Source organism: Coccinella septempunctata, chromosome 9 (genome assembly GCF_907165205.1).
Source record: "Coccinella septempunctata chromosome 9, icCocSept1.1, whole genome shotgun sequence".
Classification (NCBI taxonomy): Eukaryota; Metazoa; Arthropoda; class Insecta; order Coleoptera; family Coccinellidae; genus Coccinella; species Coccinella septempunctata.
Window position 1 is genome coordinate 4,688,988 of NC_058197.1, and position 72,089 is coordinate 4,761,076.

At 35.7% G+C, this 72,089-nt stretch overlaps 3 protein-coding genes and 2 long non-coding RNA genes across 5 annotated transcripts; 4 read left to right on the forward strand and 1 right to left on the reverse strand.

Moving 5' to 3' along the window:
• The first annotated feature begins 29,098 nt into the window (after positions 1 to 29,098).
• Positions 29,099 to 30,904, forward strand: LOC123320999. Its single transcript, XM_044908500.1, has one exon. The coding sequence runs from the start codon at positions 29,099 to 29,101 to the stop codon at positions 30,902 to 30,904; it is 1,806 nt and encodes a 601-aa protein (XP_044764435.1).
• A 1,619-nt stretch (positions 30,905 to 32,523) lies between these two features.
• LOC123321000 lies at positions 32,524 to 33,172 on the forward strand. The gene has a single exon (XM_044908501.1). It carries the CDS (start codon positions 32,524 to 32,526, stop codon positions 33,028 to 33,030), a length of 507 nt encoding a protein of 168 aa, XP_044764436.1. The 3' UTR covers positions 33,031 to 33,172.
• A 1,229-nt stretch (positions 33,173 to 34,401) lies between these two features.
• On the forward strand, positions 34,402 to 36,628 carry LOC123320463. Its single transcript, XM_044907797.1, has 2 exons — positions 34,402 to 35,888; positions 36,422 to 36,628. Exon 1 carries the CDS (start codon positions 34,439 to 34,441, stop codon positions 35,849 to 35,851), a length of 1,413 nt encoding a protein of 470 aa, XP_044763732.1. The 5' UTR covers positions 34,402 to 34,438; the 3' UTR covers positions 35,852 to 35,888; positions 36,422 to 36,628.
• An 8,087-nt stretch (positions 36,629 to 44,715) lies between these two features.
• On the forward strand, positions 44,716 to 45,131 carry LOC123320464. The gene is made up of 2 exons (XR_006538763.1): positions 44,716 to 45,016; positions 45,082 to 45,131. It is a non-coding gene; the product is annotated as an uncharacterized LOC123320464 (long non-coding RNA).
• Positions 45,132 to 53,148: 8,017 nt separating this feature from the next.
• LOC123320465 lies at positions 53,149 to 54,263 on the reverse strand. The gene is made up of 2 exons (XR_006538764.1): positions 53,814 to 54,263; positions 53,149 to 53,749 (listed from the first exon to the last, which is right to left on the reverse strand). It is a non-coding gene; the product is annotated as an uncharacterized LOC123320465 (long non-coding RNA).
• Between the last annotated feature and the right edge of the window lie 17,826 nt (positions 54,264 to 72,089).

Below are 72,089 nucleotides of genomic sequence, written 5' to 3' on the forward strand. Positions count from 1 at the left end.
GAAGCGTTGTGGTCGCCCTTCAATGTGAGCACAACGTTCTGCATGCCATTTAAAATAAGATTTGAATTTTGTAAATATCTATGATAAGTCTTTTATGATGATTGTTTTTACCATGATTGTATTGCATGCTCATGGGAGATTGTTGTTGAGAGTCGTTGTTGTATGATTTTTGCATGTGTTTTTTTTGTAATTGTTATTTCTTGTAATTAGTCGAAAGGTTGGTTTGGTTTTTTTTTATCTAAAACAAAGAATCTTTGAAGGCATCCCAGGGCAGGTTTTAAACTAGAAGGGCGATAATCATCAGGTCATCATCAGTGGATTAACCTCTGAATGGTGGTTGACCTTAGTTACCAGGTGGCGACGACGATAGTGAAGCAAAGTGCGGCTAATAGACCGGAAATTACGGCAATTTCGTTCGCAATATTGAGAAACTTCAAGAACTCGAAAAGGTTTGCGCCAATCAACTAGAAAGTTCGAAAATTTTGCGTAAAAATGAGACTGACGTTCAACTTAATATAATGGACTTGTGCCTACAAGGGTACTCTGAACAGATCTAGTGCGGAAAATGGGACGATGTCGGTCCGTATATAAGCCTCGAAACTCATGACCCTGAGATGGTAATTGTGATTATCAGGACGACGATGGTTCAGCCCAGAAGGAAGAATCTTCGAGAGATAGAATAGAAGGTATCCAGAAGAGAATTCGATAAGGGACGCCGGGCATTAAATGTCCACTATATACCTTGGAGATCAAGAAGGAAGCTTAGTGTACTGCGAGTAATCCCATACATCACTCAGTTGAGAGTTTTACCAAGGGGAGTAAGTGCGAGCAAATCCAACTTCGAAAGTACAATGCCAAAAACGTTGAAGAAAAACCATCTCCAGGGTTACGTCCATTTTACCCATAGTGATACCACACTGGATTGAAACACATAGCCGGTAAAAGATGTGCCGAGTAATATGAAGAAATTAAGAAAATGATAAACAAATTGAAATCGAAGAAATCGCCTGGTATTGACAATTTAAGGGCGGAAACGCTAAAGAAAATCCAAAATGAAATAGCAGAACCTCTGTCAGATATCTTCAATAGCTGTTTTACACATGGATCATTCCCAGATGAACTAAAAACTGGTTTGATAATACCCATCTATAAAAATGGAGAGAGAGTTGAACCGTCGAACTATCGACCTATTTCATTGCTGTCAAATTTGGCCAAAATATTAGAAGGACTGATAAAGAGTAGAATGGTGAAATTTCTCAAGAAGCATAACATTTCATCAGAAAACCAATATGGATTTCGGGAGAGAATGAGCACTGAAGATGCTATAAAAGAGCTCACAAATCATATCTATGATAGGATGGATAAAAATATTCCTGTTTTGTGCATATGTATTGATTTGTCAAAAGCATTTGATACTGTCAGCCACGAAAAGCTACTAAATAAGCTGGAGAAATATGGATTTCGTGGTAAGATGCTTGAATTCCTAAGGAGTTATTTGACAGATCGTAAACAGGCCGTGAAAATCAATAAAGTGGTTAGTAATATGAAGAAAGTCACATACGGAGTGCCCCAAGGTACGGTTCTGGGCCCTCTTCTCTTCATATTGTATGTAAATGGTCTCCTGAAATTGAAGCTGAAGGGCAAAATTCTGTCATTTGCCGATGATACCGCTATACTGTATGAGGACAACTCGTGGAGTGACCTAAAAAAGAAAGCTGAAGATGATTTTGTTGTTGTGAAAAATTGGATGGCTTCAAATACGTTGACTCTAAATATTAAGAAAACTTCATACTTACCTTTTACTTCGTATCAATCCGAACTCCCAAATCTTGGAACTCTGAATGTAGACCCTGAAACACAAATAAAGGAAGCAGAGGACGGAGTTGTAAATTATCTGGGGGTTAAAGTAGACTGCCACCTTAGATGGAACCTGCAAATAGACAACATAGCCAAGAAGATCAGAGGACTATTCTATAAGTTTAAATACTATAGAAATTACGTAGAAAATAAGCACTTGAAGATTATCTACTTTGCATTGGTACAGTCCATCTTAACATATGGCATCATAGAATGGGGAGCGGCATGTTCATCCCACTTGAACAAAATCAACATAATACAGAAGCTGATACTGAAAATCATGAATTTTAAAAAAATTACATTCCCCAGCGATCTGCTCTACGAGTCATCCCAAGTCTTGGACGTTAGACAACTGTTTCATCTCAGAGTTATACATCAAGTTTACAATGGGAAAATCAAATTGGAACACCTTGATCATGCATATCCAACCAGAACAAAAAATACCTATTTCAAGACATCCAGAGCTAAAAAAACAATTGGGCAAAGGTCAAGTTGTTACCTTGCTCCAAGAATATATTCCTGCGTTCCAACAAACATCCAGGGAACTACAAACCAACAGAAATTCAAGAGGCTTGGTACTCAATGGATTTTCTCAAAAGGAAGGGGATTTATTGATAAGGCCATAAATATGTAATCAACTCGTTGAACTCCGGTGCAGTCCCAGATTTTATTGTCATATAGTTATAATCTATCATCCTGTTAGTACATGCTTCGGCTCATCACCCGATTTTTATTTTTTTTCAATTATTTCAGGGAAAAAGAATTCTTGTTTATTTGTTTGTATGGTAGAGACACTAGATAAAGCTCAGGTTAAACTTTCATCTGAAGTAGCGTACAGGCAAGACGGACCTTCAAGGACCGTTCGAGCCTCTGCTACTAAATGTTTATTTGTATGTAAATGATGAAGTGAATTATCCATATATGCAGATATTTAATGTCAAACAAATTGTATAGTATGCAAATAAACTATTACAATATGCCGCGTCAAGAATTTTGAACTGAGCAGAAAAGTGTATGCCCAAATGATTATACGAAATGGACACTAGCACGGGTTGAACAGTGGCGTTTTGTGTAAACAAACTTTTTCCACCTGAGGTAACTTTTGGTTTTTCCACCTGAAGAGTTATTCCATATGATTTCAAGGATATCTGTGGTTGAATGAAAATGTTCGCGATAGTGAATTTGAAATCCGAAGTTGACAAAAAAGACTTCATGCTGGAGAAGTGAAGTAGCAGACGAATAATGCATTTTCCAAGACCTTTTTTTTTGCTGTTTTGAATTTTCATGTTTTCAAATTTCAATGATACTGATGTTTGATTTCTGATTGATTTTGTTTAAGTTAAGTAGATAAGGTATTTCCATAGTTGTGAAGAAAATTTCATTACTATTATTTTATTATGCTGTTTCAGATTTTTTTTTGCTTGTGAATTATGCTTGAACGCTTGGCACATTTAGTATGGTGTGTTTGAGCTTTTTGGTTGGGAGACGATGGACTAGTGGACCAGTGAAAGTCATGATAGGAATAGGGAAAAGTTATGGCATCCAATGCCAAAACTTTTTTTAAGGGGGGAGTATTGTAATAAATAGGAATATTGACGAGATATATATGCTTATAGAATATTGGGCTAGGAAATTCTTTCTCGGGCTCTCAACGTCCAAGATAATTGAAAATAAAGGTTTTGATGACAAGCGTATGAATGATAATTTTCCACTCGGAAGATAAGTGTCGAAGAAGTAGAGCTTCATGTCGGACATGAGGCCAATTTTAAGTTAAAAGGAAAACGGTTTAGTTTAGATAATAACTCGCCCATAAGAGCTTATATATCGATTCAATATTGGAAGATAATTGATTCGGCGTTGTAAGAATTAGCAGGCTCTTGAGTTTTAACTGGCTAATTCAATTAGTTCAGAAAAATGCAAGGTTAGCGCGTCGAGGAATAATCGGGGAAACACCAACGAGAGGTGGAGAGGAAATTTGGGTTTTTGGTCTAAGGAAGGGAATGATAGAAATGAACCAAAAAAAGGAAGGGAGTTAGTGGGAAGTTAGTTGAAGAAAATAGACGTCGGGAAGACGGGAAGTAGAATCCGGGATTCTAATAGAGTAGATTTGGAAGTCCGAAAGTAGGTTCGGCAGCCCGAGAAATTTAGAAGTATTTTTCGGAGTTAGGTCTCAAAAAGGGAGACGGGTACAAGCTATTCGGGGAATAGTGTAAGAGATTTAGTACCGTGGTTAAAGTCAGTCGGGGCGTAATAATTGTTTTTATTTGTGGTGTAGATCGGATATAGGATTTTAGGGATTTTGGATAGAGTCGAAACGCAGAGCGTTAATCGTTGACGACGGTAAAGTGCGGGAAGTGCGGTAGAGTGTAAAGAATTCGCCGTTCTGTGCGAGGAAAGTCCGGTTATCGAAAAAGTTCACCAGCAGCTCCATCAGGCGAACGAAGGTCGCTGGTCGCAGAAAAAGGTAGAAAGTTCCAATTTTTGTTTGTCCAGAGTCCTGAAAGCTCCTCTAGAATTGATCTGATTTTTGATCACATTTTTATTGTTGTTGTGCAATTGAAAAAAGAGAATTTTAATCCAAGATTTTATTGACGGAATTTTAATGTTTATTGCTTTGCGTACTTTGCATGTGTGAAAGTAGTTGAGTGTTTATTTTGGTCGTTTGACCAAATACATGCTTGTAAAGAAGTATTCAAATATCTGGAATAGATTTATTCGTTAAATTTCAACAGAGTTTCATTTTAATTGTCTCCCCAGAAAATATAGAAAAACATCAAAGTCCTGTCCTTCGCGCGACGGGCCGAATCCACCATTTTTGCCTTTAAAAGGGCCTTCAATTTTGTGTGTTAACATCTTAAAAATAATCACCCCTTGTTCAGTGGAAAGCCGCTCTTCCATTGATTCCAGGTAAGGGGTGTTTTATTTCATTATCACTTTAAGTATATTCTCACTGGGGCTTTCAATCAAGATTGTTTAGTAAACTTTTTTGGGTACATTAGAGCACATGGAGTAAGGAATACTAAATCAAATGTTGAACACTTTATTTCATCATTCAAAACTTTAGTTATTAATAATTTCATGTCAGTGCATTCCTGGGGATCTGACTGTGAGGAAGATAAAACAGGGAGTCGTTGTTTAGACACTTTGAAATCTTTCCTGCAGGAAAATATAAAATCCACATAGGTCTTTGGGCATAGGTCCTTATTTTTTCTTTTCCAAATTATTCATGCATTCTAAGCTTTGGCATGCTGTTTTTGATTTCTATGGCCGACTCCCAACAAACATTGTGTCCTGTTTGGATAATGTTGAAGATTTCTGAACATATAATAATTTCAACTGCATTTTTTTTATGTTAATGTATTTAATATTTTCAATTATAATTTTATGCGTTATAAGAAGGCATTAGTTGTGTTGTTCTGATGAGGTCATATGAGACCGAAAGCATGGACAGCATCTACTTTTTCACAACAAAATTGTAGTATTTATTATAATTATTGTCAATTTCATGCTTTATAAGCAGGCATTAGTTGTGTTGTTCTGATTAGGTCAAATGAGACCGAAATCATGGACGGCATCTACTTTTTCACAACAAGCCTCTTATTTAATGTTTTTTTCCGCCAATATCCGATAGTATCAGTTTCACATAACAAATTACAAAAGATCGCTGTTATTTAAAACGAATTTTTATCGTATTTGTTAATTTTTATAAACGTGAGTGCTGGATATATATAACTAATGAAATTCCGACAATTTTTCAAGAACTTTTCAAAGAATAAAGACCAAAACTATGATGAAAGTTGATATTGTTGGCTCAATACTTCGCACGGTGTAGGACATATACACTTCTCACAAAAATTAAAAGAACAAAAAAATTTTCGGAATTTTTTGGTGATTTTCAACAGGCTGTATTTCAGTGAAAAATGGTCGTACAGGAAATAAAAAAAAACGCTTTTGAAGCTTGAAGACTCTAGTTTTTGAATTCATTGGTCAAAAATTTTTCGGAGCAGCGGTAGCCATGCAATCCTTAGATTAAGTACGAAGAAATAATTTTCAAAATTTTTTACATTTTTTTTTTGCTCTATGGGCATGGAAAAATTTTTTCGAGCTAGACCAATGCATAGGTCGCATAGCCTCTTTATTCAGCTTCAATTTGCTTTTTACGGGCTTCAGATACGACCATTTGTCTCCGAGATATCAAATTTTGAATGCAAAAGGATCCTTTTTCACTCAACTGCCAATATCTCTGGAACTACTGGTCGCCCAGCGAGCTGCCAGGCGGCGTCTTTTTCTGCAGAAAATTTCCCACAAAAATCTGCTATGGTTAATTAAAAAAAAATTTTTTTTTCACCTGTTACGTTAACGTGAGAAAAGAGCAAAAAAATGCCATTTTTCCTTGTTTTCGTTAATCGCCTATATCTTCGTCAATATTGGGTGAAAAGCTTAGGTAAGAAGACAATTTTACAGTCTAATGTATCCCAAAGGTCCCCCTAAATCAGTATATTGATCGGTTCAGCGGTTTTCCTGGACCGATTGATTGAAATTTTGAAAAAATTAAGGGAACCAGGTTTTTGTACTTTAAACTTGACCTAATCTTTTGAAAAATCAATAATTTCATTTTTTTTTTCACTTTTTACTCAATTTTGTGTTTTTTAAAGATTAATTATCAAAAAAAAAATTTTTCGATAATTGAATGTGTCCATAGCTTCAGTGGAGTTGAGTCAGAAATGGCTTCTTGATTTTTTTCGATTTTTTCAGATTTAAAAAAAATTTTTTTTTGGTAATTTTCGAAATTTTTGAAAATTTTTTTTTCGATAATTAATCTTTAAAAAACACAAAATTGAGTAAAAAGTGAAAAAAAAAATGAAATTATTGATTTTTAAAAAGATTAGGTCAAGTTTAAGGTACAAAAACCTTGTTCCCTTAATTTTAATTGATTCCAATCAATCGGTCCAGGAAAACCGCTGAACCGATCAATCTACTGATTAAAGGGGGCCTTTGGGATACATTAGACTGTAAAATTCTCTTCTAACCTAAGCTTTCCACCCAATATTGACGAAGATATAGGCGATTAAAAAGGAAAAATGGCATTTTTTTGCTCTTTTTTCACGTTAACGTAACAGGTGAAAAAATTTTTTTTTTTTAAATTAACCATAGCAGATTTTTGTGGGAAATTTTCTGCAGAAAAAGACGCCGCCTGGCAGCTCGCTGGGCGACCAGTAGTTCCAGAGATATTGGCAGTTGAGTGAAAAAGGATCCTTTTGCATTCAAAATTTGATATCTCAGAGACAAATGGTCGTATCTGAAGCCCGTAAAAAGCAAATTGAAGCTGAATAAAGAGGCTATGCGACCTATGCATTGGTCTAGCTCGAAAAAATTTTTCCATGCCCATAGAGCAAAAAAAAATGTGAAAAATTTTGAAAATTTTTTCTTCGTACTTAATCTAAGGATTGCATTGCTACCGGTGCTCCGAAAAATTTTTCACCAATGAATTCAAAAACTAGAGTCTTCAAGATTCAAAAGCTTTTTTTTTTATTCCCTGCACGACCTTTTTTCACTGAAATACAGCTTGTTGAAAATCACCAAAAAATTCCGAAAATGTTTTTGTTCCTTTAATTTTTGTGAGAAGTGTAGGTCCGGCAGGCAGCGACCCTGCCGACCCTAGAATGCCTCTCTTCGGTAACTCGAAGAATGATCGTTCGGTTCGGGATATCTCGATTCTATCGTTTGCGCTCGAGGTAATATTAATTTCTCGCAATTCTCAATTTCGTTAGAATGCACTTTTGTTTGTTTTTCCAATCTCCGACCCTAGAATGTCCCTCCTCGGTAACTGGAAGAATGATCGTTCGGGATATCTCGATTCTTCGATTCGTTTGCGCTCGATTTGATGTTAATTTCTCGCAATTCTCAATTTCGTTAGAATGCACTTTTGTTTGTTTTTCCAATTTTATTTTATGAATAAGCATTTTTAGAGTATTTTTATTTGTTATAGATATTTTCGGTTCTTATTTTCATATTTGTTCCGAAATTATGTTTACTTTTCAAGTGGTATGCGGGGCTAAAATAGTTATTTCTCAATCATTTTTATTTTCCGGATAATCTTCAGAGATTATTGAAACAGAAACAAAAAATTTTGGCGAAACTCCACTATGAAAAACTAACGCACCACGCACCAAGTGCAGTACCCCATGGTGATGTGGAAATCTGCATAATGCATAGGTATAGAAAATATTAAAAAAAAATAAAAAAAATATATATATATATATATATATATATATATATATATATATATATATATATATATATATATATATATATATATATATATATATATATATATATATATATATATATATGAACCCGTAGTTCGTTGTAACCTCCGTTAAGTTCATTGGGCGACCTGACCTCCGGGTGAAGGAGTTTTTTAATTGTAATAATTTTTGCTTATATATGTAGAGGGGAAGGTAAATAACAGGGGTACCTAAAGAGGGGAAAAGATTTTCATTGAAAAATTTTTCTTTAAACGAATCAGACCTTACTACCTCCGCATATATTTCTTATTAGTAGTGCGCTCTCACCTCCCGCAACGTCGTCAGATTTCAGGAGGACAGAAAGTAGGGCAGCTTCAATTCTACTCATATACAGCTGCTCTACCGATTCATTCACACATACTGAAACCTGTAAATAGTTCGAGAACGATACTGATATTAATAAACTTCATACGCTAATAGTTGATTGATAAGGATTCGGAGTAAATGAATTTGGACAGAAATTATTATCTTTTCTTCATGAATATCAACAGTTTTGAATAAGTATGCTATGTCTACGATACTTCGTCCGATAGGGGAGTTTAATACCGTATAGGTCCTAAAATGAATGATACATGACAATGAAATTTTTCGTTACATATGAGATTAATTCCAAAGACAATTTTAACGAATTTGTTCTGGTATGAAATAGTTATCTAAATTTTGGGCATTATATTCACGACATGAGGAACTCCATTGAAATGTTTTTCCCGAATGAATCAACAAAGATATACGTTTTACTTTCAGCTTCTATACTTCATTCACTTTCATTTTAGCACAGGATTGGCCATGGAAATTGAATACCTTTCACTCTGTATGGTACGAAAATGTTGGGTTAAGACGCTTGTCAAAACATTTTTGAGTTTTAAATAAATGCTACGTAGTCCGTTCTACGTGAGACTCTCAGTAATTACGTATTTCATCACAATGTCAAATCACTTCGGAAAATATTGCGTCGAAAATATGTAACGAACATAATTGACATTTATACAAACTGATTGAAGACATACCAAATCTATATATTTACATGGAAAATAGAAGTAATCAGTAGCTTGAGGACAGTTACTGTTGTTTATTTTCTTTGGCTGAAGGCTGAAGATTTTACATCAGTTGTAGAATTCAAAAAAATCAACCCGAGGATGAAATGCATTTGATGCAGTGTTAGCATTGAATTGAATACTCATAGGTGGTAGGGAATGTGTATCTCTTGAAGAAATGAACGGATAATTACGAGAATGTTGAATTCCTCAACAAAAATCATCTTGCGTGAATGGTAGTCAAAATAATTGAAAGAAGTTTGAAGCAACAGGAGCTTCACCTTCAAACAAAACAACTGCCTAGTATTCATGTCTGTTTATTTTCAGTACATTGATATAATAATAATAATTATACAGGGTGTGGCGTAATGAATGGATAATATGGAGCCTGCGGGTAGAGTACTCTATGGGGGTTCAAATAAATATATTTTACGTTTGGCAAAAGTGCCTTGGTTTTCGAGATATTGGGGATTTTCGATGAATCACCCCAAATAATAATAATAACTGGATATTGACATTTTTCATCATAGCGGTTCAAAAGAAACTCCTTGATTTAATGGCATTTCTTAATTGCTCGAGGAGTCTTTTGAAATTTTTCAGTACACAGGGTGTTTCACAAGTAAACGGACAAACGAAAACCGTAAATAGAGGGCATTGAGCTCAGTTCAAAAACACCTCATATGTATGTCTTAGGCATTCCGTTTCCGATATAGAGAGGAGTTTATTCAAATTTCCCTAATTTTTGTTCGGCCATAACTCCAAATATTTTAGTTGGATTCGGCTAAAAATTCATTATCCGCTTAAACCTCTAAGTTTCAATAAAACAGAACATTAAAAGTTGACGAACACAGGACCGGACTCATTGAGGATATATTCAAATTTAAACTCATGCAAAACACTCTGTTTGTAGTTTTTCTCGTCATAATTTTGAATTTTTCAGGTATCTTCATTGATTTTCTCAAAATCAATGAAACTTTGGTATGCCTTTTCAGATTATTTCTAATGAATAATTGTTTGATCGTGAAATGTCTGGAAAAAACAGCGCTGCATATTGACTTTTACTTCACATTAATTAATGGGATGAATATGATCGCCAATCAACTGAGGAAATCTAAAAATGGAATTGGAAATGTTCAGCTGAATTTTTTCGTTCTCAATATAAGTCTTGCATTTGTTTTTGATATTTATAGCATATCTGGTTATTCAGATAAGTGATTAACAGTGATAATAAGCTTTATTATTGATAATAAACAAAAATAGAAAAAACTACCCTATCATGATCATGAAAATAATAATTATAATTCGATATCTTCCGAATGAATCGCTTTTTATGGACAACGTGGAACTGAAGTAATTTTCCGAACTGATTTTCACCTCCTTTGGTCTTTTAGTGAAGGTAATGATTGGCACTTCGAATAAGTGTGATAAATGCACTTTCGAATTCTTTACTGATTCCGTTATAGTCATTATTGGATCTATGGAAATCTATGGATTGTTCTGGTCTTATTACAATTTGTTATTGAAACATTGATGATATTCATGCACCAGCAAAAGTATTTATCAGTATTTCAGGTCATTTTATTAGAAGGGTAGGACCACAATATTGGACTGCTAGATCTCCAGATCTGACACCCCGCGATTTCTTTCTTTGTTTTTATTCACACAACTAGTTGTCCATAGAAAAATAGATTCATTCTGAAGATCAAGTTTTAATTTTTAGTTTCAAGATAGCGTAGTTTTTCGATCCATATTTGGGTATCATCAATTTTGAAACATTTTATCCTTGTGAAAGAGTATTTTGAAGACCGAATATGGTATAATTGTTGAACACATTCAACAGAATATTCTTCGAAAAAAAATCAATTAAGGATTTCTAAATACATTTTCATGAAGTGCTCTATTCCTTAGAGGCGTCTGACCAAAACAATTATTTCTAGAACATGATCAACAGGTGGGGCAACCCAAAAATCAATTCAATTTGAGACAATAATAATGCAGATAACAAAAAAGTTGAAATTATGATTAAAAAACTACATACACGGTGTTTTTATGAGTTTGAAGTTAAGTAAAGCCTCACTGAGCCCGGTCCAGATTTTTGTCGAATTTTAATGCTCTGTTTCAATGAAATTAACAACTCAAAGCTAATTATAAATTTTCAGTCGACTTGATCAGAATTTCAGGAGTTATAGCCAAACGGAAATTCTAGAAATTTCAAAAAACCCCGAAGAAACCTATATATAGGGTGCCCCAAAACTATTGAATCAAACGTCACACCACGATAGAGTAGATCAAATACTATCGAATGACACCAACATTAGTTGAGCGAAAATGTACCGTTTCTAAAAAAACCTAACCTAAAGTTGCCGATTTTCGAACTATTTTTTCAGTCACAAGGCCAATTTGTTATTAAGGATAGCGTTTTTCTCCCATATTATCACCCCTGTTTATTCTGAGTATTAAAAATCATGTAGAAAAAACAATTGTTTTAATATACATTTACTTAGGTTATGGTTATCGATTAACTACTTAAAATAATTTCAATTAGGGGAGATGAAACAATAATATTACTTCAATATAATTTAAAATCGATATCCTTTTTCACAAACTGGCCCTGTTATTAAGAAAAATAGTTCGAAAATCGGCAACTTTATGTATTTTAATAAAATTCTGATTATTTTGGAAACGGTACATTTTCGTCGAACTAATGTTGGTGTCATTCGATAATATTTGGTTTACTCTATCGTGGTGTGACGTTTGATTCACTAGTTTTGGAACACCTTGTATATGGTATGATTCTGAACTCAGCTCAATGCCCTCTATTCACGGTTTTCATTTGTCTGTTTACTCGTTAAACACCCTGTATACTCCTTGTACTCTGAAAATTTTAAAACGAATGCCCTCACCGTCATATGAAAATTCAAATTCTTCTTGTTGTAAGAACCGTTCATCCTTTCACCCAACGCCGACCCTAGTTACATGGCCCGTTGAAAACGAAATCGGCATCTGTTTACTGCAAAACACGTGTTCGCTGATATGAAGGGTTCAAAATTTTCTACCTGATTCGGGCTTTTTAGGAACGAATTGCTCAAGATGCCGAGTTCGAATAACATTTCGTTTTGCGTGTTATATTGGATAAAATTGAATTTATTGCATGGATGATTCGAGAATTATTGATGTCCAGAATGCTCCAGAATGATGAAAATTTTCAGATTTCATTGAAATTCTTGCGAAAATTATCTCGTATATTTTCAAGTTTAGATTTTAATTCATTCAGAACTTTGAATTTCGGCAAATAATGATGTAAATGATATAGATAACAGTCAATCACATTTCCTTCAGCGCAGTTGTTGTTTTGAAGAAAAAGCAGTAGATTCTCGCAAAATCCGAAACTCTACATGTATAGCAGTTGTTCAGTTCGGGATTAAAGTTTATCCTAGATTGATTTTGACATTTCAGTTCAGTTCTGTCAGATTATCTAGGATCATCTTAAATCTCTGCCTCATTCTGAACTGAACAACCGGGCCTTATAGTAATAGCAACGTAGCATTCATTAAGTCGGTATATTATTGGAATAATACTAATTTTTTATAGCGGAGAATAGTGGTTTTCAGCCTCGGTAGGTATTCACGAAATTCATTTTATTATGTTTTTTTAAGGTGAATCGGCCCGAAATCTTGGATCCCCCGACCTGCTAGTTTCGTATACTTCTATGACAATAGCATAATAACTCAAATTTCAACATTTTCACAGAAATTTTTGAATTTAAGGGAGAGACACATTGAAAAAATCGATAGCAATTTACCGCCTAAACTACGAGCTTGCCGAAGTTGAAACTGGTAACAATCTACTCAGTGCTTCATAATATGTATAGTTTTATGACTCTGTGTTTTTTAGAACCTGTTAAAAAAATTAAAAACTGTAAACTCGTCATCGCCTTCCAAAGGCTCTGTATCTTGGAAGGTCTGTCGATTTGGAAAATTTACAGGAAATACCCCCGCTTATTTTCATTAAGGAATCATCTCCCTTATTCCTTCGCATTTGTTTACAGATATCCTGTATATAGCTATATTTTATCTATGTACCTTTTTATTTTAGATAGTAGAAGTTAATCAATCATCTGTATCTCAATCATATGTATCCGAGTATGTATCTATATTATTAACTTCATTTTGAAGATTCATTATATCTTGACAAAAATATGGTTGCAATTTCAAAATATGTTGACTCGAGGCCTTCCAAAGACTTCAATATTGTTTATTTTTTCCCTTACACCCTGTATGATCTATCGAAAAATGCAAATCTGTTTTGGCGAATTCTTCATAAAATCTTACTTGTTTCGATATAATTGGTAATTTTCTTTATGATACATCACTGAAATATTTAAACCAGAGTGATGCTACAAGCTCTTAAAATTTTTGGGAAAATCCAATATTTAAACATAATCGATAATAAAAGAGATGTTTCTGAGCAAAGGATTCCTCAAAATCTTTGAGAAATCTGATTCAAGAAAAATATAAAGAGCGTTCCATTTGAAATAACACAATGTCAAACATTCGGTTTAGCCGACGTTGTTCATTTCTGTGATATTGTGAAATTTGTAGCATTTTTTTCTCCTGATTCTGAAATAAAAATTTTCGGATTGGCTCATTGTCCTTGAATATTCATCACCATTAACATCTGAATTTTCTTATCCAAAAAATGTTTCTCTCTGAACAGGTTATTTTATTATATGCAATGATACAATACTGATTATTCGTTATACTAATAGGTAGTATTATCTATATGGATCATTTCCATAGAGAGAAGAAATATCATTATGGACAAGACTCAAATCGATTCGTTTTCAGATAGGTAATGAAATAGTTCGCCAAATTCAGAATTATAGTGTAAGCTTGAGATGAAAGAAGTTCAACGGATGCATAGATATACGCACGATGAAATATAAACAGTCATAATCCCATTCGAGAGAGCCAAGATTGGTTCTCTTTCACGTGATTCTTTCCCCTACAAAGGAATGCGATAAAAAATCGTTGAGATATGCCGCCTGGCTTGCAATAATGGAGGAGAAAACGCGCTGCGCCTCTCATTACTTAATTCCTCCGTATACTGATATTCCGCCTGTCTACATCTGCTTGCACAGTACAACGTTGCCATTTTCGGAGGTGCAAACGAGCAAAGAGTCTTTCAGAGTAATTCTCCGATATACAGCTCAGCACACTAGCGCCAGTGATATACACTCGAACTAAAAGATTGTTCAGTACATAAAGGGGGTGCGTTGTGACCTCAAAACGATTTTTTGATATGTTGGTCCCTGAAGCCTCCTGAATCTAACAAGCTAAAAAACAAGGCAAAACGTTGTCACCTCCGATTTCGGAGGTGACATCGATATATATGAGGTGAGAGCGTTAAACGAGTTACTATTTTGGAGGTGGTATTAACACTTTATAACTATATATATATATATATATATATATATCTGCCGACCCACGGTAAATATGCTCGAGCCGTCACTGCAGGAATGTACAATTATGGTGAATTCTTGTTGAACCAAAAATGAATAATTATTATTGATGCTCGAAAATGATACATCCATTTGTCGTACAGAAAAGTACACTTTCTGGAAGCAGATATTTAGATCCATATCCGAACTTTCAATAGATGAACTATCATGAATAATTTACGTTGATCCAAAAATGTACGTTGAATGGACGTACATCAACGTACACTTTCTGATTGTACAAATAGGATCCAGTCCTGCACATCCTATGAATGTTGAGAAACAGAAAAGTACAATCTCTGGAAGCAAATAATTGACATACAAATCTGAACATCCAAAAGATGTACAATCATGGATAATTCCCGTTAATCCAAAAATATTGCTGAATCACCATACTGTTTGTAAAAATAAGATACGGTCCTGTACATCCTACGAATGTTGAGAAATGAATAATTATTGATAGTCTAAAATGATACATCCAGTTATCGTACAGAAAAGTACAATTTCTGGAAGCAGCTATTCAGATCCAGATCCGAACTTCCAATAAACGTACAATCATGAATAATTTACGTTGATCCAAAAATGTACGTTGAATGGACGTACACTAACGTACAATTTACGATAGTACAATAAAGATCCAGATTGTGTATCCAGAAGATGTCCAATAAGAAACGTATATAGTTATCAATAATTGATGTGAATTCGATCCGAGTGGACGTGTTTACGAGAGCTCCGTCAGATTTTTGCGGAAGTGCGTTATAATTTTAGTTTTTTTTCCGGGATATAGTCCGAGAGCTGGCAGCAAAAACAAATACCTCATAAGTTACCAAAGTTTTGGTTTGGCACTTTCGTTCAACTTTATTACGAAAACTTAAACCGCCCGTCTGCCGGGCGTGAGTGGTCGCCTTATGGGAAAAAAAATTGAAAAGATGAGAAAAAATCGATTGGAACTTCCTAATAGTTACCAAGATGAATGTTGTGTCAAAATGGTATAGAAGCTTAACTGAATTGAAATCGTAAACGTCTGCCAACAGGGGTGGTCGCTATTTCGAAACAGACGCTGTCAAATACAGGGTGGTCCAGATCGTAACCAAGAAATTTTAACCGCGTATTCTACATCAAAAATAAGCCCTAGTTTGTCATATAAACATATGTCGAGAAATGTTTCCTCTCCGAGATACGGGGTGTTAAAATTATAGAAAAAAAAATGTTTTTTATTAATAACTTTCACACTGCTTGAAATATTTTTATGAAATTCGAGACATAGGTTTTGGGCGTAAAAGAGCACTTTTTGCATAATATCATTTCTTTTCTATTCTACCAGTGGCGTCCGTACTGCAGCGAGACTGAATATTTTCAGATAAAGAAATGATACGCCACTGGTATTTCCAACAATAAAAATTACTTTTTAAATCCTTATTCTATTTGGAGCAAATGCGGTCTCCTGACTTTTTGCTGTACGAGGCACCGTTTCCGGTTAAAAAAATAAAACACATTCTCATGCATGAAGAAATCGCCAAACTTGAAGAAGATGTTCGAAGTATGACCCATTTTGCTGAACACATAATTCACATCGACGTCTAATAGATCCGACAGCAGCAGCTAAATTTCGATTTCTTAATTCGTCGCAAGCATTTTAAATACGGCCAATAAGTTTCTACCTTGAGTTCACAGAAGTCATATATACGATTTCTTTCAAAAACCCCCCATACGAAGTAGTCCAAAGGGGTAATATCGGGGCTCCGTGGAGGCCAACTGACTGGCCCATTACGTCCGATCCATCTTTCTGGAAAATTATTATCCAACCAGTTCCTCACATTTCTATGAAAGTTGGCTGGACATCCGTCAATTTGAAACCAAGCCGCTAACCTTGATTCTACTGGAATATTTTCCCACATATTTGCAAGCTCTGCCATAAGAAATTGTAAACAATTTTCACCACTAACTCGTTCTGGTAAGAAATAGGGTCCAAATAGGTGATTATTATAAACTCCTCCAAGCCAAACATTAACACTAAATTCTACTTGGAAATTTCTTGATCGAATGGGATGTGGATTTTCGTGGGCCCATACATGCTGGTTATGAAAGTTTACCACGCCCCGTCGACTGAAACACGATTCATCGGTCCTTAATATGGTATTCGAAAAGTCTCTATTCTGCTCAATTGAACAAAGAATCCATTGGCAAAAAAATAACCTTCGCTGTTGATCACCTTCTCGTAAACCTTGGACGGTTTGCAAGAATTTTTGACATAAAAAATCGAAGTGTGCGAGCTGCTATTCGACTGCTTGTTGTTGGATTCCTATCAAATTCACGAAGTATCCTGCATGGCTCACTTTGCTTTCCACAATAAAGAAATTACAGTCTTTTATGGTTATGCTTGTATTGAAACGAGTAATTGGAAACCAAAACTGTCATTTAAGTTTTTTAATCAAATTAATCTACCCTGAAAATAGGAGTTAGGTGTGTGTTGAATTTATCTAATCTTAGAAAATTGCTACAAAACCGTAGTAACTTTTTTATTGCTATTTCAATTTTTTGCGATTTCTTCATGCATGAGAATGTGTTTCAAGGGCGGCTCGTCAGAGGAGGCAAGGGAGGCTAAGCCTCCTCATAAAGCTTAGAGCTAAAATACATTCACTTCGGGCATGTCCTCATTTTCAGAAAGTAATTTCTATATAAATTTTCCGAACACCTGAACTAGATATTCAGATAAAAATTAGTTCATTTTTCGGTCCTCCGCTCATAAAAATCCAGCATAACAATTATACAATCCACCGGCTGCGTACGCGTCCGCCGCGTCAAATGTGAATATTTCCTAGTACTGCCTATTCGGACGGAGGCTGTTGGGCCTGCTGCCTCCGTTGATAGTGTAACTCACGCATACGTTCTCTGGACTCACATACTAGCCGAACAAGAATTCAGCTGACTTACTGTACCATATTCGCCCGTAAAATGTACCAGAGGAGGCACAGCTCCCCTGTTCTCCATTGATTCTTTCGTGCGGTCTCCGACGGTAGGGGCGTTGTCCGGCGGTAGTTGTTATGTTTTCAATTTGAATGTAACGACTTCGTGGAGGACTGGAACTTCGGGAAATTTGTGATATATTCTTGTTAAGATAGGTTGTTTTGTTAGGGCGTTAGGGGTAAGTACTAACGGATCAAAAAATAAAATGGAATTGAATATTGAGAATTAACTGTACACGTTGTTAAAACCTTTACAAGACCTCCACCAAATTTAATTACACTAAAGTCTACCGAAAATCGTCAGAATAGAAGTTTCAGTGTTGTTTGGTACGATGAATGTGATTGGTTAACTGGATCGATCAAACGGGAAAAATTATTTTGCTGGCCATATTTACTATTTTCTCATCAAACAGAATATACTTCATGGTTCAAAACGGGGTTTTCAGATTTGAAAAATTTACCGCGATCTATCGAAAGGCATAACAAAAGGAGCATATAGCACACTCTTGCATTCAAAATTAATCTTAGAACTGACAACTTTTCATTATGTTGAAGAAGTATACTTTATTGACTGATAAGAGTTTGTTCCAACACTCCTCGAAAACTATTAGCCTCCTCAGCTCTCATGACCACGAGCCGCCACTGATGTGTTTTATTTTTGTAACCGGAAACGGTGCCTCGCTCAGCAAAAAGCCAAGAAACCGAATTTGCTCCAAATTAAATAAGGATTTGAAAAGTAACTTTTATTGTCGGAAAAACCAGTAGCGTATCATTTTTTTATCTGAAAATAATCAGTCTCGCTGCAGTTTCTTGGTTATGATCTGAACCACCCTGTATTTGACAGCGTCTGTTTCGAAATAGTGACCACCCCTTTTGGCAGACGCTTACGATTTCAATTCAGTTAAGATCCTAGAACATTTTGGCACAATATTCATCTTGGTAACTATTAGGAAGTTCCAATCGATTTTTTCTCATCTTTTCAATTTTTTTTATCCCATAAGGCGACCACTCACGCCCGGCGGTTTCAAGTTTTCGTAATAAAGTTGAACCAAAATGCCAAACCAAACCTTTGGTAACTTATGAGGTAGTTGTTTTTGCTGCCAGCTCTCGGACTAATAGTTTCGCCCGTTCGATTCTGAACCTGAGTTAGTGCCGGTAAACCAGTCCATTATCATTTATTACAGTTTAATTGTACTGTTAATTACATATAAACAATGCGTTCGTGAAAGAAATGCAATCAGTCATTTTCAAAAAGGAATCCCGCAGTCATATGTACAGGTTTTTGTGATGGTCACTATCATGCGCAGGCCCTCAGCTGAGACCTATTAAGGGGCCCTATATCGGGGGATCCGGGGCTCTACCCGGAAAATTTTTGAAAACGAATTAGGTGCTTGAAAACAATGAATATGCATTTTTACGCTAGGTATTCATGCAAATATTATGACTTTCGACTTTTATTGACTTTATTTTTTATTAAAATTAGAAATTCACAGTATTTTTAAGATACCACTAGAAAACACATTCTATAGAACTGTCAATAATTACAAAGGTGTTAAAAATGAAAGTGGAGTATTTTAAATGACTTGGCCGATACATCCAAAATTGAACTAAAAACAGATTATATGATTTTCACAAAAAAGGGTTGTCAAATCACGACACTCGTTCCGCTATCACAATACCATCCTTAGGTGGGTAAAGGTAAACTGAAATATATGGTATCGAACGAGAAGATATTTAAACAAGCGTTTTAATCTATTCTAAAAATTTCATTTCAGAGTTGGTGAAAATCGGACTAGAGGGGTAATGGTAATTTTCGGAACGTTCAGATCAATTACAAAATAGGTACCAATCAGATGATCGGTCATTAAATAATATAGCAAAGGAAACCTTCTATAAATGCATAATGATATCGAAAACTATCATCTTTCCCTAGATTTCAACGAGTTGTTTTATTATTCCTTTCGCATACAATTTTTCAAATTTTTTTTTGACAGGATTTTTGGTTTGCTTGTTTGTTTCATATTAGGAAATAAGCAGACGAAAAAATCCTGAAATTGCTCTGAATGTTCTGATGTTATGGAAACTACCCCCGCCCCCTCTATATTTTTAAGATTAGAGAGTTAAATACAGGGTGTTCTCAAAGGTGAGGCTTTTTTTTGACAGGTAATAGAACTCCTCAAAATAAGTCATGGTACCAAAAATCATTTATATAAAATATTCACCAGGGCTCAAGGTATGATTTCGGTAGTGCTATGATTTCGGATGCAATGCTACAGTGCTACAGAATGTGATTGCAGCTTGGTAATTGCATATGGGTAGTCACATTCTGCATCCACTGCATGCATCCGACGCTCTACCGAAACCATACCTTTATGCGTAGGCTTGTGCCGGCGAAAGGTCAGTATACTGGAAACCGTCAGAGTCAGCGTAAGATTTTTGTGAATTTTCGGAGTGTTCATAAACTTGGTGCCAATATGTAGGGATACTGGAAGTTTGCACTAATCCCGGGGAGCAAATGTTGGCAGGCCTGTAACATCGCAAATTTAGAAATCGAGGAGCAAATTCTGGACATAGTTGAGGAACAACCGACAACAAGTACTAGATCCATAGGCAGGGTCGTCGGAGTGAGCCACAGTAGAGTTTGAAAGACACTAAGACAAGAGCGACTGTACCCCTATATACCATTTCCAGATAGTTCAAGCACTCCAACCAGAAGATCATACTCGAAGAAAAGAATTCTGCATGTGGCTTTTAAATCACCAATATCTAACAACATTAATTCTGTTTACTGACGAAGCCACTTTCACCAGAAATGGAGTTAACAATTTCTACAATACCCATGTATGGTCTACAGAAAACCCTCACGCTATCAGAAGAACAGACAGCAAAGGTTTTCCTTGAATGTCTGAATCGGACTCCTGCGTGGAATGCTTATTGGGCTATATTTTCCACCACCACGAATGTCAGGTGAAGACTTTCTCCATTTTCACCAGAACAATTTGCCAGGATTACTAGAAAATGTTTCTCTCAATATTCGACAGAGAGCACCACCCCACTTTCGAAGAAATGTTCGAAATTATTTAAATAATGAGTCCCCGAATAGGTGGATAGAACGTGGCGGATCCATTTCTTCCCCCAGATCTCAACCCCTGTGATTTCTTCCATTGGGGTCATTTGCAAACATTAGTGTACAGTGACGGTGAAGTGGATAGTGCTGACGAACTAAAAAGAAAACGCATTGAAAATGCTTGTGAAAGCCTCACCGTAAAAACAACCTGTATTTGTCTATAAATCTCCTCGTTCGGTACCAAATTTTTCAGTTTACCCTCAACAACCTGAAGATCTTATTGTGATCACAAAACACGTGTCGTGGTTTAACACTCATTTTATGTAAAAATCATATATATAATCTGTTTCTAGTTCTAAAATGCAGTATTGTAGCCACACCAAATTCATGAATGAAATAGGTGAAAATAGTTTTTGTAATAAAAATGATGAAAAAAGGATTTTAGTGATTAGAAAAATAATACTAAAATTAAAAACAAATCTGTGTGTTTAACAGTTTACAATGCTGTGATACTGGAATAGAAGGGGCTTAACTAAGATGCCTCAACATTTTACTCCCCTTGGCCTGAAGTAACAGCTTCTTTGTGAGCAACTCACTTGTTGAAGCTACTTCATCTATTATCTTTATCTACGTTAGTGGGGGCCCCTCAGGCCGGGGGCCCTCCGCGATCGCGGACCTGCGGACCTGGCCAGTCCGGGCCTGATCATGCGAACGGTACATGTTCCAATATAAAGCGGGGTCAACTGGCTGTTATCAGTGAACTACCAGGTGCTGGATGGAGATGCGAATCGTGCAGGGGTGTTCCCCGGTTGCCGTCTCTTCGCGCCCGATGCTTTCAACAGTGCAGTGCCGGCTCCGACCGATTTCTCCTCCCTTGTTGGTCGACTCGCGGAGGAGATGAAGGATTTGAAGAGATCGGTGAACTTCTTCTCCGATAAGATTACGGATTTTGAAGCTAAACTTTGTCGATTTGGCGAAGCGATTGCAGCGGTTTCAAGATTGGAGGAAGAAAACGTTGCCCTCAAAAAGGAGGTGTCCCTTCTCAATCCCATAGTTAATAACATGGAGCGTCATAGTAGGCAAAATAATATTAAGGTGCAAAATGTTCCATATAAATCTGGAGAGAATTTAGTGGATGTGGTGTCTAAAATTGGCTTCTCATTGGGAGTTCAGGTCGACCCTCATTCCGTTGATTATGTCACTAGGGTTCCGACAACACTTAAAGATAAGCATAAAAATATTGTTGTCAGATTCACTTCAACATATAAACGCGATGATTTCCTTGCCGACTACCGTAAAAAGCGTCTTGCCATGGGAGTCACTCATGCTGGCTTGGCCGTGGCTAACGTAGTTGAAAAAGTGTTCATTGGCGAGCACCTTACATTGGCGAACAAAATAATTTTTAAGCAGGCTCGAACATTGGCAAGAGAAAGAGGATACAAATACGTATATGGACACAGAGCGGAAATGTTCTTATTCGGAGGGACGATGCTTCGAGGATTATCCATGTTTCATCAAAGGGCGGACTTGAGTCGTCTTTGAGTGGGGTGTGCAGAATTTTTTCTTCTTTTTTTGTTTTTGTTTATTTACACACATCGTAGAAGGATTCTGATTCATGATGAAAACTTTGAATATTTATTACCAAAATGTTCGCGGACTTAGAACGAAGTTAAATAATTTCAAATTAAATGTTAGTTCAAACGATCACGATTTGTTATTCATCTCCGAGTCATGGCTGAACTCAAATATATTTGACAGTGAAGTGGTTGACCTTGAAGACTATTCAATCTTCCGTAGAGATAGAGCTACTGCCTCCAGAACTCGAAGGGATGGAGGAGGTGTTTTTGTGGCAGTTAAAAGTGAGCTTAGGCTTAAGGATGTTTGGGTGTAGATTGTTATAAACAATGTAAAAATTTCACATTGTTGTGTTTATATTCCAACATCTGCATTCGGATGCTGCATCACTTTTCCGAGAAAATTTATCTCAGGTTATGTTAAGATTGAGGGATCATAATGTTCTCATTCTGGGTGATTTCAATTTGTCAGGCATAAGCTGGTTTAAAAATAATATAAGTGGTATTTGCGAGGCTACAAATGTCACCAGAAGTCAGGAAGAACTCATTGACACATTTTCATACTTGGGATTATTACAATTCAATTCGATCACTAATTCCAGTGGTAGAATATTAGACTTGATTTTGTGTAACGCAGAACTAATAAGTAATGTTCATAGATGTGACATACCGGTTGTGCCCGAGGATGGATATCACCCCTCTTTGGAATGTTTTATGAAAATTAATGTTTGTGATTCGCTAAAAAATAATGATTCGATTTATAGGCTCAACTACAGGCGTGCTAAATATGATTTAATTAATCGTTCTCTTTCCGGAATTCCTTGGCCTGATTTATTTGATTGTGATGATGTTAACTTGGTTGTGGATACTTTTTATGATATACTTTATGATGTATTATAATTGATCTTCTTATACCAAAGATAGAAGTGAACAAACGTTTTCCACCTTATTACTCTTACGAGTTAATCAAACTAGTCAAGTTCAAAAATAAAATTCACAGAAGATGGAAAACTTATAAGAATCTATCCGATCTAATTGAATTCAAGGCTTTATGTTACTCGTGTAAAAGATTGATTAGACGTGATTTTGTGAAATACAAGCTTTCCATCGAAAGTGATATGGCACTACTGTCCCCCACCGTGGCCTGCTCACATTTCTGGAAAATGTTGGGTTCAGAGGAAATGCTTATAAACTGATTGAAGATATATTACTTGAGTAATAGAGAGCAGAGGGTGGTGGTGGACGGGGTCGCGAGCATCACAACAAGGGTCGAATATGGGGTACCTCAGGGGACGGTCCTTGGACCCCTGCTCTTTTTAATTTACATTAATGACCTTTTGTCTTTGCCTATTGAAGGGGAAATCACTGCATTTGCTGATGACACGGTAATTTTCTATAGAGGAGTGGATTGGTGGGAGCTAAAAAACATTGTAGAAAAAGATCTCAGAGAGGTACTAGTTTATTTTGACTCTAAGCTACTGACGTACAATCCCGAAAAAACAGTCTAAATGCCCTTTTCCAATGTTACATCTAGTCTTCCGGCTTACACAGAGCTCTCTGTCTTGCGGAACACTGACGTTGCTACTGTTAGGATGGTCACTGAAACTAAATATTTGGGTATCGTTGTGGATTGTTGCTTGAGATGGAATCACCATATCGATGCCTTAGTGAAGAAATTAAGAAGCTTGCTACCTTTGTATCGGATGTGCTCTGGATTTTGTGATGCCAGGCAACTAAAGATTTTATATATGGCGCTCGTTCAGTCTCTGCTCTCGTATGGGATTTTAGTCTAGGGGTGTGCCACCAGTGTTCACTTGAAAAAAATTGAGATGGTTCAGAAGAGATTCCTTAGAATACTTATGAGAAAACCTATCACTTACCCATCAGATAGTCTCTTTAGGGAATCTGAACTCTTCGATCCCAGACAGCTGTACTGTGCTAGTGTTCTGTTATACCACTTTAAGACTAGAAGTAGTCGGGATCTGGTATCTCATGGCTATGGAACAAGAAAACTATTCTATAAAGTACCAAGAATGCACAGGACTATTGGTCAGAGGTCCTTCCTGTTTCTTGCCCCGAGGACATACAATGGGTTGCCGCAGGAAATACAGTCAATAATTCCATTACAACATTTCAAGAAAGCCATTAAGCGTTGGCTTTTATCTCATTCCCGACAACGAACAGCTCAGTTGATCGATGTTAAGAACGCATAAATTGGTTGAAGCAGAGAGTTTTCACCAGGCCGTTTAACCCTCAGTGAACTATTTTGGAACAACTACAATCAGGATAATTCTACAGACTTCAATAACCATGCACAAGATTCGTCTTTAATGGTTATAGAGGGAAAACTTATACTAACTATAATTTCAGTTTATTCCAAATGTTCTTTATTTCCCGGTAGAAATGAATTGTGTTGATTATAATTATTGTATTGAATTGTATTCAGTCCGTGGAAATAAATCTATTATTATTATTATTTATTATTTGATCCAAGAAAATTTTATAAAGTTTATATCTGTAAAAGACAAGGTTTTCAGCTGTCCTAACCGCATGACATATCGTGAAAAAACTGTAAGCGGTGGCAAAAATATAAGTAATCTTTTCGCGGATTTTTTCGAAAGTGTCCACGTTGCACCAAATTGTAGAACTGACTTTGATGGAAAGCAGGATTTCAGCTCCTTCCTGTTGGAAGGTATCAATATTGATACCGTGGACGTTGAACGCGCTTTGTTATTCCTGGATGTTAATAAGAGTCCAGGGCCAGATTCTATTCCCGCATTGTTCATTCGATCATGTACTGTGTCTCTTTTTGAACCGTTGACAATAATATTCAATAAATCTCTCAAATCTGGGGTTTTTCCGAATCGTTGGAAGTTGGCATGTGTCGTTCCTATCTTCAAGGCTGGAAGTAGGCTATCGGTAGAGAATTATAGACCAATAAGTAAACACTCTATTTTTGCTAAAGTGTTCGAGTCCCTTATATACCCCCATTTATTCCATCTTGTCAAATCCCAGATTATTCCCGAGCAACATGGTTTTTTCAGGGGTCGTTCCGTTTAAACTAACCTGGTCAATTTTACTGAATACTTGCTGGAAGGTCTGGATGAGGGGGTTCAAGTGGACGTCATTTATACAGATTTTAGTAAGGCTTTTGATAAGATTTGTATCGGTAGACTTTTTGGAAGGTTGTATGGAGTTGGGGTCTGTGGGTCTCTCCTGCGGTGGTTTGAGTCTTATCTCAGAAATAGGTCGCAATACGTCTCTGTGGAGGGTTTCGAATCACGGTACGTGTCGGCTTCATCGGGGGTTCCCCAGGGCTGCCATCTAGGGCCGTTATTATTTATAATATACATAAATAATATAATAAAAATATTTAAATTTTGCGAATGTGATTACTTTCTCGAGGAGGAACGATCCTATATTGTTTACATACTTGTCGCTGCACACACCGCTGATGCGTTCAAGTCATGTACGCGATTTGGGTGTTACTTTTGACTCTCATCTCAAATTTAACCTGCATATCGACAATATCGTAACAGCGTCAAGCCACATGCTCGTTTTCATATTGAGACAAAGTCGTGTTTTTTGCAATTATAAATCCTCCATTACCCTTTATTACGCTTATGTGTTCAGCAAGTTGAATTTCGCTTCCATTGTATGGAACTCCCAATATAACACTTATATAGACCGAATTGAGAAGGTTCAGATGAGATTTCTTCGTTTTCTAGGTTCAAAGTGTGGTCTACGGTTGAATAGGGGAGATCCAGAAAATTATATAATAAGGTTGGAACACTTTGATATGATTAGTTTGCAGAATCGCAGAATTATGAGTGACGTACTCTTCGTAAATAAGCTATTAAGTAATCAATTGGAATCATCGTAACTCTTATCGCGAGTCAACTTTCATGCTCCTTCGAGGAGATTCAGACAGCTGGAAACCTTCGTCTTGCCTTTGAGGCATACTAACAGCTCCAGGAATTCCCCTATTATTAGAATGCTTGGTCGTTGTAACAGTTTTAAGGATCTAGTGGATGTAATTGGTCATAGCCACGAATATGTCAAAAGATGTTTGGGTAACCACTTCAGAGATATCTCTACTTAATTAATTGTTTTTTTTTCGGTGTTCAATTCCTTCGGAATTGTTGTTTCCATTAATATTTCATTCTTCCGATGCGTCCGGTTAGGCGCTTGGAGTACTGTACACTATACAGTATTCCTTCTTTTCTTTTTGTATTGTATTCTCCGGACCAGAGTATGGTCATAGTGAGCCAACCCCCTCAATTCGCCCGTGGTCCTTGATGAATGTTTACACATTCGATGACTGCGGGAAGTAGTTGAACTTGGGAGCCATGAATTGTTGTAGGAGTCTGCAGAGAAAGTGAGGTTTGGTTCAGTCTTTGCGTGACAGGTGGCGTATCGTGATGAGAATATCTCAAAGCGAGGTCCCAAGATCGCATAAGACCACCATCCTCCGATCGAGAGATTCAGTGCTATACTGTACTGACGAGGGAAAATGATCCCGAAACCGGTCTACAGTTGCACTTGAATTTTTCGACTTCTCTGGGACTTCCTATGATAGTTCATGACTAACTCACATTATTGGAACGACAATTCCTTCGGAATTGTTGTCATGTTGGTGTCATCCACAAAATTCGTCGACTCGGTATCTTCGATCGAATCTGCAACTTCACACATATCATTTATCATTAGGTCCTTTCGTTTGCATAAAAAGTGTAGCACTTTTCTACACTCGATGTCGATTTGATTTACACCAGTGTGAAGGAAGTGTAGTTTATCTACAAAAAAGAGATGTAAAAAGATATGTAAAAAGAAATGTAGATAAACTACACCTCCTGACCTCCTCTACACTGGTGTAAATTCAATCAGCAAACGAATACTAAAATCGACTGTAGAAAAGTGCTATCTCATGCAATGATAGCGAATTTCGTGAACACTTCGTTTCCACATCACACCACGAACATGTGCTACCCTCAACAAGTCCGCGTTATTCAAATTAATAAGAAATTCCAAAGTGAACAAACAATAACTGAGGTGAATTTCCTCCCAGAGAAATAATAAAGAAAAATTATAATGAATAATGAGGAAGAGAAAATATCGAACACCCACAATTCCATATTTTCCGAGATTTTCAATGAGGAAATCTTTATTCAGGCAATCAAATGCCTTAAATAGATCGATGAATAATCCTGAGACTAACATTCCTTTTTCCAAGAACTTCAAAATATTATTAGTGAATTGAAATATATAGCCGTTTGGGTGGACCGATTTTTCAAAAATCCATGTTGAGACGAATGGAAAAGATCATGAATATTGTAATATGTCAGAAGTCTAGTCACCACTGCTAGCTCAAATACTTTCGAAAAACTATTCAACAGGTTTATAGGCCTATAGTTTTTCCAGTCCTCAGGATCCCCATACTTGAATATTGGAATTATCACCGATAGCTTGAGCTGCTCAGGAAACACCCCAAACCTTCACTATATGACACAATATTGAAGAGATAGCATCAACACAACACAACAATTTTAACTGGAATTTCGCCAATTCCAGAACTTGAATTGCTTTTCAGTTTCCTAAATATCTCAACAATCTCCTCTATGGTAAAGGGCTTCAAGTAAAAAGATGTATTAGTTTCAATATTGCAAGCAAATTTTGAATTATTGAGATTTTTCATCATGTTCGGGATCAATTGAACCAATAATTCATTTTAATCATCCGCTGTTTCCTGAGGTGATTTAGAAGTTGTATTTTTAAAACTGCCTTCATTCCTAATTTCATTGCATATTTTCCACATGGCTTTAGTCTTATTATCCGAGGTTTTAATTTCGTTCTTGTAGTATTCTCTTCTAGCATCAATGAGTATTCAGTGTAATATATTTCAAGGGAAAATGTATATTGAAAATATTTATGAAGTCATTCGAAAAGCTTTGCCATTGCTTATTATCCTGGAAGCTGATGACGTTTTGTTTATTTGTTGAAGCACTGAAACCGACTGGTAACGCTTGAAGAAAAACCTATTAACAGCTACTCCTTCCGGCCAAAAATCTGCACTCATGGCATCCTGCAAATATTCTGCCGGAAATGGAACTTTGAAAGATGAATATATCTCCGGTTGTCTTGATTTCAATTTTTCACATTTAACGTCTGGTATATGCGGTTTGAAAAAATCACACAGCTTATTCTCTGTAGTGTCAGGATTTAGTCGGGATACATGAATGTATGACATTCTCATTCTAGGTACAACTGTTAAGGAATTAGTTTTCTGAGTACCAATTATTGGTTTTGGGGATTTTCTTGTTGCGTTTGTATTGCGTTTTCCTCTTCTTCTTCACTACCACATTCCATTTTGACTATCAAACAATATAGCATATGTATGTTAGCAAATGTTAATTTTGACCCCCTTTATAATATAATGATAATGTCCGATGATGAATGTCAAAGGAAGAATAAGAGTAAAGAACCCATGCTCTGTGCACCCTGTGCTTCTATGTAACCTGCTTTCTCTATGCATAGGTCTAAGACAGAATTACCCGACCTTCCTTGCCGAGTGGTACGCTTTTTACCTGATACTTTGTTAGAGCACCGCCACGTGCGAAATAACCGTCCGCCATTTTACTTTGTAAATAAAAGCTTTCGCCCACGATACAACTTGCGTTTTTATTTCTTACATCAGAAGTGGGATTAAATTTCTTCCTTCGAAAGAAGAAATTGAGGACCCTATTGTGTGAGTGAAAATCGTTTGGGTTTTGTGAGAATCTACAAGAGTAAGCCAAAATGGATCAGCAAAATCTCAACAACGCTCCCCAAGAAAGTGAAGCCATTTCGGTAATGCGGATAATGGAGAACCAGGCCCAACTTCAAATGAAGATGATGGAACTGCTAGCCAACATGTCTAGTTCAAGGAACGACACTGACCACGTGGTGACCGCACAATTATCTTTAGCCCAGTTTGACCCCGACGATACAACCTTTTCTACCAAGGAGTGGATTGAGGAAGTAGATCGAATTAAACTCGAAACAGGTATGTCTGATACTGTTGTAGTACTGAAAGCTGGGCAAGCCCTGAAACGCCATGCAGCCAAATTTTATCAAAATTGGAAACCGATTCTTAGAAATTGGTCAACATTTTCTAGGGATTTAGAGATAGCGTTCCCTCAGAAAGGAACTCCGGCTACAAGGCTTAAAGAGAGCATGTTGATAAGTAGCGCAAATTTTAGTTCATTAGTAGAGTATGCTCATGTCAAGTTGAATTCGATCAGGAAATTTTATAATAAGTTTCCCTGGGAAATAGTTTTGAGCTTGGTAACACATGATATTACTAATACCGAAGTAAAGAATAGAGTAGTATTACAAGAACCTGAGGACGAGATGGAGCTGCTGAAATTGCTTTCTTCATTTGATTCCGACGCTCCACTAGTCTCAGATAATAGTAGAAAAAGATCAAATCAAATGAAAGTAGAGACAGAAAGTAGATTCAATGGTCAATATAGAAAATGTGGTTATTCAGGACACAAAGCAGATGACTGCAGATCGACAAAAAGACGTGCACAAAACCCTCCTTATGAGAGACAAGTTTTACTTTGTAATTTTTGCAAAAGAAAAGGACATCTTGAAAAATTTTGTTTCGCTAAACGGGAAAATGCGAATTCGCTTAACAAAACGTTGATCGCTAAAAGTTCTTCAAAGATTTGCCAATATCCAGAAGGGGAACTCAAACATAACGATAATTTCGTACAAATCTCATATTTAATAGATACTGGCTCAGATATAAGTCTTGTGAAAGAAAGTATTGCTAAGAAATTGAATTGCGACATCGTTCTCAAACAGAAATTCATCTCAGGAATAGGAAATGTATTATGTAAAACTATAGGAACAACTTACATTCTATTTTACAAACGCGGACTTGCCATAGAAATTGAATTTAATGTTGTTAGTGATCACATAATCCCTCACACAAATATTGATGCGTTAATAGGAATGGATATTCTCAGAGAAAAAGATATTCAACTAAAGGTTGATAAAAACTGCGTCTACTTTGAAACTACATTCAGACCCTTCAAAGTCCTCTCAATCGATAGTAAAGCCGAGTCAAGAATAGATTTGTCAGGATTGGACGAACAACTTAAGATTAAAATCATGAAAATTATAAACGAGTCAGTTCAATCAAAACCTGAAGCAGTCACCACAGGTAGATTGAAAATTCAATTGAAGGAGGATAATCCTATTGCTTTTCGTGCTAGAAATTTTTCCTATCAGGAACGACCGAAAGTTAAAGAAATAATCAAAAAACAACTAGAATCTGGCATCATTAGGCCTAGCGAATCAAATTATGCAAGTCCCATTGTTCTAGTTAGGAAACGTAATGGTGAGATACGATTGTGCGTAGACTATAGAGAATTGAACAAAAAGGTCCTTCGAATTAATTATCCTTTGCCGAGAATTCAAAATCAAATAGACCTATTAGCAAACGCCAAATATTATTCGAAGCTCGATATGAAGTCAGGTTTCCACCAAATGGAAATTGAAGAAAGTTCAAAACACATCACAGCCTTCATAACCCCTGATGGACTTTATGAGTAGGTATAATAGAATGCCCTTTGGTTTTATTAATTCGCCACCATGTTACCAATCAGCTATTGATAAAGCTCTAGGAGACTATAAAGACATAATTGCTTTAGTTTATGTCGATGATGTTCTTTGCCCCTGTGAAAATATTGAAGAAGGTTTCGACAATCTGAAGAAAATTATAACTCGATTATCTCAATGCGGATTTACTTTAAATTATGAAAAATGTGAATTCTTCAAAACATCGATAGAATTTCTAGGCGTAGTAATAAAAAAAGGAACTGTAAAACCTAGTCCGAGTAAAATAGAATCTCTCAAAAATACCCCTCAACCAGTAGATGTGAAAGGTGTACGACAATTTTTGGGTCTTGCTAGTTATTTTAGAAGGTTTATAAAAAATTTTGCCACACTCACCGCTCCAATTTCTTCTTTACTAAGAAAAAGCTCTGAGTTTAAATGGACTGAGCAATGTGAAAATATCCGCTCAGAAGTTATAACACGACTCACGCAAAAACCACTACTTAGGATCTTCAATCCTGATTGGGAAACAGAACTTCATACAGATGCTAGCGCTGTTGGAATTGGAGGAATTTTAATGCAAACAGATTCGGAGAAAAAAACACATCCGGTAGCCTATTTTAGTCGAAAAACCACTCTTGTAGAATCTAAGTATCACTCGTATGATCTTGAAACGCTGGCCATTGTAGAGGCCACTAGCTATTTTCGAAATTACTTGTATGGCATTAAATTTAAAATTTTTACCGATTGTAATTCCGTAAGAGCCACAGCCCTAAAGAAGGAATTGCTTCCAAGAGTAGCTCGTTGGTGGATTCGGTTGCAGGACTTTGATTTTGAGATAGAATATCGTCCTGGTGAAAAAAATGAAGCATGTTGATTATCTTAGTAGAAATCTTCCCTGTGAGAACAACATACTGGCGCTCTGTAATGTTAAAGGTTCTCCGCAATCTATCAGAGAATGGCAAAAGGCAGACCCCTTCTGCATAGGACTACTAGATGGAAGTTTACATGAAGAGGGATTCTCAGTACAAGACGGAACCGTTTATTAGAGGGCAAGGAGAACTGATCCAGCCAGATGTTTTGTTCCAAAGTTGGCGAGACTGGAGATCATGAAGCTGTACCATGACGAGTCTTCCCATATAGGATTTGAGAAGATGATTGCCAAAATGAAAGAAGATTTGATTTGGCCAGGACTGAGTAAGACCGTTCGCAAATATGTACAAAGCTGCCGGTCCTGCACAGTTGGCAAATCTCATACTGGCAAAAGACCTGGCTTTTGTTAACTTACTGATGTCCCAATTGAACGATTGGATACGTGGCACATAGATCACGCAGGACCATTAGTGAAATCTTTTGGATGCACCCAGATCTTAGTGATTGTCGATGGTTTCACACGATTCATCAAACTATGCCCATTGAAGCAGAGAACTACAGAAGAAAGTATAAAAGGTCTACAGAAGTCATTTGCCGAATTGGGAAAACCGAAGAGAATAATAGCAGACAGAGGAACTGCATTCATATCATCGAAATTCAAGCAATTTCTTGAGACAGAAGGTGTAAAATTGCATTTCATCGCCACAGGACTACCACGAGGAAAGGGAAAAGTCGAACGAGTTATGAGAATTGTTTTCAATGCATTGAGGTGCATTCTTAATGAAAAGGAAGAGAAATTATGGTTCCAAGCCCTACCGAAAGTCGAAGATGACTTGAATAATACAGTTAATAAATCGACAGGGTATGCCCCAGTTGTTTTGATGAAAAACGCGAATAAACGATTAACAGCTACCATGAACCTATTAAGCGATATAGTAGTAAAGCCAATAGAAGTCAATAAAGGAGCTCTTAGGGAGAAGCTCAATGTTGCAACCAATCATACAAAGAAGAAATTCGATGAAACCCGAAAAGCTAGTTACCCGTTTGAAGTTAACCAAAAAGTTGTAATGGAAGTGACACAACTATCTAATGGAGGAAAGTTGAAGCCAAAATTTATTGGCCCTTTTGAAATCAAGGCTGTCTTACCGAATGATCGATATGTACTGAAAAGGATAGGCGGCCAGAATAGAACGACCACGGCAGGCCAGGAACAATTAAGAATTTGGCCTGAAGATCCTTGTGAATTGTGAAATTTTCAATGTGACAGTGTATCTAACAAAAACTGTGAAAATGTTAACTGTTTAATGTTTGTATCTATCATTGCACTACAAAATCTAATACTGTTTTATACGATTTGAGTTGAATTAATATGCTCCGAACTTGATAGCCTTGAAATATTAGCTTCTTTGAATGGTTTCAATGTCATTGCGAAGACCAGGGAGGTTCGCTTATTTTTGTTTTCTGGTGTAACAGGTGTTACAGTTTATTGTTTTTAGTTTTGCTTTTATTTTATCTGAACCGTAGTATTGACACGCATGCCCGTGACTTAGGCGAAGTCCTGTGTGGTATACCTCTGAGCAATGCTATAGTCTGATAATAGTTTCTTTTGGTTAGCCAGGTTTGATTTTCTTTCATTCATGTACACAAGATTAAACTCTTTTATGTTTACAAGTTCTCTTTAACAATGTTGCTTGTTATTAAGATAAGTGAAACGAGCACGTTTCAATGGTCAGTATGGCCGTGTTAGCAAATGTTAATTTTGACCCCCTTTATAATATAATGATAATGTCCGATGATGAATGTCAAAGGAAGAATAAGAGTATAGAACCCATGCTCTGTGCACCCTGTGCTTCTATGTAACCTGCTTTCTCTATGCATAGGTATAAGACAGAATTACCCGACCTTCCTTGCCGAGTGGTACGCTTTTTTCCTGATCCTTCGTTGGAGCACCGCCACGTGCGAGATAACCGTCCGCCATTTTACTTTGTAAATAAAAGCTTTCGCCCACGATACACCTTGCGTTTTCATTTCTTACATGTATGAGTTTTAACAAAGGTAAGTGTAATGAGGTACCTCATAAGCCCGTTCATTGAAAACACACAACTCATAATAACAGTTTTATGATTTTCAATTCGAAGCGCGAAATCAGAATACTATTCCTTGTATTTTACATAAATATCGACAAGAAAATGAACATCCTGAGGGACAAAACATAAGTAAGACGTTAATTGTTCCTTTTCTTATCAAATAATTATCGATGTTCAGAAAATACTCTTTCCAATTATGTACTTTTTCCTATTTTTTTTTCTTTACAGAATGGACGCTTTCCTGTTTAACGCCTTCGGAATTAGTTCCGAACCACTTGGCCAACTCAGTAGAAAGGACATCGAAAGGAAATTGGGTTTGGAAGAAGTCAAAATTTTTGCTGACTCGAACAAGATCTATCAACCTGATTCATCTTTGTCTAAAAACTCCGGAGTGAGCTTCGAATCACAGCAATCAGCTTCCCAACTGAGCGAAAAGGTTTTGTGTTCGGAAAAAGCCAAAGTCTCTACCGAATCTTACAAAATGAACTAATATGATTATTCATTGTATGATGACATCTTCGGAATGAGTTTAGAATCTCAGCAATCAATACCCCAACTAAGCAATGAGGAAATGGAAATGATTTGTTGTCTGGAAGAAGCCAAAACCTCTGTTGATGTGAACAAGATCAATCAACCTGCTTCTTCTTTGACTAACACTTTCGGGAAGAATCTCGGATCACAGCAATCAACTCCTCATCTCAGCGATGAGGAATTCGAAAGGATTTTGTGTGTGGAGAAAGCCAAAATTTTTGCCGAATCGAACAAAATAAAACAATCTGATTATTCATTTTCTGACATCTTGGGAAAAACTTCAGAACCTCAGCCATCACCACAACAAAACAGCAATGAGGAATTGGAAATAATTGTGCGTCTGGCAGAAGCTAAAATCTTCGCTGACTCGAACAAGATCTGTCAGCCTGATTCTTCCTTGTCTAACAACTTCGGAATGGGAATCGAATCACAGGAACTCAGCGAAAAGGTTTTGTGTTCGGAAAAAGCCTCTGCCGAAACGAATAAAATGTACCAATATGATTATTCATTGTCTGATGACATCTTTGGAATGAGTTTAGCACCTCAGCAATCGACACCCCAACTCTGCAATGAGGAATTGGAAATGATGTGGCGTCTGGATGAAACCGGAATCTTTTCTGAATCTAACATATCCGGAAATAGTTTCGAATCACAGGAATCAGCTCCCCAACTCAGCGATGAGGAATTCGAAAGAATTTTGTGTGTGGAGAAAGCCAAAGTCTCTGCCGAAGGGAACAGAATGAATCAATCTGATTATTCATTGTTTGACATCTTCGGAACTTTAGAACTTCAGCCATCACCACAACAACTCAGCAATGAGGAAATGGAAATGATTTTGCGTCTGGAAGAAACCAAAAGCTTTGCTGAATCGAACAATATCAATCAACCTGATTTTTCCTTGTTTAATAAACATGGAGTGAGTTTCGAATCAGAGCAATCATTTTCCCAACACTGCGAAAAGGTTTTGTGTTCGGAAAAAGCCAAAGTCTCTTCCGCATCGAACAACTTCGACAACTTCGGAATGATTCATGGTCAACTCACTGATGTCGAATTTGAAAGGATTTTGGGATTGGGTGAATCAAATGTCTCTGCCGAATCGACCACGCAGATAAATCGATCTCATTCCGACCAATATATGACAGATTGGAATTCGCAGGAGCCAATAAAAATAGATGATATGTTTAATGGACATAGTTCCCATCAAGCACCGGACACTCAACTCCAAAATTCGATTATTTCACCAGATTCGGGCATCTGTGATGAAGGATTAGCGGAATCCGATTCATCTTCATCAACTCCACCTACCTATTCCCAAATTTTCAAAGTAAAAGATCATAAAGATCAATGTTTACAACAGAAGGAATGTTACCGAACATCGGTACCCAAGTCCACACCCTACGTCTTCAATACAAAAACAATTCGGGTTTATGGAAAAATCGCAATTACGAAATAGTTGAAAGTGTGAGACCAACAAGTATGATACCAAAAAGGTGAGTGATTTCTACCATATAGGTACTACCACTTATATTCAAAACAAATCATATGCAGGTCGTTCCACGCCTCGCGCCACCTGACGATTAATGTTCATTTTCTAACTTATGATTATTCTAACCGAAAATCGTGTATTTCATGCATTTTCAAATCAGATACATGGAAAATGCTTTGTTGGACAATTCAAGCAGATAACGTCATTCTTAAAACATAAGAATTTTTTGTTAATTGAAACTTGATATAAATCCGAAATAAATTGAATATATATAAATATATACTGCTAGGTTAAGGCTCTTAGTTCTGTTAACTTATAAATATATATATCAAAACAATTAAAGAATTTTGGAAGACCTGTAATAATACTTCTTTAACGTATTTTCGGAATTACATGAACAATTCTTTCAGTTTTGTTTTTGTAATCATATTTTTTTATCACGAAATTTCGAAGAGACTTCAAAATTTTCACCAAAGCCGCAATAATGCGGTTCATTCCAGAAATAATACAGAGAATAACCAATTTATATTTTTGCAGTGACGTCATCAAGCCAAAAGTGAGAATAAGACAAGGTGTCCGGAAACTGCAAAAACAGAAGGTAAGTTTTGTACTATTATTAGGTATGAATTCAATTATTATTCTTATTCGTGTGTTTCTGCTTACTAGGGCTGACTAGACTTGACTGTTTTGTATGAGCAGGTGATTTTAAGGGAACAGTTTATTTCATTCTTCTTTAAATTCTGCTGTGAAAAGAGAAACACTAACCTTGTAGTTATTTATAAGAAATTTAGTATAGATTCTCCACGAGTATATGGGGGGTGTTCGAATTTGAGTAGAGATCTCGTTCACACTTCTTTGAGTTATCAATCGTGGGTTCGATCCTGTTTGGGATAATCTTCCGGACTGTTCAGATCAAAAACAATAACGATTCACATTATGGCTTGATCAACTGAGACATAGAGAATATACGGAAAGAATATCTGCATTCTTGGAAGTTGGAAACACAAATCTAATTAAATACGAAATGGTGGAGAAAGAAAATGGTTGTGGAATAATGTACTTTTATCATTATTACACGCACGACGTATCAGAGAATCTTTGGAAACGAAGCTATTTGTAGACAAGTACCGGGTACTAGGTGTACCTATGCATCTGAACATTTTCATTTTTATTTACTCATCATTCGAATTGACGCGTCCTTCATCAAGTTTTAGGTTTTCATTTTTATAAATAATAAAATGAATTTCCTTGGAATTTTCAGGTATTCAAGTGTTCCAAATGCGAATTCTCTTCATACTTCAGGGATATTCTGGACCAGCATATCTACAGAACACATATACAACCAAATCAAGAGTAAGTAGAGAACAATTCAGAATTCAAAATTTAGAATATGTAGTACCTAACTATTTTATACACTTTATGTAAAAGAAATTCAACAGGTGAAAATAATTAGAGGCATGTGTCATATTTAATACATACATTACTTATAATGCTTTCCATACTTTCAATCAATTCTAAACAAATATGTTTATATATCTATGCCAGTACGATGTGGGTGATTGTCTTCCAGAAATCTCTGACGTTACCACATTTTCGTGTCATCGGAAAAATGTGGCTAACATATTTTTTAAAGAAAAGCCTCGTGATTGTACTCGTAGATACTCGATAAGCTTCGTTTTGCTGTCAATTTCAAACTTCGATATCCTGATCGTCCCTTCAGTATTCAATTCATTCATTTCATCGAAGAATGCACTATCGATCACCATTCTTTTTTTTGTGATGGCCTCTTTCGACGAAGAACGTAAAATTCATTGAACTCGTTGTATGAATAGCTAATATTTCAGTCAAGTCGAAAGATCGCTTCGAATGAAACCTCATTATGAATGAAGTAGTAAAATCGTATTCCTCAATAATAATAAGTCAAATTGAAATCGTAGGTTTAGGAATCCTCAGGAAAAGAAAACATCTAATTTTTCATCTAATTGGTTTGACCAATGTAACATTTTCCACAAGAACAAGGAATGCTGTAGATTAAATTCGAGAGAGAGTTCAATGGGGTCGGATCTTTAAGACGGGTGTACAAGCATCTGGTGGACTTCACATTATAAATTTAAATTACAGCATTCCTTGTTCTTGTGGAAAATGTTACATTGGTCAAACCAAACAATACTTCAAATCTCGAATTAATCAACATAGGAATGACTGTAAAAATCACAATCAAGACAAGCCCAATAAAACAGCTTTGGCGGCGCATCATTTTGAGACTGGTCACTCATTTAAATTCGACGAAGCAACCGTTTTAGATAGAGAGCAGAATTGGTTCAGAAGGAACGTAGAGGAGATGATCCAGATATATATGGCTAATACTGTGAACCTGAGGACGGATTGTGCCAACCTTAGCGTAATTTACAGTAATATTTTAAATATGTACTCTCGCCAGAGAAGTTGTTTTACATCGTGAACCTCATTTTAGATTTTAAATTTCTGTATATATAATTGTTCTATTTTATTGTTCGTCATTTTTAATTGTACGTCGTTTATACATTTGAAACATCCAGCTGGGGGCGCCGCTTCCTCCGTCGAATTTTCGATGACTTCTGCGTAAAGAAAATGTTGTTTTTATTCAACTAATTGAACCATATGATTGTCAGTACCCGGTTTGACGACGGAGGGAGTGTGTCGCTGTCCACCTGCATTGTTTACCGTGCAGCGTATGTTTGAAAATGAAGGAATTTTAAAAACATCATCTTTGTCTAGGTAGGCACATAGCTTGTGAATTTTTGCCCTTCATCTTATTTCTGCCTTTTTTTGTGTGTTTCAGAGCTTGATAAAGCAACAATAAAGTTGCGAAACGTTGCTCTTTGAGAAAATTAGATGTTTTCTTTTCCTGAGGATTCCTAAACCTACGATTTCAATTTGACTTCTCATTATGAATTATTCTTAAGCCGATTAGATACATGGCAGAACAGACTTTTTCCGCCGACCTCTTAATAATATAATCTCATAAAATCTCATTTTGAAGCGTTGGGTATGAAGAAGAGGAAAGAAAAAGTCTATAAAGCATTTCAGTGGTGGAACCTTGTATTCAAATCATCCGGTTTCATGTTTTGGTTTACGTCATTGTAAAACCAAGAATTCTGAAAAGTTGTTACTTGTAAGTGCAAAATATGAGGTTGAGCAAACTTAGAAAAGGTGAAAAATAATAATGTTACGATTCAGTTAAATCTCTCTCTGAAACTCACGATTTTTTAAGTTCCATTGTCTTATATATAATTTTTATGTTTTTATATTTGAAAATTTTATTTATTGTTAATTTTACTATCAACGGAAAAGAAAAAGCACCCCATTCATCTGTTGCTAATAGGGCGTCTATGTAAGTAAAAATAATAAAGTTTCATAATTATTTTTCGGAAATTTCAAATATTTTAAATTGTACTGTAATCAAGTGTTATTGTTCATGTTGAAAAAAGGTTGCTCATATTGATGTACATTTTTGTGAGATACTTAGAATTATCTGGAGAAATTAAAGAATAGCATTTTTCGTAATCGCTTCGCTTACCGAGTGACACTTTGGATCGGAAGTTAGCATGAAATTTACATTCGCAATAGACTTCGTAATCGATAGGGAACATGAGCTTTAAAGTTTGCTTTTTATCGTATCTGTCATAATGGAAATAAATAGCGTTGTGAAGTATAGGGCGAATGAAAGTATTGTACAACTTTAACTAAATTGAGTCCAAGCAACATATGAGGGGAAGAATTGAGAATCCATCTTGCGTTTTTGAAGTGAGTTGAATTAATCATCAGATATCACTTAATCATTGCCCCTACAAAATACTTCTTCCAAATAACCAGTCGAATATTCCTTATATGCGCACACTGAACAGTGAACACATAGGCACACAAATAGCGACGAATAGTCATTTCGGCTCTGTAATCCGATGTGAGAATAATCTTTTGATTCCAGCATTAGAAACAAAACAACATAAAATACTTCGCAAGATGTATGTATAAAGATTATTTGGTATTATCGAATTGACTACTTATTGACAACTTAGAAAACAAGGATTCACAACCATTTCACCATGATTCCTTAGACTTGTAAGCTCACCTAAATGTTTTTCCGAATGCATTGTTTTTTGAAACATCAACTGAACTACGGGTCTTTCGTGAGATTTCAAAAGGAACGAGAATAGTTCATCATAACTTATTATATTCTCTTTCAGAAGGAGTAAGAAATTTACCTGCACAGATTGTTCATTTTCGACGACAGATTTGAGAATATTTCTGAATCACATATTTGTGATACATAAATACCGCTGGTACAAATGTCCAATCTGCCGTGTTTGCACGACATCTCCAAATGCAAGCATGGAGCATTTTCGAAAAAATCCTGATCACATGATACCATATGGGGAAAGAAACTCACAGAAAAAGATAATTCAACCGAGACGAGAAAAAAAATACAGGTACAAGTCGGATGAGAACTTGAACATCGAGGTGAAGAAAGAAGGTAACAAAGAAAAGTGAGTATACACCTATCAAAAATTTACATTTCCGCATAATCATTATATCATATCATATCAAATTATTTTGTCTTCTCTCAAAATGGGTTTTTATCTTATTATATGAAACAGTTTATTGTACTTGGAATTTTGTAGCCACTTCAATCAAAAATCACTGAGTGAATATTTTACTATTTATTTTTGGTTTTTCAGGATTGTTATAACACCCAAACCTCATTGTTTCAAGAAGGGGAATAAAATAGAAAAAAAATTCTACTGTTAGGTTCGTGAATTCAAAGGGAATTCACAAGGGTTGTAATATTCACCTGAAAAATTACAACTGCAATGCAATATTACAATAAATTTGCGAATTTCAACATGAAACGGTAATTTCACAACATTATTGTGATCTAAATTTTTTTTGAATCACAATATTTTTGTGAATTATCACATGAAAATGTGATTTCACAACGTTATTTCACAAAGTTATTGTGATTTGAGAATTTTTCTTGTGAATTTGCGAAGAAAAAAATGTTGTGTTGTAGAATTACAATGCAGAACCCTTTTAATTTTAAAATTCCTTCACAAATGTGCTTATACAATGTGTTATTAAGGCGGTTGTTAAATTACCACGAAAAAATATAATTGTACATGATATCGCGGCACAATTTCCTTCAAGGATCGAACACTTTTTATTTACATTTCTACGGCAAGAGAAAAATCTTACGCGAAATTTCTGAAATTTATTATGGTCAAAATATTTCTCTCGAATATGAAAACAGAATTAAAAAAAATCAATCGGTTTCCATTAGAGCGTTCCAAAGATGCCGCTTGAAATGTTATAAACAACTGATGATCTCACGAAGGCCAAAATTGTGCTGTTCTTTTTCCGATCCACGCAGAGTCTGATCTGAAGCTGACTTTTCAGAAGCTCATCTAGTGGCAGCTCCAGGAGCTTTCGGGTGTAGATCAGTGAAGAAAAGACGAATTTTTTTGTTGTTACAACTATTCTGTGCATGTCTAGGAGTGTGTGTACAGGATTTTTTTATTGCTTCCTCCCCTCCTCATTTTGGACTGCTGCCTTATATTGTCCACACACCCCAATGCCTGTACCTCTTTCTAATTTTGATCCATCAGTACAACATAGAGTCCATACAGATGACTTTTTGTCCAATTTATTCATCGCATTGAGGCAGTCCACAATGACGTTTTTTGTAGAAATTTTTTTCTCGACTTGTTCTTTATATGAATACATTTCTGAAGATATAAATAAAATATATTTTATTCTATTCTTTGTATAATTCATGTAGGAGATTATAGGTTCCTGCATTCCTCCTCAACCATAATCGAAAAACAAATTCTGTCACTTGGTCAGAAAATATTTTGAGTAGGTACCTACTGCTGAAAAAACTCGTAAGTCTGGGTATTTCTGTAAAATATCTATTTTAAAAATGTGTTAAACACATTCATAGCTTGAACGTAATATTACAATATGATTGCAAATATCAAGTCATTTTCCACCTATGCGGTACGTGACGTCGCTCGGCTGGATCCGAATTCACAGCTTGAATGGAATTTCATAATGCAATTGTAAAATCACAACTTTTATCTGCTTCTAGATTCATTCCGTGGCCAATCAAAACCTTTCCTGCAACTGGCACCTGCTCGTTGCCCAATCCCATATCCTATCGTAGATACTCACTAACTTACACCATAACCCAATTCATTCTGGAATGATCCACTGTGTCTTCAAGAACTCTGAAGTGCGAAGAGAGATACGTGGTTCAGTTTTTTGTTTAATATGATTCAGTTCTTTCAAGTTCCAAGTATTTCTGCCTTCCAATTTCCTTGAAAGTTTCAAGTGTGTGACAAAAGAAATATATACTGGTAAGTAGATAGTTCACATTTTTTGAAAGCGATGTTTATTTTTTCGATTTGTGGTTTTCCTTTGGCAGATACTAATGAAGAAAAAAATGAACACCGCATGCATACAACTTATTATTCAATTATTCTGTATCAAAATATTGCTTATTGGATTCCTACTTATTTCATTTTTTTTTCAGGAATAAACCACCGATACGAATTCTTTATGGAAAAACGATATGTGTTTACAACCTATGTATTCAGGGAGGCCCTAAATTTAATCTATGGAGATGTTCCGAAGGATGCATTTCAACATTCATCCGGATTCTGGAAGTAAGTCAAGCACGAGGAAATCAAGTTTTATAGAAAACAAATTCATAAATTTATCTATTCCAGAAGATTGTGTCTTTTTTGTTGGAAAAAGACTAGGTATACTTTGTTTTTGAATTTTAATTTTATACTCTTATGATATGAACCGCTCAATAAGCGCATACTTATATCAATATTTTCAGAAGCTGATATTTCATAGTTGAATGCTTCACAATTATGTTGATTTTTTTATTTATCATTTTAGATGATATTTGTGGTTGTTGTTTTTGTTTGATGTAATGTTTCATACTGTTTTTTATAGTGAAGATTATATTAATTTCATGTTGTGGTTGTTTTTTAACTAATATAATGTTTCCAAATTTTTGTTTTCCATATTGATGACTATATTTTATGATGTAGTTGTTTTTTTTAATTAATTTAATGTTTTTTTTTCCATATTGAAGTGTATATTTTATGCAGTGAATGTGCCAAATTCAGTTGAATTTTTGAAATTAACAATTTAGTTCTGTACAACTACTTTGATCAATAACAAAATAAAGACAATTATGCAGTACTTTTCATGGTTATTTCACGAAGTAATTTTAAAAGGGTGTGGGGTATTTCTACAATGAATTCTGGAATTTTAACAAGTACTTGAAATTCACAATTAAATTCTGTGAATCTGCTCTGTTTATTCACAACATTATAGTATTTTACGTTCTAATTGATGCTAAATTTCACGACGTATTTTCGCGAGAACGAGAGGTGATTCCACAATGAATCCTGTAATTTCACAAAATTTTTTAATTTTACAATTTATTTCTGTAATAATCCTTTGCGAATTCACAGAATGAATGTAATTTTACAGTTGATACCGTAAAAATCTATTGTGATTTCACAATGAGTATTCACAGGTTTAGTTTCTAGAAAAATCATTAGAAAAAATTTTATGTGAAATCACAACCAACTTGTGATTTATATTTTCTGTGATTTTACAAGGTTTTCGTTTCAGAATATTCCTTGTGAAATTCCAGTGATTATCGTTGGTCACAAATAACCCAAGATTTTCACTGTAATTCCACTATTTCGTTCTCTCAGTGTACTGCTACCTATACGTGAGAGCCATAAATTAGAAAAGAACCATTAGTAAAAGACGAATGTTATTAGCGAATCGTACACCCCGACTGTTTCGCCTTTTCGAGTAGTTAGGTACATAATTTCGAAAAATTTCGAAGTAGTTAGGTTGAACAGTGGGTAATCATCCTCTCCAAAAAAAGCATTTATTTGCATTCAATTTTTTGGCGTTTTTTCGAATTCATGACATATCTTTATTTCCTATTTTTACTATTATTATTGGACCAAAAAATATGGGCAGTCCCGGGTTCAGTCCTCTATTGCATTCTGATAATATATACCGAAACACAGAACACGGCCTTATCATCAGGTGAAATGGACTCGAAGGCACAACTCAGTTTAGCAAGGCTGTGGTCAATTTTAAAAATAGAATAATGAAAACATCCCTTCCATTATGAAATTCCAGCTGCTCCGTAAGCCCCAACCGTTTACAAAATTGACCACTAAAATTTACGGTTTTACCTCCGGTGCATTCAACAACAAGAGTAATATACCTGAGAAACAATATCAAATATCGTGGAATATTGTGCTCCTTATTCTTGTGTGGTAAAATCACATAAACTTCTTCCGCAACTATTTTCAAACCGAATCAATGTCTTCCTCTTTATTTTAGATCCGTTATATGTTAAAGTTTGTGACTTAAATATAAAGTTTCTTGTTTGTTTCTGTTCTCATTATCTATCGCAGATGGTAAGAAATTTTCACCTCATTTATAGTGATAGTGGAAGCTGAAAGTTTGAATGACTTTGAATTTTCTCATTTTATGTATTGCTCTATACCTACATAGAGTCCAACACTCCAAACGTTATTTTCAGAAGGATGTTGAATATCTTATATCTGAATCAAGTTTTCTACAAGAATCGAGGAGTAGGGATCGGTCGCCCGAAAACTCTTTGAATCGAAAGATCAGTGCCCAGAAAATGTATTGCCCCGAAGGATCACTCGCCAGAAAATACCGCCCACTACCTCCTGATTGGCCGACTGACCAAAGGACAATTGTCTGTCATCTTTATCTAACCATTTATGAAGTTTGACAGAAGTTAGGCACAGATTTTTGATATGATTGTACAAGTTGGAACAAATATGGGGATTTAATTTTAAATTTTGTACAGCTGACAGCTGACCATAGATAACCTAACCTGTTTGTTTATATTTACATAACCGTTACAGTCGGAGCCGGAAACTTTCTGATTTTTATTCGACTTATTACACTAATTAAATGAGACCATTGATATTGATACTTTGAAAGCAATCTGATGATTACATGCATTAAGAGTTCTTCTTTTGGGTACATCAAACTTTCCATTTTCCAAAAATAAAAGTAGGTATCGAATGAATTGTACAGAACAAGTACCATTCTATTCAGTTATATATATATTTTTTTAGGTAATATTAGATGATCGAAATACTCAAAAATCTGGAGCATTCTCAAATAACAAAATTAAAATTTTGGTATAAGTTTAGATTAGGGCCCACCTCCGATTTTGTCGTCGATTTTTTCTTAGATAAAGCATTGTATGAACAATCGATTGGTACATGTCTCAACTTTAGGAGACTTGTAGTTTGGGAGATATGATTTTTCGAAATTCTTATGGAAATTGCGAATATTCGGTATAAATCAGTCGAATTGTAACATTTTCCCTGTTTAGCTCTTAAATAACTAAATGCAATCGTTTATGCGTGTAATTAATATCTCAAAATGGTATTTTCATGTACAAATATGATTTTTCACTGTCCCAACCTAAACTGACCTAACCTAACCTCAAAACCATTATTTATATTTTCATCGAAAAATGAAAAATTTCCCACATTTTTCGGAATAAACTAACTGAAAACGTTAACTCATCGAGTTATCTCAAGGCTAACATTCGAATTCATTGAAATTGATGAAAAAATCGAAGACAAAATCCAAGGTGGGCGCTAAAGTAAACAGGAGGAATGATAATCAAATGTGATTTAAACCAATACATTTTATTGAGGAGTAGAATGAGTATCTGTTTTTGAAGTGGTCAGTGAGAGTCTGCAATCTCGAGTTCCCGATACTTATCACTTTCAATCCCTCAAGAAAATGCAGAATTTTCTTGAATTGAATAAATTATATCGATTACAAGAAACAATGTATGAAAACGTTATAACATTCTCCTCAAATATGATTTCCCAAAGAAGATAATATATGAATACTGATGGAAGAATCAATTTTGGCCCGCAAGATGCCTTTTAATATAAAATATTTCAGCTTATTTCGTGAAAAGTTATTATTCGTACAATTCACTGCTAGGGAGAAAGGGTCTTTTACTGGAGCTCTTTTATCATACACCAGATTGTGTGGTATCCCGTCACATTAAACTCTACTAAAACTTTATCTCATACTGTTGCTTTACTCATTGTTGGATGTTGAACATTGTTATGCTTATTATCAAGAAAATATATCGTGGGCAAACAATCAAAACCCACTAAATCCCTTTTTTTTTGGTAAAATGCCATTTTATCACCTGTAAAAGATCTTTAACTCCAAAACCATCTTTCCAAGCGATCTATAACCTTCATAATTTACATCAAGCCCTCAATAGTCTAACATTCAACAGTAAAAACCTATCAAGTCCACTTAGGGGAATTCTCAGAATGCAATGGGTTATGATTGTATGCTCACGATATATAGATAGATGTAATCAATCAATGATCGAAGTAACATTTCATTTATGTCAACATTACACATTAAGCATGGATTTCACAAAACTCCCATTGTCCGATCAACAATATGACAGTCCCTCGGTTTCCTAAACCAAATCACTGTTACTTTTGCATTTCTGAATATTTGGAAGGAGTATCAATTGAGAATCATTGAATGGAGGTGTATATAGATCATAATTGGATGCCAGAATGATATTCTGAATGCTCATGACTGAATTATCAATTGCAAAGAAATTGACGTTTATATGTCAAGCAAGCTTTGATTCCCAGATCAAGCTTTGTGAAACCGGGGATAAGGCTTACATTAATTGTGAATGAGCTGTAAACAGTGAATTATTGATTTGAGACTGTAGGCTTCACAGTTTCATTTTTTCCGAGTACATTCTTGATATATCATTTCATATTTCATGTATTTTCAAGTGAAATAGAAATTTTTCATATCTCTTTTCTTTCATTTCACAAATCCTATCACTATTTCAATATTATAATACCTATCTTTGAAAATGGAGATTTAGCAGAGTGGGAATGGGATTGAAGAGCAACAGAGAGCAAATTTTTCTTGGGATGTGCCAGAATTATTTTTTCTTCAGAGTTATGGGTGTATAATAATAATGAGGAAAATTTTTCTTGATTGAAATGTTCATTAAGGTTTCATAAAAAAACTATGCTATAATGAGTTTTAATTAATTGAGGGAATAATAGAAAACAGTGTGTAATTGTAACATTAAGATACGAAAAAGAAGAAATTAAGAATAATACAAATAATTATCAGATACAAACAAATAAATTGTATGATGACTGTAAGTTTCAATTTTTACAATGGCTTGGACCAGGACCGTCAAAGCTTCGGCGGGCCTTGGTACATAAAGAAATTACAGGCCCCCCGTTGGTTTTAGGTGTTAGCATTGTATAAAATACAGGCCGATTCTTCCCTCCCCCTACGGGAGGGGGGATAAAGAGGGTAATTACCCCTCCAGAGCCAACAACGATTTCGATTTCATTTATGAAAAAACTGAGAAAAAACAATATTATATAATGAAATGAAAAGAAGAGATTCCTTGTAGAATTTTAAGAGAAAAATATGCCAGCTCTGGACACTTGCAAATCATGTATTCAGCTGTTTCTGCTTCTGATCGACAGAGGCTACAAATCTCATCTCCTGACTCACCCATACGGTGCAAATGATATTTGTACCGACAGTGCCCTGTCAGCAGTCCCACCATCACCCGAGGCTCAGCTCGTGACAACTTTAGCAGTTTTCTGGTGTAGATCGGTGAAATCATCATGAATTTCTTTGACTGAGTAAGTCCAGGAGTGTTTCTCCAGAGGGTTAGTCTGTTGTTCAACTCCCATTGTTGGATCCCATTTGTATTGGTACTTTCCGAGCCCACAGAAAGGTTAAGGTCCAGCAGGATGCTCTTTTTGCAAGTTCATCGGCTTTCTCGTTTCCTTCAACAACACTATATAGTGCCCTGGGTACCCATATATAGTAGAGTCACTTTGTTGTCTCTGGCCAGTTGCTTTATGGTATTACGGCACTCCCATGTCAGCAGAGATCTCTGGCAGTGTGATTCTAGGGACCTCGGCGTGGCCTGGCTGTCCTTGGCGATATAGATATGCGCACCTTTGAAGTTCATTTTAAGACACTCCTGAGCGCATACGTAAACAGCCAGTGTCTAGGTCTTCAAAATAGAGGGTTCACCTCCCAGGGCTTTGGAGATCCTCAATTTAGGTCCATATTCGCCAATGCCAATGCCTATTTTTGATCCATCAGTAAACCACGTGGATGACTTTTTGTCCAAACGATTTAGGAAACTTATATTGCACTAGGACGGTCAGCTTTAATCGTTTCAAAGGGCGTTTCGAAATCGAAAATGATTGGTATAACATCCGATGGTTTTTCCAAGAGGTTTGAGTCCAGTGGATTCAATATCTTCATATATCCAACCCAGTTTTCGTGTAGGAGATTCCCGTTAAGGGATGTTCTTATTGCTTCTAGAAGGCTACATTTCCTCACATGTAAGTGTAGCGAAGGCAGATCAAGTGTGGCCTCAAGCGCTGCTGTAGGAGATGTATGGATAGCTCCCCTAGCACCAACACAGGCCAGCCTTTGCTGTTTCTGCAGCAGGAATGGAACAATAGGGTGGAAAATACCAACGGGAGAAGACTAAAGATTTATGCTGAAAAACTTAATGCAGTTGTGATAGGACCTGATATACCGACCTACATACCAAGAGTAAATGGACTACCCGATATACTGGACATTGTCGTAATGAAAGACATCACTGAAGAAATCAGCATTGATACAATAGAAGACGGAACTTCAGACCACAATCCCATAGAATTCATAGTGGGACATGGCCCAAGAAACGAAGAAGAGACACAAACCAAGGATCGCACACAGACTGGGACAAATATAATAATTTACTTCAGGAGAAAATCACGGAAATTCCCCGAATAAAGACCCGAGATGAATTAGATGAAGCAGTTGAAAAATTGGAAAATCAAATAAAAGAAGCCTATGAAGAAAGCACCAAGAGAATCAGGAAACCAATTCCGAAACATTCACATGGAGATACGCCAAGGGATATAAAGGAACTTATAAAAAAGAACAGAAGACTCTACAGAACAACAAAAAGAGAAGAAGACAAGAAGAAACTGAAAAAGCATAGTCAGATATTGAAAAATGCTTTAACAGAACTGCGTAATAAAAGATGGCACCAGAGATTAAGTGAACTGAATACAAAAGATCACTCGGCTTGGAAAATGCAAAAACGCTTACGACGAGAACGGACAGTTATACCTCCAGTGCATGGAGCAAACGGAATGGTATATACGAGACTTGAAAAAGCCGAAGCACTTGCCGACTCAATTGAGAGAGAAGCCAGAATAAACTACAGAAATTATGATGACAATGAAGATCTAGAAGAAGAATAACTGATGATGGAACCACCGGATACCGAAATCATTCCTAAACCGGCTTCACCAACAGAAATCAGAGAGATCATAATGAAACTGAAAAACCGGAAAGCACCGGGAGAAGATAGGATAACGAATTATATGTTGAAGAAATTGCCTAGAAAAGGAATAGCAGCCTTGACGAATATAAAAAATGGAGTGATGAGGACCGAATTCTACCCAAAGAGATGGAAAACTGCAGAAATGATAGTTTTCAATAAGCCTGGAAAGGAACGGAAATTTCCTCAAAATTATAGACCAATCAGCCTACTATCAGCACTACGAAAAATCGTCGAGAGGGTTATCGCCAAAAGGCTGAATGAGAAAACAGAAATGTTGAAGATAATTCCACCCGAACAATTTGGATTTCGACGAGAACATTCGACTGAACTCCAATTACTACGGCTCATAGAATACGTCACCGAAGGAATGCAGACCAAACAGGCCACAGGATTAGTTCTGATGGATATCGAGAGAGCTTTTGATAGAGTATGGCACGAAGGCCTAATCTACAAGATGAAAGAAGCAGGATATTCGACCAAGCTATGCAAGATTATAAGGAACTATTTGAGGAATAGAAACTTTTATGTGAAGATAGATGGAGCAACCTCTTAAACCAGACAATTGGAAGCGGGTGTGCCTCAAGGATCGGTACTTGGACCTCTGCTTTACGTAATATACGTTTATGATATCCCGAAGAATGCTAGAAATATGCTCACCTTGTATGCAGATGACACAGGAATAGCGTTCAGACATCGACGCCCAGAGATCATACAACGGAGACTTCAGGAAGCCATGCATAGATGAAATACTCAAATGGTGCATCAAATGGAAAATCCAAATCAATGGAAGAAAGACTCAAGCAATATCACTGCAAAAGAGAAGATTGTGGATGGAAGAAAACCTTGAAGTTGATGGAGAAGAGGTTGAATGGAAAAATGAAGCAACATACCTAGGAGTGACGCTTGACAAAGGACTCACATGGAAAAACCACATCAAATGTGCTGTCGATAAAACGAAAGCCGCAATGAGTAAACTTTATCCACTCATAGGCAGAAGAAGTCATATGAATAAGAACAACAAGTTGACGATGATTAAAACTATTGCGCGACCACAACTAACATATGGATCGGTGGCATGGGGCTTCGCAGCCAAGACCCACATCAAGAGAATACAGGCCACTGAGAATAAACTCCTTAGAATGGCGATGATACTAGGGTACGTACGTACCCTAGTTTGTTAGGAACAAACAAATCGTGGAATAGGAACCAGTTACTGAATTTATGAAGAGAAAGGCGGAAAGGATATTCGACAAAGCCAAACAACATCCAAATGAGGAACTACGAAGATTAGTCGACTACGATCCAACGGAAGAAGCTTGAAGGTCAAAAACCTACCACCGAAGACCGAGAGATCAGTTCAGGATTTAAATGTAACGAAAGAAGAGCTTAGCCTATAAAAGCTATAGGCAGCATACAACTATCAACACGACTATGATCGTGTGAGAGTCCAGAAACCATAAGAGTCAACTGGTTAATAGGCAAAATGCCCGAAACCTATGAAGAAGCAGTTAAGGGTTTTTAGTGGGTCTCGAGCTCAGAGAGTGAGAATCCCCACACTGTTCCCCCTCAGGAGAGGATGTATTCGTCTGTTTTGCAGATTTTCCTCCTGCTACACCAAGAAAAAAAAAGCTTGCCTCTCACAGTCACCACTATGTCATCGGCGTATGCCAGGGCTATAAAAGCCACCTGCCGTTAGCCTCTCCAGAAGATCGTCCATGACCAGACTCCACAGCAGAGGTGATAGTGAATTGGTAATTTTTCATTTTATCTGGCCCTCCCCTCAAAAAGTTTGCCCATGTCTGACCTAGACATTGGCTGTTTACGTATGCGCTCAGGAGTGTCTTAAAATGAACTTCAAAGGTGCGCATATCTATATCGTCAAGGACAGCCAGGCCACGCCGAGGTCCCTAGAATCACACTGCCAGAGATCTCTGCTGACATGGGAGTGCCGTAATACCATAAAGCAACTGGCCAGAGACAACAAAGTGACTCTACTATATATGGGTACCCAGGGCACTATATAGTGTTGTTGAAGGAAACGAGAAAGCCGATGAACTTGCAAAAAGAGCATCCTGCTGGACCTTAGCCTTTCTGTGGGCTCGGAAAGTACCAATACAAATGGGATCCAACAATGGGAGTTGAACAACAGACTAACCCTCTGGAGAAACACTCCTGGAATTACTCAGTCAAAGAAATTCATGATGATTTCACCGATCTACACCAGAAAACTGCTAAAGTTGTCACGAGCTGAGCCTCGGGTGATGGTGGGACTGCTGACAGGGCACTGTCGGTACAAATATCATTTGCACCGTATGGGTGAGTCAGGAGATGAGATTTGTAGCCTCTGTCGATCAGAAGTAGAAATAGCTGAATACATGATTTGCAAGTGTCCAGAGCTGGCATATTTTCCTCTTAAAATTCTACAAGGAATCTCTTCTTTTCATTTCATTATATAATATTGTTTTTTCTCAGTTTTTTCATAAATGAAATCGAAATCGTTGTGGGCTCTGGAGGGGTAATTACCCTCTTTATCCCCCCTCCCGTAGGATCGCCCTTACTGAATATTTTAAACCGAGCCGATTCGGAAGAATCGGCCTGTATTTCATACAATGCTAACACCTAAAACCAACGGGGGGCCTGTAATTTCTTTATGTACCAAGGCTCGCCGAAGCTTTGACGGTCCTGGTCCAAGCCATTGTAAAAATTGAAACTTACAGTCATCATACAATTTATTTGTTTGTATCTGATAATTATTTGTATTATTCTTAATTTCTTCTTTTTCGTATCTTAATGTTACAATTACACACTGTTTTCTTTTATTCCCTCAATTAATTAAAACTCATTATAGCATAGTTTTTTTATGAAACCTTAATGAACATTTCAATCAAGAAAAATTTTCCTCATTATTATTATACACCCATAACTCTGAAGAAAAAATAATTCTGGCACATCCCAAGAAAAATTTGCTCTCTGTTGCTCTTCAATCCCATTCCCACTCTGCTAAATCTCCATTTTCAAAGATATTATAATATTGAAATAGTGATAGGATTTGTGAAATGAAAGAAAAGAGATATGAAAAATTTCTATTTCACTTGAAAAAACCATGAAATATGAAATGATATATCAAGAATGTACTCGGAAAAAATGAAACTGTGAAGCCTACAGTCTCAAATCAATAATTCACTTTTTACAGCTCATTCACAATTAATGTAAGCCTTATCCCCGGTTTCACAAAGGTTGATCTGGGAATCAAAGCTTGCTTGACATATAAACGTCAATTTCTTTGCAATTGATAATTCAGTCATGAGCATTCAGAATATCATTCTGGCATCCAATTATGATCTATATACACCTCCATTCAATGATTCTCAATTGATACTCCTTCCAAATATTCAGAAATGCAAAAGTAACAGTGATTTGGTTTAGGAAACCGAGGGACTGTCATATTGTTGATCGGACAATGGGAGTTTTGTGAAATCCATGCTTAATGTGTAATGTTGACATAAATGAAATGTTACTTCGATCATTGATTGATTGATTGATTACATCTATCTATATATCGTGAGCATACAATCATAACCCATTGCATTCTGAGAATTCCCCTAAGTGGACTTGATAGGTTTTTACTGTTGAATGTTAGACTATTGAGGGCTTGATGTAAATTATGAAGGTTATAGATTGCTTGGAAAGATGGTTTTGGAGTTAAAGATCTTTTACAGGTGATAAAATGGCATTTCACCAACAAAAAAAAAGGGATTTAGTGGGTTTTGATTGTTTGCCCACGATATATTTTTTTGATAATAAGCATAACAATGTTCAACATCCAACAATGAGTAAAGCAACAGTATGAGATAAAGTTTTAGTAGAGTTTAATGTGACGGGATACCACACAATTTGGTGTATGATAAAAGAGCTCCAGTAAAAGACCCTTTCTCCCTAGCAGTGAATTGTACGAATAATAACTTTTCACGAAATAAGCTGAAATATTTTATATTAAAAGGCATCTTGCGGGCCAAAATTGATTCTTCCATCAGTATTCATATATTATCTTCTTTGGGAAATCATATTTGAGGAGAATGTTATAACGTTTTCATACATTGTTTCTTGTAATCGATATAATTTATTCAATTCAAGAAAATTCTGCATTTTCTTGAGGGATTGAAAGTGATAAGTATCGGGAACTTGAGATTGCAGACTCTCACTGACCACTTCAAAAACAGATACTCATTCTACTCCTCAATAAAATGTATTGGTTTAAATCACATTTGATTATCATTTAAAATTTTAGTTTTGTTATTTGAGAATGCTCCAGATTTTCGAGTATTTCGATCATCTAATATTACCTAAAAAATATATATATAACTGAATAGAATGGTACTTGTTCTGTACAATTCATTCGATACCTACTTTTATTTTTGGAAAATGGAAAGTTTGATGTACCCAAAAGAAGAACTCTTAATGCATGTCATCATCAGATTGCTTTCAAAGTATCAATATCAATGGTCTCATTTAATTAGTGTAATAAGTCGAATAAAAATCAGAAAGTTTCCGGCTCCGACTGTAACGGTTATGTAAATATCAACAAACAGGTTAGGTTATCTATGGTCAGCTGTCAGCTGTACAAAATTTAAAATTAAATCCCCATATTTGTTCCAACTTGTACAATCATATCAAAAATCTGTGCCTAACTTCTGTCAAACTTCATAAATGGTTAGACAAAGATGACAGACAATTGTCTTTTGGTCAGTCGGCCAATCAGGAGGTAGTGGGCGGTATTTTCTGGCGAGTGATCCTTCGGGGCAATACATTTTCTGGGCACTGATCTTTCGATTCAAAGAGTTTTCGGGCGAGTGAGTCGTACCGGAAGCGAGTACCATCCGTCACGGTTCATGAAACTTTGCCGACTATTTGGATATAAATCTAAGTGCAAGTGTGAGGTGAAGTGTAATTGGCTATTCAGAAACGGGAGGAGGAAGTTTGATGAAAGGTTGTTGATTTAATCTTGATCCTTTCAAAAATATACTACTAAAGCGAAATTTCTTTCGTTATCGGTAATCAGCACCAATCCTTCCCTATAATTTTTGGCATCAATGTTTGAAGAAAGTTCTTTTCATTACAAAATTTGCCAGAACATCAACTGTACCTACTACTTTCCTCGGTAATGAGAATTTTAATTCCGTTTCAGTAAATAACTGCACTGAAAAATAGGGGATAATTTCAAGGAATTAACTATGTAATTATTGTGTTCAGGAATAGGGAAGAAAAAAATATATAATTATAACATCAGCTGTTCAATTCAAAACTAGATTGGAGTTTAAACAATATTCAATATAAAACACATCAAGACTATGAGAACACACTTAAAAATAGAACAGCTGTGCGCTGAATCAAAAGTCTATTAGACTGCTTTAATTCTTGAAAATATTTGTTTCTAGATTTAATAGATTTAGAATATTAACTCGTCAGTTCATTTCATTGTTACAACAGGCTCCATAATGAAGAAACAAAATAATTACGGAACCTATCTTTTAATACAACGATAATCCTTCAAATTCCAAATTTCCTGTTGTAGTGATGTTATAATGCCGATTATAACATCCGAAAAACGAGTAGGTTACCTACTTTTTTACCGATACATGAGGAACTGAATGAAAGAGCAGAATAATATAAATCGATCTCAGCAATGGCCAAGCGGCAAGAGAAAACACCACAAACGTTAAAAGAAATAGATCGCGCGAAGCTGATGCACGAGGGATGCAGGCCTGCAGGATAAAGCAGAAAAACAAATCAGCCAATCAAAGACAAGCTTGGTTAACGTAATTTGCACTAGGAAGATATGCTTGTATTTCATTACTTTTATGCAACAAATATTTATTAGTTGGAAGTTGCACATAAAACTCAGATATTTTTGAACTATATAAGATCGAATGAAATAAGACACTTCTTCGTGTTAATAAATTGTTATATTTGAGGTGAACATACCAAGATGCGCCGAAACATGTATCTTCTACTAAAATATATTTTTTTTTTGTCATATGAAAATGCGATTGTAACTTCATTGATATTTGTATTTAAGCTGTTAATTTTATTTCAAGCTTTTGTATTCGATAAATTTCATTCATAATAAATAATGATTATTATCACTCAATTTATATGGTTTTAACAAACTATGAATTTGTAGGTATGTAAATAAAAGTTTCTCTCAGTGTAAAGAAGGTAAGTAGCACTGACCGCCAACTGCTGATCAGGCCTAATTAGTCTATTCAAGGATGTAGGAACATGATAGAGTTAGAGTTAGTAGATAAGATTCATTGTTAAGTCTTTGAATAAACCGGAAAAATGTCAATGGGGTACCATACATATCTTCGTATGATACATGAAAAAACAGAGATAAGAACCTTAGAAAAAACTGTCTGTTTGTCCGTACAAGTGTAATGATGATGTATTTGTGTGAAGAATTAGTAATAGGATTCATCGAACAGAATGATGGAAATAGCCCATAAAGTCCTACCTACCTACTTTCAGGTATATACAGCTTTACCAGATGCATTTTGAATGTCGACATTTACCATTTACTATGCGCGCTTGGAATTTTCAGGGCAGTTCTTGTTTGTTCATGGAAAGAGTTCGGTAGAGTTATAGGCATCTTCAATTTTTTCTCTCTATAAATTAGTTGGGCATCTCGGAAACTGCTCGACAGATGAAATCGAAATTTGTCATTACTTTTCGGAACAATATCTTTGAACCAAGTTCTAATTCACACTCTCATCTGAATTGTATTGTTGAAAGCAGTAATCTCAAGAAAAGTCTTATGGGAAAAGGCGAAGCAGCGATGTACCAGCGGTACCTGGAGTAGTGACCGCTCCGACATTACTAACAGTTCGAAATAAAAAGTTAATGCAGTACCTACCTTATTGTCATTTTTGAAGGGGATTTTGAGATTTTCGTCCAATAAATCTTTTTTTTCAGTTGGTAGTTGTTTTATCTCAATTTTGAGGATTGGTTTTCGAGACTGGATTCAAGTGTGTTAATTATTATCAATTTTAGGTCAATAAATGTCATGAAGTAAAAAAATTCCGAGTATGTTACCTTCTCCATTATATACAATGGCTAAAATTGCAACATTGATGCTAAGAAAACTTGTCCAAGTTGAACTGGGAATCAGAAATGATTTTCTGAATGAATTTTGTGTGAATGTTATGGAAATTCATATGTATATCCACTTTCTAGATGAAAAAATTCCTGTCTGAGGGTAACAGATTTGTTTTTTATGTAAATCCTTTAATTTTGAGGTTTTTTATCCAGGTTATCCAATTCACCTCCTATTCTTCGTAACTGATTTGAAATGTACAATGTACAAAAGCTTCATTATGCTATAAAAAGACGAGTTACATATGTCCTTAAACATTGACCAAAAGTTCATTTCATCGTGGAAAATGATGAAAACTGACATCTTCACAAGAAATTCGTTATCGAAGATTTGCTCGAAGGATACAAATTATGAAAACTTCACGAAGCTTTTCCCATTATCACGAAATAGATAAATATATTTTCAACTGATTAAGACATATTTCTTATGAAAGATCTCATTGAAACACCAAAATATTCTCCGTTTCTCGATGTATACAAACATAAGTGCATTAACTTTTTATTTACAAAAATTAACACCAGGGGGCGTATCGCTTGTTTTGAATTCCCAATCACATACATATCATATCCTATTCCACACGTTAGCTTTCAAATGAAAATATTTATATTCAAAAAGTTATTCAGAGATCCATGGACACAAAACTGTCCTTCAGATCAAATAGATTAAATCGATCCATTGCAAGGAATTTCAAAGTTATTATATAATTACATATATGTAGGTAGGTATAATTATTTATATTCTCATATAAAATAAAGAATAAATTGAATTCCTTATATAACTACACAGTAACAAATACTTAATTAGTAATGTAAGATTACAATGGATTATAATATCTAACATAAAGATATAAATTTTTTGAATCAAACACATTTTATGTATCTTACTCCTAGTCACAGTTCAAGAAACTTCAACGAATATCATAATTTTCCATGTTGACTCTAATAATAGCTTTCAGTACATTAAGCAGTTGCAAATTGAACAAAACAAAATTATCACGTCATGTCTTCTTAGGCATTGCGCATGTCTGAAACTTCTATGGAAGTTACTTCTTAAAATGTCGGGATCAGTTTGAAGTGTTCTATCGAGACATTGACATTATAAAACAGTGACTTTATAGCTTTGGAATTTTTCTATTGCGAGTTGCGACGGATATGTGAGTATGAATATGAATTTCTATAATTTTTCCTCTTTCATTTTCTAATTACGACTAATTTTAATATCCTGTAGAGGTAATATAGAATATAACCGAAATCCCCAATAAAATTCTATCCCGGCATTTCCAAGGGAAGCGCGGTTTCAATGTGCAATCCTGAAACAACATACAGAGTGAGTCTTTGAGAATATGAATTTCTATAATTTTTCCTCTTTCATTTTCTAATTACGACTAATTTTCAATATCCTGTAGAGGTAATATAGAATATAACCGAAATCTCCAAATAAATTCTTTCCCGGCATTTCCAAGGGAAGCGCGGTTTCAATGTGCAATCCTGAAACAACACACAGGGTGAGTCTTTGTGTACGAAACGTACAATAAACACCCAAAATTAGATATATCAAAAATTCATAAACTCAATTCAACCAAATATTTCCATTCGAAATTATTTAGATCTTTCTCTTTTTCATAATGTAAGTCGGCCAGGTGAGACAAAGGATTGCAATAGTTTGTTTTAATATCTAACATTTCTTAATCCAACTGCAGCAATTTTGCAAGTAAAGAAAAATGTACTGAATATGCAAAATGGAAGTCGATTTCGATTATGTGGTCTTGACGTCATTATACAATTTGACTATATACAGTTTGTTAGATTAGGAAATAAACGTTCATTATCAAGTGATCCGCATTATTAATCTCAATCCTCGAGTCCCTAAGTTTTCACCAACCCAGAACTCTTAGAACTTGAGGTACAATTGAGATTCCACCCCAACAATTTGACTCGTACAAATATTTCAACAGTAGATTCTTGAGATCAAAGTAAACATTTTTTCCTCTACCATTCTTCCAAATTGGCTCGGTTTAAAAGATACAGGCTGTTGAAAAACCATAAGAAAAGTTATTTTTAGTGTTATCTCACAAACTGTTTTTGGATTAAATGAATTTCGGAATATAGTGTTTCATTTATCTGATGATATTAACCACGTCTTCCAGTTTTCTCATTATGACCATAATAGAATAGAATTTCATTACTCCTTCAAGACATACAAGTATGTAAAGGATGATATAATGAAAAGAACAGATACTATTCCCTACAAAAGATATTATCCCCTAAGAATTCTAGTTCTAGTTTATCTGAGCGTACATCTTGAAAATGGGACGAATTCAATTCTCCGTTTTCGAATTAGGATGGAAATAAATTGTATTATGAAGCATATGGCGAAGGAAAGTATTGAATAATAACACAAGTGTCTTAACTAATTGTGCGATTTTTTCGAAACGACTTGAGATATTCGAACGAGATTTGACGAGAAGGCACACCTCATTACGTTGGACAACTCGTCTTCAGCAACAAGGTACAGTTGCTCCCTTGTTTTCTACCTACCTCTAGGATGCACCACGTTTTAGTCAAAAATAACAGATCGAAAAATCAAGTTTTCTAATTGTTTCATGAAAATGCAGCAGAAATTCAGAACACAATTATTTATAACAATAGATATCATCACGAGAAAAAAGCTTTTCAAATCACAAAAATTTTTGAAGATACCATCTCCAGCTAGGATATAAGGGTTCAGTCTTTTCTTTATCTAGAATGTTTGGTAAACAAAGTATTTCCGAACGTGGTACTATAGAACATTGCCGATTTCAGAGTGAATATGTTTACAATGTTTAGAAAACTGTGTACCACTCGAAAGCTTGTAACTCTTCACATGAAACTCTGAGAAAAGCAAACAATTTTCTCAATGAAAACCGCCAAAAATTCAGTATTACTTATTCAATAATCAAATACCAATCATTAGGTTCATTATTTTCTCTAATCCTTTCTTTCAAAAATAAGCTACCTCGCTTTGTCAACTACTATTAGTGTTATATAGAGTTTCTCGATCTAGGTATGACCGCATAAGTGTTCTATGCATTCAAGTAAAATTGATTCTCAAATACTTCTCGGAATTCTTAATTTTCCTTAGAAACTTAGGCATATCCGTGATTCCGAAAGGGTGTGTTTTCTACCTGCTACTCTTATCTTCGGACAATTTTTCATTCATTGCTGTCATATTTGTATTCTAATGTAGACAACATTCTTCATTTATGGCTGTCGAAAAATATTTTAAAAGGAAGTTTGATTATATATTTATTATCTACATTTATCTGTTAGGATTTGAGAGAAATATTATAAATAAAAGAACTAAGCAGGTATATACTGAAGAATTGCTCAGAAAATATATTTTCCATTCTAGGGGCGGTATATTTCGATGACTTCAGAGAAATAATACTTTGAAGTGGTACCGATTCCACACATGTGATGAGAATAAAAAACTCATTCTTAATAACTGTAATGACATATTTTTAAAAAATATATTAATCTAACTTTTTTATTGCATGAGACGAATATGTTTTATTTTTGGCTCCCATGACGGACATTAAATCAATATTCAATTTTATTTCTGTCAAAAATTGCCGGAAAAAAATGAATAGCATGGATAGTGAGCACTGTGAGCAATAAAAACATGTCGAATATTGTTGAAAAAAAAGGTACGGAAAATTTGTACTAGGATTCATTTACCGCGTTCGGCAATACCATCCGAGAGCGGACGAATATTTTAGTCACGTGACAACAGATCATAGGTTATCATAGGAATCCTTTGTTCAATAGAACGTTTATCCTGCATCTGGATACAGTAAACGAACGATTCATACCAATCCGAAATGTCTGAGGTAATTGATCAGAATGATGGCAATAGCCCATATAGTCCTAATTAACTGGTTTTAGGTATATACAGCTTTTTCAGATAAATTTTTAATGTCGACATTTACTATGCGCCTTTGGAATTTTCAGGGTAGTTCTAGTTTGTTCATGGAAAGAGTTCGGCAGAGTTTTAGGCATCTTCAATTTAATCGGTTTTCTTTCTTCGGTACATGGATGACCGCTCCGATTATGAGTTTGAATAAGCGCGTTATTAAGATTTCATCGACACATGAACCTGATAGTGGACCAAATTATCACGTCATTTCTTCTTAGGCATTGCGCATGTCTGAAACTTTTATGGAAGTTACTTCGTAAAATACGAGATCAGTTTGAAGTGTTCTATCGAGACATTGACATTATGAAACAGTGACTTTATAGCTTTTCGGTTCAGTTTGTGATTACTATTGGAATTTTTCTATTGCGAGTTGCGACGGATATGTGAGTATGAATATGAATTTCTATAATTTTTCCTCTTTCATTTTCTAATTACGACTAATTTTGATATCCTGTAGAGGTAATATAGAATATAACCGAAATCTCCAAATAAATTCTATCCCGGCATTTCCAAGGGAAGTGCGGTTTCAATGTGCGATCCTGAAACAACATACAGGGTGAGTCTTTGTGTACGAAACGTACAATAAATACCCAAAATTAGATATATCAAAAATTCATAAACTCAATTCAACCAAATATTTCCATTCGAAATTATTTAGATCATTCTCTCTTTCATAATTGTTATTTCATGTGTAAGTCGGCCAGGTGAGACAAAGGATTGCAATATTTTTTTTTAATATCTAACATTCCCTAATCCAACTGCAGCAATTTTGCAAGTAAAGAAAAATGTACTAAATATGCAAAATGTAAGTCGATTTCGATTATGTGGTCTTGACGTCATTATACAATTTTACCATATATAGTTTGTTAGATTAGGAAATAAACGTTCATTATCAAGTGATCCGCATTATCAATCTCAATCCTCGAGTCCCTAAGTTTTCACCAACCCAGAACTCTTAGAACTTGAGGTACAATTGAGATACCACCCCAACACTTTGACTCACACAAATATTTCAACTGTGGATTCTTGAGATCAAAGTAAACATTTTTTCCTCTACCATTTTTCCAAATTGGCTCGGTTTAAAAGATACAAGCTGTTGAAAAACCATAAGAAAAGTTATTTTTAGTGTTATCTCACAAACTGTTTTTGGATTAAATGAATTTCGGAATATAGTGTTTCATTTATCTGATGATATTAACCACGTCTTCCAGTTTTCTCATTATGACCATAATAGAATAGAATTTCATTACTCCTTCAAGACATACAAGTATGTAAAGGATGATATAATGAAAAGAACAGATACTATTCCCTACAAAAGATATTATCCCCTAAGAATTCTAGTTCTAGTTTATCTGAGCGTACATCTTGAAAATGGGACGAATTCAATTCTCCGTTTTCGAATTAGGATGGAAATAAATTGTATTATAAAGCATATGGCGAAGGAAAGTATTGAATAATAACACAAGTGTCTTAACTAATTGTGCGATATTTTCGAAACGACTTGAGATATTCGAGATTTGACGAGAAGGCACACCTCATTACGTTGGACAACTCGTCTTCAGCAACTAGGTACCTCCCTTGTTTTGTACCTACCTCTAGGATGCACTACGTTTTAGTCAAAAATGACAGATCGAAAAATCAAGTTTTCTAATTGTTTCATGAAAATGCAGCAGAAATTCAGAACACAATTATTTATAACAATAGATATCATCACAAGAAAAATCTAGAGTGTTTGGTAAACAAAGTATTTCCGAACGTGGTACTATAGAACATTGCCGATTTCAAATAACTCAGAGTGAATATGTTTACAATGTTTAGAAAACTGTGTACCACTCGAAAGCTAGTAACTCTTCACATAAAACTCTGATAAAAGCAAACGATTTCCCGATGAAAACCGCCAAAAATTCAGTATTACTTATTCAATAATCAAATACCAATCATTAGGTTCATTATTTTCTCTAATCCTTTCTTTCAAAAATTAGCTGCCTCGCTTTGTTAACTACTATTAGTGTTATAAACTACTATTAGTGTTATATAAAGAGTTTCTCGATCTAGGTATGACCGCATATGTGTTCTATGCATTCAAGTGAAATTGATTCTCAAATACTTCTCGGAATTCTTAATTTTCCTTAGAAACTTAGGCATATTCGTGATTCCGAGAGGGTGTGTTTTCTACCTGCTACTCTTATCTTCGGACAATTTTTCATTCATTGCTGTCATATTTGTATTCTAATGTAGACAATATTCTTCTTTTATGGCTGTCGAAAAATATTTTAAAAGGAAGTTTGATTATATATTTCTTATCTACATTTATCTGTTACGATTTTAAGAAATATTATAAATGAAAGAACTAAGCAGGTATATACTGAAGAATTGCTTAGAAAATATATTTTCCATTCTAGGGGCGGTATATTTCGATGACTACAGAGAAATAATGCTTTGAAGTGGTACCGATTCCACATATGTGATGAGAATAAAAAACTCATTCTTAATAACTGTAATGACATATTTTTAAAAAATATATTAATATAACTTTTTTATTGCATGAGACGAATATGTTTTACTACGCGCCTTTGGAATTTTCAGGGTAGTTCTAGTTTGTTCATGGAAAGAGTTCGGCAGAGTTTTAGGCATCTTCAATTTAATCGGTTTTCTTTCTTCGGTACCTGGATTATGAGTTTGAATAAGCGCGTTATTATAATTTCATCGACACATGAACCTGATAGTGGACCAAATGAAATGAGAAATGATGAGTATGAATCACATGCATATCATATCCTTTCTCATTTTCATCGAGAACATGTTAGCTTTCAAATGAAAATATTTATATTCAAAAAGTTATTGAGAAATCCATGGACACTAAACAGTCCTCCAAATAGAATAAATCGAAGAAATTACATAAGAATTATATAATTATTATGCATAATCATTCATATTCTCATAGAGTATAAAAAATAATTAAATTTCTGCAATTTCCTTATATAACTACACAGTAACAAATACTTAATTAGTAATGTAAGATTACAATGGATTATAATCATTCAAAATATGGCGGGCGATATAGACGTATGTAAAGTGTGCTCCGACAATTTTATAGTAAATTCGAAGTCTGCAACCTGTAAATTATGTAAACTTAAGTTTCATCTTATGTGCGTGAGTATCAAAGATACGATGCAAAAGTTTTTAGCAGAAACAAACAATGTATTTTGGTTCTGTAATGAATGCAAAGTGAAGTGTTTACTTTTTTTGGAAGATGTTGATAAAACCGCCGTAATCCCGTCAAACAACGAGATTCTGTTGGCGAAAGAAATTGAATACCTGAAAAAAGAGATCACACTAAAGGATCAACTGTTAACAGAGAAAACCTATGTTAGTGAAGTGCAGAAAGCTCTTATTGTAAGTTACGAAGAGAAAATTAATAATTATACCGGTGAAAAGGATGTAAACAAACGTCAAGGACAGTCAGGTCAAGATGAGAATATCTTTGGTCAGGTGCAGCGAGTGCAAGCAACCCAACATACAGCAGCGAGTTCCAGGGTACTTGACAACATTGCCACGTATGCATCGACTGTCTCTGTAAAATCTGGGATGTCTAAAAACAAAAACAAAAATCAAAACGACAACAAAAGTGCGGACGCCGCCCTTCTTAGAACTACCACTGGAGCCGTAAATACAGCGGATTTAAAAGCCCAACAGCCTCAGATTTATTCAGAAGGTGAGGGCACACATGATGGCTTCGTACAACAAAGAAAACGGACCAGAAGATCCCGACGGTTTTTGATTGGAAAAGATGATGGTGCTAGTGTACAGGGTGTACCACAGATTGGGCCTGTTCCGATATTGCTGTTAGTACTGGCCGGCAATCGAATAACAATAGAACTCGAACGACTGGGCCAATAGGCATCGTTTCTGAAATACTGACAGTACTGTTCAGCAATATCGGAACAGACCCATTGTCTCACTGCATGTGTCTCGGTTGAAACCTACTACACGACCAGAGGATTTGCAAAAATTCTTGGCGAAGGCCTTTCCGGAGGTGACTTGTGAGGCTCATCAGTCGAAGCATCCGGAGCATTATGCGTCGATTAAGGTCAATATCCTTAAGGAAAACTTGGTGAATGCCTGGAAGAGAGAGATATGGCCTAATGGGGCGGTTGTATCTCCTTTTTTTGCCAAGAGGAGGATCCCAAGACAGGAACCGGATCCACAATAAAAACACCATCTAAATCACAGTCAGTGCTCTCCGTTTATTACCAAAACGTCCGAGGACTAAGAACGAAGACTGACAACCTGTATTCTGCCGTTATGGTTGAGGACTATGATATTGTGGCATTCACTGAGACATGGCTTTGTGATGGTATCCACAGTGAGGAACTTTTCGACCGGAGATACTCTGTGATAAGATGCGACAGACAGGTCCAGGGATGTACCAGGGGAGGAGGTGTCCTCTTTGCGATAAAGAAAGGTATATGTTACGAAATTCTTGATGTACACTGTGATTATGAATGTGTTTTGCTCAAAATGAAATTCAAAAATTCTATTTTCTATTTATGTGTTGTGTATATTAAACCTAACTGCACTCTTGATTATTTGGAGACGTTCTTAAACTTATTTGAGGATATTATATCAGATGCTGATACAAAGATATTATTGTTAGGCGATTTTAATTTGCCATTGTTACATTTAGGCTCTAGTGATAAAGATCATCTGATGCAGCAATTTTTGAGCCTTTTCGATTTAAGACAGATCAATTCTGTTACTAATTTCATGGGCAGGAACTTGGATCTTGTTATCACTAATCTTAATTTAAGTGTTTCAAGGTCGGAAAGCCCTCTTTTAAATGAGGACGCTTATCATCCGGCACTGGATATTTCTTTGCCCGTACACAGGGTGTCCCACGTGGAAACATACACAAATGAATACGAATACAATTATGCAAAGGGGAATTTTCTACTACTTTTCAATTTACTGAAGGAGAGTGACTGGTCTGGTGTTTTGACTTGTGAGAGTGTTGATCAGGCTTTGGATGTCTTTTACTCTTATATGTATAGATGCCTGGACGCGTCGGTGCCTAAGTACAAAGTGAGAAATAAAATACGTAGGGATAAATATGCTCCTTGGTTTACTCCCAGTCTCATTCGTAAGATTAGAAGAAAAAATCACCTACATTCTCTTAAGTGTCAGGGTAAGGCAAGTTTTGCCATGCTTGATGAGTTCAGGGCTTTAAGGCGTGACATCAAGTCCCAAACTAAAATAGAATATTCAAATTATAAAAAGAACATTGAAAATAATATAAACAGTGATCCTAACACTTTCTGGTCATTTGTAAAAAAGAAATCAGGAAGTGGTGGTATACCAACAGAGATGGACTTTGGTGGTGAGGCGTTAACTACTAAGCAGAACATCGCAGATGGCTTTGCGAGTTATTTTCAATCGGTTTATGAAGGAGATTTACATGGGCAGATGCCTACTTTTCACGGAAGTGGGTTTGATTTTCCTGAGGTTACTGATGATGATATTTTGTCCAGCATAAAAAGTTTGAAACCAAAAAAAACGACTGGTTCTGACTACATACCCTCATACATTTTTAAGGGATGTGCCAATTTTCTGCTGGCTCCTCTAAAATATATATTTAACCTCTCTCTACAACAAGGGTGCTTTCCAGATAGGCTTAAGGAGTCGATTGTCACACCAGTTTTCAAGAAGGGCAGAAGGAATAATATAATGGATTATCGTCCGATTAGTCTGTTGAACAGTTTGGGTAAAATCTTTGAGAAAATCATCTACAGATCAATTTTTTCGCAGGTGTCTGACAGGATCTCTATTTGCCAGCATGGCTTTCTTCCTAACAGATCTACTATAACAAACCTCTGTATTTTTTGTGAACATGTGTCGAATGCAATTTTGAATAATCAACAGCTGGATGTCATCTATACTGACTGTGCTAAGGCATTTGACAAGGTTGATCATGGTATTTTGATTCGGAAACTGAAGAGTCTGGGCTTCTCTGGTCGATCCTTGAGACTGCTAGCTTCATACTTGTCCGGCCGGCGGCAGAGGGTCAAAGTCGGTAATATATTGTCCTTTTTGTACATTGCAACATCTGGAGTGCCTCAAGGTAGTATCTTGGGTCCGCTCCTTTTCTTGATCTTCATCAATGATCTGCCTGAAAGTTTGGTGGGGTCTGTCGGATTGCTCTTTGCGGATGACTTCAAGCTGTTTCGGACTGTAGCTGGGGAGTGTGATGCAGCTGCCCTTCAGAGGGATCTGAATTTGGCACTGGAGTGGTTTAGGAGGAACAAGATGACTGTCAGTGGAGAGAAGTGTTGTGTTGTGTCGTATGCCCGAAAGGTGAATGTGATGGTTGAAGATTACCATGTGGATGATATTAAAATTAAGAGATGCGATGAGGTTGAAGATTTAGGGGTCTTGTTTCAGTCCGATTTTAAGTTCAACAATCATTATAGTAACATCATAAATAAGGCTTATAAAATACTCGGATTTGTTATACGGAACAGTAGAGAATTTAATGTTGAAAATACTATTGAACTCTACACAACCCTTGTAAGACCTCATCTTGAATATGCCGCCAATGTCTGGTCGCCAACTTACTATATCCATAGCAATGAGATTGAAAAAGTGCAGAAGCGATTCCTGCGATATATCCATGTTAAAAAAAATGGAAGTTATCCATTTATGATTTCCTATCGGTCTATGTTGTTAGATTTTCACCTCTGCTCTCTTGATGTCCGGAGGAGGACTCAAGCTGTGATATTTATACATGATATTGTGAATAATTTGAAGTATTGTGATTGTCATCTTATTAACTTCATCAAGTTTAGAGTGCCAAAGATTAATCTGAGGATGTTATCTTGTGACCTGTTTTGTGTTGACAAAAGGAGTCCATCACCTATCACTCACCTGCTGGGCGTTTGCAATGCGGTGTTGTCAGAGGGTATAATTCGCGATTTTTTTAACACTAGCAGGAAAGAAATTAAGCTCAATTTGCTGCTGCATCAGAAGGAAAACCCAATTTAATGTGATATTAAATATAATATTAAATATTGATATACTTTATACATCTGCTTTTGTTGTCTTTCATTTGTTCAAATGTTTGTTGTTGTTATATTGTTAAATCTTATATTTCTAGATTGTGAATTCAGCGAAATTGTTGAAAACCTTTGCATGTGATTACCTTTGGTGTATGTAAAGTGAAGATGAATAAATGAATAAATGAATAAATAAATAAATGAATAATATTTGACATAAAAATATAAATATTTTTGAATCATATATATTTTATGTTTACTCTTTACTCCTAGTCTAGAAAATTCGAAGAATATCATTATATTCCATGTGACTCTAAGCATAGCTTTCAGTACATTTAGCAGTAGCAAATTGAACACAACAAAATGGCGTCATTATCATGTCATGTCTTCTTACGCATTGCGCATGTCTGAAAATCCTATATAAAGTTACTGCCTAAAATGTCAGGATCAGTTTGAAGTATTCTTTCGGGACTTTGACATTACAAAACTGTGATTTTATATCATATCGTTGTAGTTTGTGATTACTAGTGGAATTTTTCTATTGCAACGGATATGTGAGTATAATTATGAAGTCTTATATTTTATCTTCTTTTATTTTCCAATTACGCCGTAATTACTTTGTATATTATTCTAATACTACTAATATCAAACCCTGTTCTTAATTTGCTAATATAATTTAGCAGATTTCGTAAAAATTAATTTGACAACTGCAAATGACAGTTATTGTCATTTCAAAATTGATTGAATCCCCATTCTCCCATCTATAACCAAAGAGTAACCAACAAGAGGATGCACTCTGTCATTTTGGCCGGTTGGGTTTCAATGACCTTGAGGGAATACTCATAATTCGATATTCGAACTATTTTGAAAGAAGTCGCATTATTTTCATAAACGGACATTGATTCGTTTCCGACAGGATACGAAAACGAAAGCCGATATCTGCCGATATTCGTTCGGTTCGCAACTCGCAATTTGATTGGTCGCCCAGATTCTGATTTGACTGCGGATGATTCTGTTCGCAGTATTCTGGCGCGTATCGTGTCCCCACTCCAAGGTTAAAATTCCATGAGTCAGATTTCGCCTTGTAAACTGACAGAGTGAAACCTCTTGTTGGTTACTCTTTGCTATAACTAAGCGAGGAACAGATCAGACGAAGAGTGTTTAGTGACTACTGTCTTGTTTCTGTGCACTCCGTTCTAATGAAAGTATTTCTGTATTCGTGACAGAAAATTTGGAAATTTTGTGAAATTCTTCACTAACGTGCTAAATCAATATTAGGTACTTCTCGATATGTTGATGCTCAAATCTTCTGATAAAACTTTCCTCACGCTGATTTACCTAGCCTGATTACTTATGATGTCTTCCATAATCATAAATTTTCTCATTTCTTTCTTGTCTCCAATGTTAATTCTTCAATTTGACTCTCATATGGTTGTTATCTGTATTATTCAAATTCTTGCATTATATATACGTGAATCATGGAATTTATTATAACTATTTCCTTCCCATTTCATTTATCTCTCAATAAAAAAATTTGTTCAATTTGCCAAAATCAAAACTTCAGTAACTAAGATATATACGCACATTGATTTTCCATTCAAAAACAATAACTGAACAAAAGAATTCTTTCAGCCGAGCCGAGATACCTCTTCTCTTGAGATTTTGTGAGTGCTATTATTGTTACACCATTTTTACGTTAATAAAGACTCGGCTTACAACTTTGAACTGAAATGAGACGGGTCACAACAAAAATTTTGTGAATTTTATTAGTGAGTGTTTGAACTTATATTCATTCATTTTGAACTGGTGTCTTGGGCTGTCCTCGGATCGAACGTATCGTAATAAATTATACCTATCATGAAAATCGGTCACGTAATAATAATTGAATTTTTCGCGGTATAATTCAGAAATCGGGGAATAATTCTATAGTTTAATTTATGGCGAAACTAACAAAGCAATCTATAATATATTGGCCGTAGGATGATTCATCCTTGTGCATTGGAGTAAATGGTGATACCAAGGTATGATTTGTAGACAATGTTATACCGCATGAACTCAAAAATAAAATTCTGGTTATAGGCGCTACTGTGGGAATCATTATAATCGATTCTAAATCTTTTTTGTTTGTTTATAATCCGAAATTTGCACAATGGAATAATCCCATGTTTACAGGTGATGTTGATTTTTTATTATTTCTGTATTGTTGGAAATTCGAATTTCTAGCTGCTATCAAAACCAGTAAGCGCGACCGTTGACACTTGACAATAAGTCAACTCGCGAGCCAATGAAAATCGTACTAGTGGCGGTCTTCTATAGGTACTAAGGTAGCCAATGATCATAAAGAGTGTGGGGACCTGCCAATCACTTGCCTCGCGCTGCTAGTGATGGAGTGGATGAATGAGAAAGTTACCTCATTATGCCTAACATAATGTTATTATGTCGTTCAAAAGATTACAAAGTAAGGATCGAAAGAATGGCTCAATTGGCTATTGAAAATGGCGGTCAGTTTTGCAGTTGAGAAAGACTATGTGGATGTGGAGGGAAGAAACAAGAACTCTTTTTTGCAAGAACTGATTATCGCAGATGAGGAATGAAGCAATTCGTCAACATTGTGCGCCTATATGCCATCACATACCTACATATGTAGACTTTTTTACATTACTTTTAATTCCTTATCAATCGACCACGTACCCGCACTAGTCCAACCTCAATTGAGAGGCACCTAAAGGCGGGATGTGATGTGATGTCACTGTCGGGTATGAGTCTCTGTGCCCACTCGTTCATCTTCTCTATATCCTTTTTGTTGAAAATTTTTTTGTCTCTTAGTTCTAATCTTAGGTTCCAGTACTTTTTTTTTATGTTTCGTTACGCTTCGACCCTGTGATCCAGCCTGCAGTATATCATGATGTGTTCCATGTCATCACGCCCTGTTTTGCACTCGCACTCTCCATCTGTGGGTCTCAATTTAAAGATGCTTAGGTAGGCTAACATGTGTCCATGCCCAGTCAACAACTGAGTTGCTTTGAATGTCGACCCGAGTCTCTCATTGCCTAGATCTCTAAAATTCTCTTGGCTCGTTCCAGAATCGCATCTTTTCATTCTTTTCAATCTGTTACGTCAATACCGTCCAATAAAAGCGCAGATCTACGTATATCTACGAATCAGAGCAAAGTCTGCTCGCTCTCTTTCCTCCGAGATGTAATTCTGGAACTCTACATCTCATTGTCTCGCCTCTTTCCCACACAAGTTGCCATTCGTCAATCATGCTTCACATTTAAATATTTCGTTTTTCTTTCTTGTCTGCCGTGAAGGGGGGAGGGGGAATAGCAGAGTAGATTTCGTGCAGGAAGGTCATGCACCGATAATGTATTCTGTCTACAACAGGTTATTGAGAAAAGGGCAGCTAGAAACATAGAAACACATATAAAATTCGTGGACCTTTAAAAAGCGTATGATACCGTTGCAATTACAAAACTGTTGGAAGTACTGGAGCAGTCTAATATAAATCATACGTACATACAGGCATTGAAAGAACTATATATAGACTCAAAATCTAAGGTTGAATCAGGCAGATATGTTACCAAGGAGTTTTCAGTAACGAAAGGCAATGACAAGGATGCTGTATCTCACCAACCCTCTTCAAAATATACATATCCAAAGCTTTGAACAAAGCTGATTCTTTTCTTATTATTAATGATGTTTTCACTTTGTCCTCACCCAAATCAATCATCAGCTTGTCCTCTTTCAATCTGTTGGAACGAAAAACCATAATGTCCGTCTTCTTTCTATTCAAACTGAAATTGTTCCTTGATAGCCACGTTGGTATATAACTTCGCATTTCAGCTGCAGTTCACTTATATTACGTTCCGCTATTGAATATTTGGATTCATCCACAAAATTCGTCGACTCGGTATCTTCGATCGAATCTGCAACTTCACACATATCATTTATCATTAGGTCCTTTCGTTTGCATAAAAAGTGTAGCACTTTTCTATACTCAATGTCGATTTGATTTACACCAGTGTGAAGCAAATGTAGTTTATCTACAAAAAAGAGATGTAGATGTCCTCTACACTGGTGTAAATTCAATCAGCAAACGAATACTAAAATCGAGTGTAGAAAAGTGCTATCTCATGCAATGATAGCGAATTTCGTGAACACTTCGTAGAGGTTCTTGCGGCGATTGACTTCGTACTGGTTTCCACATCACACCACGAACATGTGCTACCCTCAACAAGTCCACGTAATTCAAATCAATAAGAAATTCCAAAGTGAACAAACAATATTTGAGGTGAATTTCCTCCCAGAGAAATAATAAAGAAAAATTATAATGAATAATGGAGAAGAGAAAATATCGAACACCCACAATTCCATATTTTCCGAGATTTTATTATAATCTTTATTCAGGCAATCAAATGCCTTAAATAGATCGATGAATAATCCTGAAACTAACATTCCTTTTTCCAGGAACTTCAAAATATTATTAGTGAATTGAAATATATAGCCGTTTGGGTGGACCGATTTTTCAAA

What these genes read in the sequence shown, in the direction of transcription:
- LOC123321000 (XM_044908501.1), top strand. Translation starts at nt 32,524, where the DNA reads ATGAGAATTGTTTTCAATGCATTGAGGTGCATTCTTAATGAAAAGGAA.
- LOC123320999 (XM_044908500.1), top strand. Translation starts at nt 29,099, where the DNA reads ATGGATCAGCAAAATCTCAACAACGCTCCCCAAGAAAGTGAAGCCATT.
- LOC123320463 (XM_044907797.1), top strand. Translation starts at nt 34,439, where the DNA reads ATGGAAATGATTTGTTGTCTGGAAGAAGCCAAAACCTCTGTTGATGTG.